Source organism: Muntiacus reevesi, chromosome 2, assembly GCF_963930625.1.
Source record: "Muntiacus reevesi chromosome 2, mMunRee1.1, whole genome shotgun sequence".
Lineage (NCBI taxonomy): Eukaryota > Metazoa > Chordata > Mammalia > Artiodactyla > Cervidae > Muntiacus > Muntiacus reevesi.
Genome location: NC_089250.1, coordinates 81,314,267 through 81,386,355, shown reverse-complemented (window position 1 = coordinate 81,386,355; position 72,089 = coordinate 81,314,267). Strand labels below are relative to the sequence as shown.

General features: G+C 42.8%; 2 protein-coding genes across 6 annotated transcripts; one reads left to right on the top strand and one right to left on the bottom strand.

The window, feature by feature from the left end:
• Nucleotides 1–22,291: 22,291 nt before the first annotated feature.
• LOC136157209 (ral guanine nucleotide dissociation stimulator-like) lies at nucleotides 22,292–44,374 on the bottom strand. The gene is made up of 7 exons (XM_065919200.1): nucleotides 44,224–44,374; nucleotides 26,829–26,866; nucleotides 25,860–25,970; nucleotides 25,033–25,226; nucleotides 24,342–24,401; nucleotides 23,203–23,396; nucleotides 22,292–22,927 (listed from the first exon to the last, which is right to left on the bottom strand). Exons 1-7 carry the CDS (start codon nucleotides 44,372–44,374, stop codon nucleotides 22,737–22,739), a joined length of 939 nt encoding a protein of 312 aa, XP_065775272.1. The 3' UTR covers nucleotides 22,292–22,736.
• On the top strand, nucleotides 44,176–68,033 carry ZNF25 (zinc finger protein 25). 5 transcript variants are annotated; one of them, XM_065922236.1, is made up of 7 exons: nucleotides 44,176–44,489; nucleotides 44,688–46,371; nucleotides 46,479–46,591; nucleotides 61,845–61,971; nucleotides 62,265–62,360; nucleotides 63,903–63,966; nucleotides 64,472–68,033. In XM_065922236.1, exons 3-7 carry the CDS (start codon nucleotides 46,577–46,579, stop codon nucleotides 65,523–65,525), a joined length of 1,356 nt encoding a protein of 451 aa, XP_065778308.1. In that variant the 5' UTR covers nucleotides 44,176–44,489; nucleotides 44,688–46,371; nucleotides 46,479–46,576; the 3' UTR covers nucleotides 65,526–68,033. The 5 variants fall into 5 exon arrangements, with proteins under 5 accessions (XP_065778308.1, XP_065778310.1, XP_065778311.1 ...); XM_065922238.1 differs by lacking the exon at nucleotides 44,688–46,371; XM_065922239.1 differs by having other exon boundaries at nucleotides 44,176–44,872.
• The last annotated feature ends 4,056 nt before the right edge of the window (nucleotides 68,034–72,089 follow it).

Here is a 72,089-nt window from a genome sequence, read left to right as displayed (position 1 = left end):
TCCTGTACAATTTTTATGAACCACTGTTCATAGTTCTCCAGGCACTCTGGCTATCAGATCCCATCTCTTGAATATGTCACTTGCACTGTATAATCGTAAGGGATTGGATTAGGTTTTACCTGTATTGCATAATGATTTTACCTACTTTCTTCAATTTAAGTCTGAATTTTACAATAAACAGTTCATGATCTGAGCCACAGTCAGCCCCCAGTCTTGTTTTTGCTTACAGTACAGAGCTTCTGCACCTCTGGCTGCAAAGAATATAATCAATCTGATTTTGGTATTGACCATCTGGTGATGTCCATGTGTAGAGTCATCTCTTGTGTTGTTGGAAATGGGTGTTTGCTATGACCAGTGCGTTCTCTTGGCAAAACTCATTAGCCTTTGCCCAGCTCCATTTTGTATTCCAACGCCAAACTTGCCTGTTACTCCAGGTATCTCCTGACTTCCTACTTTTGCATTCCAGTCCCCTATGATGAAAAGGATATCTTTTTCTTGGTATTACCTCTAGAAGGTGTTGTATCTCTTCATAGAACCAGTCAACTTCAGCTTCTCCACCATTAGTGGTTGGGGCTTGGATTACTGTGATATTGAATGGTTTGCCTTGGAAAGGAACAGAGATCATTCTGTCATTTTGGAGACTGCATCCAAGTACTGCATTTTGGAGTCTTCTGTTGACTACGAGAGATAGTCCTTTTCTTCTAAGGGATTCTTACTCACAGTAGATGGCAAAAGCCCTGTAGGTGCCCAGGAATGTGGGGAGGTAGGAGGAGGTTGCTTGCCTAGGAAACAGGTACCAGGTTCCCACTAGCATCTCTAGCCTATGTCTTTGGAAACTTCACATCATGCAGGTCTCATGTCCCCTGTGGGACACATTTTCCCTCTGGGGTGTAACACAGCAGACACACAAGTCAGAGCAGCACCACGGACACCAGAAAGGCAGGGGCTGGAGCTCAGACTGAGTCCCCTGGACTCACGGCAGGAGGAAGGGCAGGAGTGCCTTCTGCAGAATAAAGGTCCTGGCATCACAAGTGACCTGGCGCTGGGCCATGGGTACGTATGTTAGCGTCTTGGGGCAGTTTGCATTGGACAGCCCTCTGTGTGTTAACTTCATCATCGCTGTGGTGGTAACCAAAACATCCCATTCTGGGGTCGAGAACTGGGGTGAGAGAGGTTGATCCTGGGGTGAGAGACATCAGGATTCTCAGGCCCACGTGGACACCTGGGGATGCAGTTAGTACAGGATAAACTGTAGAAAAATGTAGACAGGCTCCTTGGGGACATGAAGTGAAATCCTATCACAATCTCCATCTGAGATTCCCACATCGAAGTGAACAGTGATTTTGCATCTGAACAAGTCAGGGCCTGGGCCGCGAGGGCGCTTCACAGAGCTGACAGGGTCAGGTTCCTCTGGGAGCAGGACTCCAGGAGGGACCCAGGGGAGGGCCAGGGTGGCTCTGGGATCCAGAACTTCCTGGAAGTCAGGTCTCCTCGCATCTGGCACTCACCCTGTGCCCTCCCTGGGCTCTGTTGCTGGAGTGGGGCTCCTGCCTCTCGTGCGGGGAGATGGAGCAAGGGGCTCCGAGGACCGGCTCCTGTCTGCAGTCCCGTGAGGAGCCCTGTGAACAAGTGCCCGGCAGCCGGACAGAAAGTCTCAGGCCGCCGGCCAGCCGTGTGTGGTGCGTCTCGGACCCCAGACATCTCCCCTCCAGACACACGCCCACCACTCTCTGCACAGACCACCTCCGGGGATGCAGACACCCGACCACCCGACAGCCCTGGGTCCACACTGGCTCAGAGAGGATCACCTCAGGGATCCTGTTTCCCCACTGCCAGACCGTCCTCAGGTGAGACCGTGGCAGGACCACCAGGCCACCACGTGCCCACCCACCTGCTCCTGCCCAGAGGGAGAACCTCCCCTCAAGTCCCACTTCCCCGCACATGGAGATGGGGGCAGCTGGCACTGACCAGGGAGGGCTCCCAGGGGCGGCCAGGCCTGGTGTGGCCAGCTCTAGGTTGACTGGGATGGCCTTATGTGACCTCCTGGTAAGGGAACAGAGGTACCCAGGCTGAGCACTGAACCGCCTGAAACATCTGAAAACCCGCTCCCTCTAGGGTTTCCTGAAGCAGAAGCCCTGGCCAGTCAAGACACACCTGGAGAACATCCTTCTGGATGAAGACTCTCCAGCCAAGTGAGCCCCAACTGGCTGTGGTGCTGTTGTTAGAAGGTGGGTGCCTGGTTACAGGGTTCCTAGTTCTGTTAGGGTCTGCCATCAAGGAAGTGACTTCACCACCCGGGGGCCCCTTCCTTGCACTGACACTTGACACCCCTGCACATAGCCCTCGGGATCCTGACCGCTCATCCCTCCTCCACGCAGCCCCAGGTCTCACACAGCTGCACCACACAGCCCTCCACACAGCTCACGGGCAGGCTGTGTGTGCAGCTCTGAGTTGACAGACCTGGGCCCAGACTCACCTCCCGTTTCCCACCTGTTCTCTGTCCTGGATGAGTTCTCTGTCCTGTCTCTCAAAACCTGTCAGTGTCCCCACCTGCACACCGGGGATGATGCCCGCGTGGACTTCGAGGGATGTCCTCAGACACAGGTGGGACAAGACCTAGAAAATATGGGAGTCCGGGTCTCAGGCAGGCAGGGCCTCCAGCCCCTGTATGTTCGTCTTATTACCGTCCTCCTATCTGTCCCTCTTCTGGTGCCAACCCACGGTCCTTTTCATATTCACTGTGCTTGGGGGGGTGTGCGTGCGTGTGTCGGGATCTCTGCTCACTCTCTAGAGGCCAGAGGAACACTGCCCCCAAATAGGGAGGGATGGGAAGAGAATTCTAGGCTCTAAGGCTATCTAATGTCTAATGGATTAAAAGCTTGAACAGAACTACTGAAACCATTGAGCTCCTAGAAAGAAAGGGCTACTGTGTTCCTGTCCATCAGTCTTGGCAATGAAGTTTGGGTGTGATCTCAAAAGCAGAAGAAGCGAAAGGAAAAGTGAACAAGTGAGAGTCCATCCAACTCGAAAGCCTCGGCATGGGGAACCATCAATCAAATGAGAAATGAAGTATGAAATGGAGAACATATTGGCAATTTTCATGTCCAATAAGGGTTCGTATCCAAAAGATATCAAAAGGTACACAATTCAAAGGCAAAGAAGCACGCAAGGAATCTCATTGAGGAATGGGGGTAAGTTCTGATTTGTCCGAGAAGGCCTTACAAATACCTCAGAAATGAAGAGAAACAAAACCCCTGTGAGACAAGGAAAGATATACCCACCCTCAACCAGAGTTCCAAAAAATATTCAAGACAGATAAGAAACCTTAAGCGAAAAATGCAAAGAAATAGAGGAAAGCAATCGAATGGGAAAGACCTGAAATCTCTTCATGACGATTAGAGATACTAAGGTGCAAAGATAGGCACAATAAAGGACAGATACGGTATGGAGCTAACAGAAGCAGAAGATATAAGGAAGAGGCAAGAACACACAAAAGCGTTACACAAAGAAAGGTATTAATGACCTGGACAACTACGATGGGGGTGGTCACTCACCTAGAGCCAGACATCCTCGAGTATGAAGTCAAGTGGCTCTAAGGAAGCATTACTACGAAGAAAGCGTGTAGAGGGGATAGTCCCTCCACTGAGTTCTTGAAGATGTTGCTGTGAAAGTGCTGCACTCAATATGCCAGCAAATTTGGAAAACTAGAGCAGTAGCCGCAGGACTGGATTGGATTGGATTTCATTCCAGTCCCGCAAAAGAAGCTTCAAACGACCGCATAACTGTGCTCATTTCACAGGCTAGCAAGTTCATGCTCAAAATTCTTCGAGCTAGGTCTACAGCAAAGGAACCAAGGGATTCCAGATGACGAACTGGATTTCAAAAAGGTAGAGAAACAAGAGATCAAATTGCCAACATCCACTGGATCATAGAAAAGCAGGTAATTCCAGAGAAACATCGACTTCTGCTTCACTGACGACACAGAATAAAGCCTTTGACTCTGTGGATCATAACAAACTGTGGGAAATTCTTCAAGAGCGGGGAGTAGCAGAAAACCGTACCTGCCTCCTGCAAGAACTGTATACAGGTCAAGAGGCAACCCTTAGAAACGGGCATGGAATGACAAACTGGGTCAAATTTGGGAAAGGACAAGATCAAGGCTGCATATTGTCACCCTGCTTATTTTATACCGAGGCACAGTACATCATGCTAAATGCTGGGCTGGATGAAGCACAAGCTGGAATCCAGACTGCCTGGAGAAATAGCGGTAATCTCAGATATGCAGAGAACACCACCCTCATCGCACCCGGTGTGATCACTCACCTAGAGCACATGGTATGATCACTCACCTAGAGCCAGACATCTTGGGATGCCAAGTCAAGAGGGCCTTAGGAAGCATCACGACGAACAAAGCTGGCGAAGGTGACGGATTCCAGTGGAACGACCGCAAGTCCTAAAAGACGAGGCTGTGAAAGTGCCGCACTCAATATGCCTGCAAATTTGGAAATCTCAGCAGCGGCCACAGGACAGGAAAAGGTCAGTTTTGATTCCGCTCCCAAAGAAATGCAATGGTAAATGGGATGTGGTCAAGCAGGAGATGGCAAGAGTGAACATCGACATCTTAAGAATCAGTGAACTAAAATGGACTGGAATGGGTGAATTTAATTCAGATGACCATTATATCTACTACTGTGGGCAAGAATCCCTTAGAAGAAATGGAGTAGGCCTTGTAGTCAACAAAAGAGTCCAAAATGCAGCACTTGGGTGCAGTCTCATAAACGGCACAATGATCTCTGTTCGTTTCCAAGGCAAACCATTCAATATCACAGTAATCCCAGTCTATACCCCAAACACTACTGCCAAAGATGCTGAAGTTGACCGGTTCTGTGAAGACCTACAAGACCTCCTAGAATTAACACCAAGAAAAAGGAAAGGAAAAGATGTCCTTTTCATCATAAAGGATGGGAATGCAAAAGGAGGAAGTCAAGAGATACCCAGAATAATAGGCAAGTTTGGCCTTGTAGTACAAAATGAAGCAGGGCCAAGACTAACAGAGTTTTGTCAAGACAACATGCTGGTCATAGAAAACACCCTTTAACAACAACATAAGAGATGACTCTATCCATGGACATCACCAGGTGGTCAACATGAAAAGGAGACTGATTATATTCTTTGCAGCCGAAGACGGAGAAGCTCTCCATAGTCAGCAAAAACAAGACTGGGAGCTGACTGTGGCTCAGATCATGAGCTCCTATTGCAAAATTCATGCTGAAATGGAAGAAAGTAGAGAAAACCACTAGACCATCCAGATATGACCTACAATCAAATCCCTTACAATTATACGGTGGAAGTGACAAACAGATTGAAGGGATTAGATCTCATAAACAGAGTGCCACCCAAAGATTCACAGCAGAAAGAACAGGCAACGTGATTGAAAAATGTCTCTAACACACTACATAGATTGTGAAAAGACATTTTTCATAGACAGATGCTTCTAGATGAATGAAGAAAGGAGTGGACAGAGGTGGACAGAGATGGGGGGTGTAGACACAGACTTGAAATCTTTGTAATGTGTCACAAGGGAAAACTTCCAGTCACTGGCTCACCTTGCATTTTTACTTGTCCTGGATTTCTACTTTTTCCAAAACATGTTCTGTGTGTGTGTATGTTAGTTGCTCAGTCATGTCCGACTCTTTGTGACCGTACCCCACCAAGCTCCCCTGTCCACGGAATTCTCCAGGCAGGAATACTGGAGTCAGTTGCCATTTCCTGATGAAGACTGACTAGGAAAGGGCCCCCTTTCAACGGGGCAGTGTGTTTGTCATTAGCAGAGAAACACAGAGGCAGAGGATGGGTGGATGCAGGTCTAAGTCAGACAGTGCCCTCTGGGGGCCCCATGGGGCTCTGTGGTTCCTTGTGCAGAAACAGTCTGAAGGTTTCATTCTAAACGACCTGCGTGCAATGCAGGAGACCCAGCTTTAATCCCTGAGTTGCGAAGATCCCCTGGAGAAGGAAATGGCAACTCACTGGAGAATTCCATGGACAGAGGACCCTGCTGAGCTACAGTCCATGAGGTCGCAAAGAGTCGGACATGGTTGAGCTACTAACACACAAACTATCACTCAGGAATAAAAACGAATTAAGAATATTTTCAGATGAAAAAGACTACAAGTGTTTGCCTCTCTTAGGCTCTCACTGAGAATGAGGAAGGGTGTATTTAAGGAAGAAGTGAGTGAATCTCAGAAGGAAGGAGTAGAGGGTGAGAAACAGAGGCAGGAGGTGGGTGGATGCAGGTCTAAGTCAGACAGTCATTGACTGTGTGAAACAACACTCATGGGTCAGTAGTATCAATCATCAGTGATCGATAAGAAGCATAAATCTCTGTGGTTCAGGGCTATGTCCTGGCCATCACCTGCCGCCCTCCCAGGATTCTGGAAGCCTGAGCAGAAGTTGGAAGGGCATATATATCTCTTTATATAATAATCACTTATAGCTATCTATGACAACCCACTCCAGTGTGTTTGCCTGGAGAATCCCAGGGACGGCAGAGCCTGGTGGGCTGCCTCTATGGGGTCACACAGACTCGGACACGACTGAAGCAACTTCGCAGCAGCAGCATATAAGAAGAATTATACACCATGAACAAGTGGGATTTATTTTTGGAATGCAAGAATGCGTCAACCTAGGAAAATGCATCTGGATAGCACACACATTAACAGAATAAAGGGGAAAAAACATGTTCATCTCAGTTAATAGAAAAAAGTTGAAAAAATTAAACACCTTTTCACGCTAAAATCACCTGACAAATTACATTTGAGGGAAATTATCGTGGCATAATAATGCCATGCATGTAAAACCCACAGCCAACATCACAGTCCTTGGTGAAACGTGGAAAATCTTTCCTGTGACATCAGGAAGCATGCGAGAACCCTGGGCTTTCCCACTTCTAAGCAACAGTACTTGTAGTGTTAGACACGGCTGCCAGCAAAGACATATAACAAAATAAGTTGAATTAATCCATAAATCACCAACATTCAAATATGAAAAATGGGAGTAGAATTATCTATGTTCACATGTGACATCATTTCATAAGTAGAAGTCGTAAAGATGCCACAAAAATGTTAATACATGAATTCAGCAAAGTAACACAGTACAAAAATTAACACTGAAATTCACTTGCATTTCTGTACAGTAATAGGATCAGTTTGGAAAGAAAATTAAGAAAATGACCGCATTTACAAATACATCAGAAAGAATAAGTTACTGAGTTTCCCTGGGGTCTCAGATGGTAAAGAATCCGCCTGCAATGCGGGAGATCTGAGTTTGATCCCTGGGCTAGGAAGATCGCCTGGAGGAGGGCATGGCCACCCACTCCAGTATTCTTGCCTGGAGAACCCACATGGACAGAGGAGCCTGGCGGGCTACAGAGGAGCCTGGCGGGCTACAGTCCATGGGGTTGCAGAGAGTCGGACGTGACTGAGCAAGTAAGAACAGTACTGGGCAGTTCACTGAGAAGGTAACGATGTGCACAGTGAAACCTTCCAAACGCTGCAAATAAAGTGTATGACACAAACTCCATTTTCATGGATTAGATTTACCACTGTTAAGGTTTCAATATCAGCCCCTGTAATGTACAATTGTAATTCAATCCCTATCAAAACCCCACAGAAATAAAAAACCCACCCAAAACAAAAAACCTATCCTAAAATTCACTACTTAACTAATTAAAATTCATTAATTAATACCTAATTAATGCCCAAACTGCCAACGAATTTTGAGCAAGAAAAACAATATGGGAGGACACACATTCCTTGATTTCAACATTATCACAAAGTTACAGTAATCACAGCAGTCTGGTACTGTCTTAAAGATAAAATTATAAAGCAATGGAAAAGAATTCAGAGCCCAGCAAAACCTTCACACATATGGTCAAATGATTTTTGACAAAAGTGGTAAGATCACTCAATGGGGGAAAGACAGTATTCCTCAAAACGTTGCTGCGAGAACTTGATATCTATATGCTAAGGAATGAGGCTCAGTTCAGCTCAGTCACTCAGTCGTGTCTGACTCTTTGCGACCCCATGGACTGCAGCACGCCAGGCCTTCCTGTTCATCACCAATTCCCGGAGTTTGCTCAAACTCATGTCCATTGAGTTGGTGATGCCATCCAACCATCTCATCCTCTGTTGATCCCTTCTTCTCCCATCTTCCATCTTTCCCAGCATCAGGGTCTTTTCAAATGAGTCAGCTCTTCACATCAGGTGGCCAAAGTATTGGAGTTTCAGCTTCGGCATCAGTCCTTCCAACAAATATTCAGAACTGATTGCCTTTAGGATGGACGGGTTGGATCTCCTTGCAGTCCAAGTGACTCGGAAAGTCTTCTCCAACACCACAGTTCAAAAGCATCAATTCTCCGGTGCTCAGCTTTCTTTATAGTCCAACTCTCACATCCACACATGACTACTGGAAAAATCACAGCTTTGACTAGATGGACTAGATGGACCATTGTTGGCAAAGGAATGTCTCTGCTTTGTAATATGCTGCCTAGATTGGTCATAACTTTTCTTCAAAGGAGCAAGTGTCTTTTAATTCATGGCTGCAGTCACCACCTGCAGTGATTTTGGAGCCCAAAATATAGTGTGTCACTGGTTCCCCATCTATTTGCCATGAAGGGATGGGACCAGATGCCGTGATCTTAGTCTTCTGAATGTTGAGCTTTAAGCCACTTTTTCACTCTCCTCCTTTACTTTCATCAAGAGGCTCTTTAGTTCTTCTCTTTCTGCCGTAGGTGTGGTGTCATCTGCATGTCTGAGGCTACTGATATTTCTCCCAGCAATCTTGATTCCAGCTTGTGTTTCATCCAGCCCAGCATTTCTCAGGATGTGGCTGGAGCTGTGTAAACAAGATTTAGAAAGAGTAACTGGAAAATGAATCAAGAGACATAGCCAGAGATAAACCTACACACCTATTTTCACCTTATCGATGACAAAAGAGACAAGAATAGACAATGGAGAAAAGATAGTCTCTTCAATAAGTGGTGCTGGGAAAACTGGACAGTTTCATGGAAAAGAATAAAATCAGAACAATCTCCCAACACCACACATAAAAATAAACTCAAAATGGATTAAAGATCGAAATGTAAGACTAGGCGCTATAAAAACATAGGGAGAACACTCTCTGACATAAATCACAGAAACATCTTCTATAAGCCACTTCCTAGAGTGATGAAAATAAAAACAACAACAAAAAAAATGCAGCCTAATGAAACTTAAAAACTGACCCCTGGGAGACAGTGTTCTCCCAAAATGAAAAGAGCCCACTGAAAGAAAGAAAATATCTGCAAATGAAGTGACCAACAGGGGATTAATCTTCAAAATATGCAACAGCTCATGCAGCTCAACAATTAAAAAAAAACAAACTAATATCCCCAATCAAAAAATAGGTGGAAGATCTAAATACACATTTCTCCAAAGAAGGCATACAGGTGGCCAAGAGGAACATGAGAAGACACTGAACATCACTAATTATGAGAGAAATACAAGTCAAAACTCCAATGAGGTATCAGCTCATACCAGTCAGAATGGCCATCATCAAAAAATCTACAAACAATAAATGCTGGAGAGGGTGTGGAGAAAAGGGAAGCCTCACACATTGTTAGTGAGAATGTAGATTGGTACAGCCACTATGGAAAACAGTATCAGTTCAGTTCAGTTGCTCAGTTCTGTCTGACAGTATGAAGGTTCTTAAAAGACTAAAACTAAGACTTACCATATGATATAGCAATCTTACTCTTGGGCATATATCCAGAGAAAACCATAATTTGAAAAGATACATGCTCCCCAATGTTCGTTGCAGCACTATTTACAATAGCCAGAAGACGGTAGCAACGGAATGTTCCTCAATGCAGGAATAGATAAAGAAAATGTGGCTCATATTTACAATGGAATATTGCCGACTCTTAAAAAAGAACAAAATAAAGCTATGTGTGCAATATGGATGAACCTAGAGATTGTCATACTGAGGGAAGTCTGATATAGAAAGACAAATATCATATGATGTCACTTACATATGGAATCTGAAAGAATGGTACATATAAACCTATTTACAGAAATAGAGTCTCAGATGTAGAGAACAGACGTAAGGTACCAAAGAAGGGTGAAGGATAAATTAGGACCGACAAATACACTCTCCTACACATAAAATAGATAAAGACCTCCTGGAGAGCACAGGGAACTCTACTTAGTTCTTTGTAATGACCTACCTGGGAACAGAATCTAACAAAAGAGGGTGTGTATACATATAACTGCTTCACTTTGCTGCACAGCAGAAACTAACAGCACTGCAAAGAATGATATTACAATTAAAATTTAAAAAAATAAAACAATGAATCAAGACACATAAACATAAGAACTGAAAACACAGAACCTCATCTCTCTCTCACAACTATTAGAACCACTCTTCATTGTTCTGACCCCGATGCTTCCTAAGGATATACAGGAGTTTAGCCAAGTGCCCTGGGGGTGGGGCGGATGGGTGGCGGGGAGGGAAGCAGACTCAGTGGTTTGGGGATAGAAGACCATGTGGGCTGCCCTGGGCTGTGCTGAGCAGACCTCCCCCTGGACTGACTCCCGCTGAGACCTCCTGCCCACCTGAACACTGTCTCCCAGGGGTCAGGGACACACCCAGTGTCATAGGAGCAGATGATCTGCTACACAAACACTGACATCACAAGGAAGGATCAACATGATTGAAAAACAGCTCTGATAATGCTACATAGATTTTCCAAAGGAGTTTCAGAGAGATAGTTATCTATAGATGGATGAGGGGGAGAGAAGAAACAAAGGGGCTGGCACAGAATTTTACCCATCGATATCCAGCTGGTGCAGTGGTAAAGAACCCACCTGCCAATGCAGGAAACACATGAGATATGGGTTCCGTCCCTGGGTCGAGAAGATTCCTCTGGAGTAGGAAGTGGCAACCTACTCCAGTATTCTTGGCAGGAAAATCCCACGGACAGAGGAGCCTGGTCTACAGTCCATGGGATCACAAAGAGTTGGACTTGACTGAGCGGCTGAGCACACACATGTGTCACAAGGGACCAACTTCAAACAGGGGCTCACCTTACCTGTGTTGCTTGTCATGGCTTTTCACTCGTTTCCAAATGAAACTGGAGATGAAAAGCATGTACATAGATTTTAAAGAAATTCTCTTAAGTTTATAAAACATGTTCTGAGGAAGTTGAACTTGAAAAGGACTCTTTTGAATGGGGCAGTCAGTCAGTTCATTGGTTCAGTCATGTCTGACTCTTTGCAACCCCATGGACTGCAGCACACCAGGCTTCCCTGTCCATCACCAACTCCCGGATGCTACGCAAACTCACGTCCATCGAGTCGGTGATGACATCCAGCCATCTCGTCCTCGTCCTCTGTCGTCCCCTTCTCCTCCCGCCTTCAATCTTCCCCAGCATCAGGGTCTTTTCCAGTAAGTTGGTTCTTCGCATCAGGTGGCCAAAGTATTGGAGTTTCCGCTTCAGCATCAGTCCTTCCAATGGATATTCAGGATTGATTTCCTTTAGGATCTCCCTGCAGTGGTGGCCATAAGCAGCTACACACTCCCCTCTGGTGGCCCTGTGAGAAATAGCAGGAGCACGGCAGGGCTCCGTGGGTCTGTCTGCCAAAGAGGCCAACAATCAGTTGCCACCTTCACAGTCTTGCTATGAGTAAACCAAACTCTGCAAGTCTCAATGTTTGCGGGGGAGCCGTCTAGTGGAGATCATTGTCTTGACTATGACACAATACATCACTTTCCAAGTGCAGAATTTCAGAGAGTGATTGTTGAGCCCCTGAGTTAGGCCCTGGGACCACAACAGGGAAGAGAGAGGAGGTAGCCACCTCTTGGGACCTGCAGGGAAAGGGTGGGAACCTGCTGGGTGGGATCACTTGCCTATACCCCAGCTCTGTGTGTCTAGTGTAGAGGTTAGTCTATCTGACCAAAGGATTTTCATAGCTTTCTTCTGAGTATGTTAACAAAATGTTTTAGAAATTTGGGAAACTATCATTCAAAATAGTCTGCATAATTTCACCTACAATTACATAGCCTTTTAAAAAATGGGATGACCTGATATTCCCGGTGACCTTTTCACTTCATATGAGTAATTATTCTATCCATTTATAAATTTAAAAGATGTGAATTTAATAGCTGCAAATATTCCTTAGGATACCTCGTATCACAGGACCTGTTTCTACAGCTCCTGACGCCAGCTTCCTCTGAACATATCTTGTTCATCTCTGAAAGTGGAGTCCAGAACCTATCAGCTCCAGGCAACGTCCAAATCTACTATCATTCCTTGAATTTTCAAAGCAGGCTCTCTTTTATCCTTTCTGCTGGGACAGCAGGCCCTTCATGCCATGTCTCCTCTCCTTTAAGAGCTCCTCCCAGACCAAGACACTGCTCAATACATTCTCAGTCTGCTCTGTGCACAGTGCACATTGTATGGTAAATATCCAATAGAGATTTGAAACACAATAGGTCTAAATGAGTTACTTGTTATTGCTGATGTCATCCTAAAATTGTAAATCAATTCCAGAAAACAATCAGTGTTACCTGAAGCAAAAGGACGGGGTACTGTCCGCAAGGTTGGCAAACTGGGGACACACAATTCTTGCCCGTAACTGAAAGCACATTCCCAGGGCTGAAGGGAGGGAAGAACTTTTAAAAAGCAAAAGCCCCAGAATGCTCAGCTGGGAGACTTGTAAGGGGCTAAATGGCCCTGTGCAGCCTAAGCACAAATCCTTGCAGCTGGACCGCAGTCTGTCATGACTGGCGGTCAACGGAACTTCTCCTTCAGAGTGCTCACAGGTAGGACCCTTAGCAGAATCAGAACTCTTTAGAGCTTTGCTTTGTGGTTTTCTAAGAACTCAGAGAACATTACTTCATCTCAGGTCTGTTGTGACCACATGACTCTGTTTTATTTGGGGTCTCTGGTAGCTAGAATGGGCCCATTTTCTATGCTCTCTTAAGGAATTTCTCCCATTTTTACTTTTCCTTGGGGGTTACTATTTTATTTTTACATGGACAAAGTTGATTTTCCATGAAAATTCACTGCCCTTCCTGGGGCACACCACTGGAAGACTTCCCAGCTTCTTCTGTGGCCACAGGACCACATCATGGCCAATGAAGTAGGAGAGAAACTGATGTTGCATCCTGGCCTGTTACAACCTCCCACAGGCATTTCTCCAAGTTCCTGCCCCTTCTGCTGAGGGATACAGACGGAGATGAGATCCTTGGGATGGAAGAGGCCAAGGAGAGGAGAAGTCTGGGTTCCTGAATGGCAACATGAGGAAGTGCTGTCTCCCCAGGGTGAACACCCACTCAGCACTGTCATGGGGGAAACAGAGTGATGTGCTTCTGAAATTTTACGTTATTTGGTAATTCAGCATAAACTATTATACCCACAAAAATGTTAATCATAGGATGAACTTAAGCAGCCATCAAACTAGTACATTTCAATAACAAAAGTAAATTTTGTGCCATTCATACTTTTAACATCCAGTTTAACCTTCTTAATTCTGACTCAGTCATTTGAACTCAGAGAACTTCAATTCCTCAACATTTTAAATTCTGAACTTCATAAGAGCTGCAATAAGAATTGTAATAATATTTGAAACACAGTGTAGAGAAGGTATGTTCAAGAGAAAACTTCAATAGGAGATTTTAATTCCTCGATCTTGATTTGAAAACACAGCAAACTCATTGTGGTTTATCCACATTTATTTCTAATTGAAAATATTTTAGTTGGGATTCATTTAAAAAAAAATAAATGACAGGTCTCTTAACCACATCACAGCTGAATGACTATAAATATCCTTTTTGGGAGATTCTTTAGTGATCAGTACTTGTATGCGGTTGACTGACTTGGGTCAAATATCAGCTATCAGAACATTTCAAAATGTTCTTTTCCTTTCACCAATTTTCAGTCAATAATACATTTGATCTCATGGAGTTTTATATGGTGTGGAATACTTCCACTACTGATGATTTCCCTAATGTTGCAAGAGGCCTTAAGATCAGAATTCTGGCATCCAGTCTGTTTCTTTGAAGACAGTGATTAAGTTTTAGTCCAGCTTTTGGAACATTTGCCCCCCAAGGCGCCACCACCCTCCCTTTCTGCCTAACTCAATAGAGAAGAAGATGTTCTCAGAGCTACTTACAAGGTTCAGGGAGATGAAAGCTACACAGTGGATCTCGTCACCTGCCTAGGAATTGAAAGGATCTTCCCCATTCAAATATCCTGGTACGGAACCACACTTCTCATTTCTTTGGGAGTCAAGAAACATCAAGGAAAGGAAGTCTGTGGTTGGTAAATGAACATACGGCCAGTCCATCTGAGAATCACTCCGCCTCCTCCCCTTCCTCTGGGTGTTTGGTGTATGGAAAGAGCCTGTGGTCATCACCAGGTGGTTTTCCTTCTTTCTCCCTTAGAAGAGAAACTTAGTTTTATTGCGGACACCAACGCACCGAACTCAGTACTCGAATTTCTCTTGTGTACCTGTTGTCCATCTTTGAAATGTCTGCCGTTATCTTCAACAGTGAAACAGCGTACTTCCTAATTATCAGACTCAGAACTGCACGGCTTTAAAAAGTCATTCCTGACTGCTTCAAGGGAAAAATTTGCTAACTCAAGAAACAATTTTGATAGAGAAAGACAACCTATCTCTGTGTTACAAAGCATAGTACTTTGCACCAATCACTAGTTTTAATTAGATTATTGTGAAGCCTCCTAAGTAGGTACCTCTTTCACTTTCATCAAGAGGCTTTTTAGTTCCTCTTCACTTTCTGTCATAATGGTGATGTCAACCGTCATATCTGAGGTTATTGATATTTCTCCTTGTAAGGCATAGTTCCAGCGAGGCAGAAAAGGAAAGACGACCTCAACAGAAGTAGGTTACCTTTATTCAGGCAAGGAGGGGCAACAGTCGGCCTAACGACCAGGCTGAGCGCCGAAAGGGATCAGGGAAGCTTCATACTTATGGGGAGGTTTGTGGAAGTGCTAAGGGAAACCTCCATCAAGTGGGATATTTTGAGTATTCTTTTGTTGAGATGACACTTGTAGTTGGGCAGGGGGTGATAAGTCTTCTGAGCGGGTGTAGGGGGTGGAAGGTTTCTGGACAGGGGGTGATAAGTCCCAGATAGATGCAACTGGCCTGGAGCATCAGGATGGAACTAAAGTTATGGTTTGTTTTCTCCGAAGTTAGATGATTCAGCAAGAGGCCTTTGAGACTGTAGTTCTCTTTTCTAGGCCCAAAAGACTCCTTCACTCCTGGCAATCTTGATTCCAGCTTGTGCTTCTTCCAGCCCAGCATTTCTCATGATATGCTCTGCATATAAGTTAAATAAGCACAGTGACAACATACAGCCTTGACGAATTCCTTTTCCTATTTGGAATCAGTCTGTTGCTCCATGTCCAGTTCGAACTGTTGCTTCCTGACCTGTATACAGGTTTCTCAAGAGGCAGGTCAGGTGGTCTGGTATTTGATGAAAGTGAAAGAGGAGAGTGAAAAAGTGGCCTTCAAGTTCAACATTCAGAAAACTAAATCATGGCATCTGGTCCCATCATTTCCTGGGAAATACATGGGGAAACAGTGGAAACAGTGTCAGCCTTGATTTTGGGGGGCTTCAAAATCACTGCAGATGGTGATTGCAGCCATGAAATTTAAAGATGCTTACTGCTTGGAAAGAAAGTTATGACGAATCTAGGTAGCATATTAAAAAGCAGAGACATTACTATGCCAACAAAGGTACAGCTAATCAAGGCTATGGTTTTTCCTGTGGTCATGTATGGATGTGAGAGCTGGACTGTGAAGAAAGCTGAGGGCTGAAAAGTTGATGCTTTTAAACTGTAGTGTTGGAGAAGACTTTGGAGAGTCCCTTGCACTGCAAGGAGATCCAACCAGTGCATCCTAAAGGAGATGAGTCCTGGGTGTTTGTTGGAAGGACTGGTGCTGAAGCTGAAACTCCAATACTTTGGCCACCTCATGCAAAGAGTTGACTCATTGGAAAAGACCCTGATGCTGGGAGGGATTGGGGGCAGGAGGAAAAGGGGAAGACAGAGGACGAGACGGCTGGATGGCATCACCACTCGATGGACCTGAGTTGGAGTACACTCCGGGAGTTGGTGATGGACAGGGAGGCCTGGCCTGCTGCGATTCATGAGGTCGCAAAGAGTCGGACACGACTGTGCCACTGAACTGAACTGAACTGATGTAGGTACAAACAAACAGCACGTAAAGCACCACAGAACAAAACCCAAACTATTCTCAAACAAAATATGCATTTTCTGGAAAACATCTGAGAATTCCCCTGGGTTAGATATTCACAATTGCAAAAGGGTGCACCACAATTTCATGAAAAGAACATTTCTCTGGATTCCAAAGTCTTCCCTTCAAGCAAAATTTACCAAACAACAACCGAGCTCTTTGTAGATGCCAGAATTTGAAAATACTTTAGCATCTATGATTTCTGTGCAGAAATAAACACTTTAAATGCTCCTTTAACTTAGAGTCATGCCGTTTCTCAATGGTCTGTTGCTGGAAAAGTTGAACAGAAACAAAAACAAACTGTTCAAAAAGCCCTCGATACGCAAAAACGTTAAAAGGCGGGGACTACTTTACTTGAAACTTTGCTTAGGTGTTAGCATGTCACGAATTACCCTCCTGGAAGCGCTCGGTGAGTTATCACAGTCAGTCAATACAGCCCGAGAACACTGAACGTGACAGTGTTAACCTTTTGTACCTGATCCTCCAGAAGGCTTCAGGAAAGAGCACGGAGTCCCATCTGAACACCCGCTGCCGGCGGCCAGCGAACAGGATCCCCGAGCTGTGCGCCCCCATCACCCTCGCGCATCCCGGGAGCAGAGACCCCTTCACACCTGCGGACCCACCGCGCCCGACGCACACCCGGCGGCCCCAGTTTCGCGCTCCTCGGCGGCACCTCCCCGTCTCGGATCCGCGCGCCCCCAGGGACGGGGCCCAGGCAGCGTCCGCAGACCCAGACGCCGCCCCCCGCGGTCCTGGGGCAGCCTCGCCGAGAGGAGACTCGAGAGGCGCCGGGCAGGGAGGGCTGCGAGCGCGCGGGGCGCCCACCGCTCCACGGCCGCCTTGGGGCCCCGGCCGTCGTCCTCACCTTGCCGCGGCCGGCGGCGGCGACCCTGGAGCCGAGGACCCAGCGAGGCTCGCGCTCCTCGAGGCTGGAGGAGTCGGGGGCCGCTGGCCGTTGGGCAGGCGGGGGCGCGCGGCGAGGGGCTGCGGGTAGAGCTGCCCTTACTCATGTCTGCGCTGCTCCGCGGTCCGGGGCGTCTCGCAGTGGGGACCGACCCAGTCTCCCCCTTCCCTTCCCTCAGGACCGGTCCTGGGAGCGCAGGCGGCCCCGTGCCTCCGCCCTCGCCCCCGACAGCCGCTCCCGCCTGCGCACTCGCTCCAGGGCCGGTGGGGGCGGGAGGGGCGTTTGTCAGCCTCAGGCCTCCTGGCTGCAATAACCTCATTTTATATTTCCTTCACGTGTTTGACTTGATATCAGTTTTTTTAAAAAATAAATGTCGAGTTTTCTTATCCTAATCATAATTTCGTGACTATACATTCTGTCTTTGTAAGATTTTTTTAAGAATAATAATTTGTACTTGGTCAACTGAGTCCGATAATAGGTACCAAAATTATATATTGCTTCTATAAATTTTCAGTCAATGCGTTTTGGCCTGTGAAATTTTATTTAGTGTGTTTGTGTGTGTGTGTGTGTGTGTGTGTGTGTGTGTGTGTGTTTTACTACTAACCAGCCTTGCCAGGGGCAGGGTCTTGAGATGAAGGGAGAGTTAAGATCTCCCAGGCTAGGGCTGTCTCCCTGCCACGTAGTTTGCCGTGGGAATTAGAGGCCCTGAGACCCCAGGATGTTCTGGCAGTGTGGAGTAGATTCTCTGGGTGTGCACACAAGTACACACTGACACACGTCAGAGGAAGGGAGCACAGGGAGTGGGGTCAGGGGAGGGGTGGGCCTTGGGGTGGCAACGGTGACAGCAACAAGCATCATTTCTCCTTGGACTGAGGCAAGGACAACCTTGTTGGACCGCATATGGAATCAAAGTTCTTTGGAAAACTGAGTCCCTCCCTCTTGAATCAAAGTCCCACTCACGTTTTCAGCTGGTGTAGGGGTCCACTGTCCTCATCAGAGTAAGGGAGGATGCATCCATACCTAGAGGAGGCCAGGAAGCCATCACAAGGACAGTACTGGAGACACGCCCAGATGTGATGGCCAGTGTCACAGTGTGAGCCCCGGGAGAACTGAAGCCCTGGAGGGCAGGACTGCTGTCTGCTCAATGGATTACATGATGGTTGTTCCTAGAAACGTGCCTGCACCTTGTGGGCCTTCCTGTATATTTCAAGAATGAATGAGCCCAACCAGCCCCATCTGAGTGCCTGGGGCACTACTGATCACTCCCAGGGACCCCTGCTCTCACTAACCCAGGACAGGGCACCTCTCTCAACTCACCTTGCAAATGGCAATCAGTTTGGCCCAAGGTCAAAGGGCAGAGACAACTGAGACAGAGACTTGCTTGAGTGGAGGAGGAACATGATGACTAAGCACAATCACAGGCCCTCCAGCAGACTTTTCCATGGGGCCAGGTCCCCTGAAAGCACTTTCCAACTTCCCAGGAAGGACCCTCTTAGTCCCCACATTCACCCTGAGGGCTGCTTATCCCTCTGCCCTTGTGTGCAAAGGGACCAACTGGGGCTTAGAGAGGTGGAGAGAGATTCCTGTGACTCCAGCTAGAATGGGGCCAACTCCCCAGTGCGCCACAGGTGGAGGGAAGTGCTCACCTTGTGAAGAGGGTCCAGCACCTGCTTTGCTGTTGTTGTTCAGTCACTTAGTCTGACTTTTTGCAGCCCTGTGGATGGCAGTACACTGGCTTTCCTGTGCTTCACTATCTCCTGGAGTTTGCTCAAACTCATGTTCATTGAGTCAGTGAAGCCATCCAACCATCTCGTCCTCTGTTGTCCCCTTCTCCTCTTGCCTTCAATCTTTGCAGCATCAGAGTCTTTCCCAATGAGTTGGCTCTTTGCTTCCATCAGAGTATTTTCCAATGAGTCAGCTCTTCTCACCAGGGGGCCAAAGTATTGGAGATTCAGCTTCAGCATCACTCCTTCCAATGAATATTCAGGACTGATTTCCTTGAGTACCTACTGGTTTGATCTTGCAGTCCAAGGGACTCTCAAGAGTCTTCTCCAACAACACAGTTCAAAAGCATCAATTCTTCGGCACTCAGCCTTCTTTATGGTCCAACTCTCACATCCATCCATAACTACTGGAAAAACCATAGCTTTGACTATATGGATCTTTGTTGGGAAAGTAATGTCTCAGCTTTTTATATGCTGTATAGGTTTGTCATAGCTTTTTCGCTTTTTATATGCTGTGTAGGTTTGTTATAGTTTTTTTCCCAAGGAGCAAGTGTCTTTTAACTTCATGACTGCAGTCACCATCTGCAGTGATTTTGGAGCCCGAGAAAATAAAGCCTGTCACTCTTTCCATTGTTTCCTCATTTATTTGCCATGAAGTGATGGGACCAGATGCCATGATCTTAGTTTCTGAATGTTGAGTTTTAAGCCAGCTCTTTCACTCTCCTCTTTCCCCTTCATCAAGAGGCTCTTTAGTTCCTATTGGCTTTCTGCCATGAGAGTGGTGTCATCTGCCTATCTGAGGGTATTGATGTTTCTCCCAGCAGCCTTGATTCCAGCTTGTGCTTCATCCAGCCCCACATTTTGCATGATGCACCTGCATACAGGTTAAATAAGCAGGGTGACAACATACAGTCCTGATATGCTCCTTTCCTGACCTGGAACCAGTCCATTGTTCCATGTCCAGTTCTAACTGTTGCTTCCCGACCTGCATACAGGTCTCTCAAGAAATGAGGTGGTAATAAATGATGGACAGAATCCTGTCTTTTTCAATGGATGAGACAAGGAGTTAAAAGGAATCACATACAAAGAATATAAAAATTTAAAAAAATAGAAGAGAAAAACAGACAAAAAGTGTTACAAACATTCAGACCTGAGGAACTGCCATGCTCAGTAAATCTCAAAACACACCCCTGACCTTACCGACTCAGAAGACAAAGAGCATTTGGAATGACTTTCAGCCACTGATATTATGGAAAGGTTTATAAAGGGTCACACGCCTTCCCAGGAAGGAAACGCTCCTCTTTCCCAATAGAAACCTGCAACCACCTTTAAGTGGAAGCGCTAAGCACAGCTCTTTTTTCTTTCTTCTTCTTTTTTTTGGTTTCAACTACATGCTAGGGCATTGAGTGGATAACTGCAGGAACATGGATTGTATGGAGGAGCCATCTTACCCATGCCATCAGCTTTCCCCCAATTAATCCAATGATCCAAGATGCTGGGGGCTGAGAAGGCTTTTTCACAGAGAGACTCGTGACAAAGTCATGTTATGTAGTAGTTACCCATCATGGACCCGTAGGAAGCACTTGAAAATCAAAGACTTCACCTGATGAGGCTTTGGTCAAGAGGAGGGACGGCTCCTTCTCAGCTATCACCCATTTCGTACCAAGCTTTCCCACTTCCAGAGACTGAGAATTCCTGGCGCTGGCTCCACGCCCAGTCTGCAAACATCCACACTGCAGAAGGCTGCCCTCCGAGGCGTAGGCCCCAGGGAGCGGACTCTCAAGGCAATCAGGAGCGAAGGTGCCTGGGGCTCCCCACACAGCCTCCTGTGGTAATTCCACCTGAGGAATCCTGGGTCATGACAACTGCGGGGGCCAATCAGTCGATTTCATCTTAGACCACAGGGCAACTTTCTCTCTGTGTTTCCTGAAGCCCCTGGCCCACCCTCTCCCCAATCCGCTTCCATAATGGGACTGTCTGGATGAGCCAAACATGATTCTTTCAGCTGTGCTCTAAACTACAATATCTACTATCAAGGAAAATAGTACTTCTGCGTTCAAACACAGTGTGAACTTGAACGTGACAATCCCCGTTTCAGAGAGATCTCCTCGCATAGGTACCGTGAGTAAAGATGGCCTGTCTATTCTGCTAATCACAGTCTTGCATGTGGTCCACGTTCAAGTCATCTTCTTCGCTCACAGTGCCTCAGCCGTTCTCGGGGAAATGTTCCTTATCCTTCAGGGCACAAAGTTAAGTGAGTCTGAACCCTCATCCTCACCGCAGCCAAGAGAGGCCCACAGAGCCACTGAGGGGCACCTTCCAGCTCTGACGAAGCCTGGGGTTGCTTGTCACCCAGCCGTAAACCACCCAGGGATGTGGAAGGCTGGGCAGACTCTGTGCAGGCTTTGAAAGCTCCTTGTGTAATCCGTCACTATCCGTTTGGAAAACTGAGGCCCAAATAGGAGTGGGAAAAACCAGGGCTCGTGGCGGGGGCAGAGTCTCAGGCCATCCTCGGCTAGGGCTGCACCACACACACCAGCTTGGCTTTGGGAATCAGAGAGCCAGAACCCCAGAACATCCCCACTCACCTGGACTAGATGTCTCTGGGTGTCCACACAAATAGACACAACACTCACACTAACATCACAAGAGGTGACAGGAGGGCATTGGGGTCAAAGGAGGAGTGGACCTGGGGTGGTGACAAATGAAAAGGAAGCAATGCGATGATCACAGACTGGATCTCACGCTGTCTCTGGTGCAGGAATGGACCAGGACTCAACCGGAGGCCTCTGCCAGAGTCTCCCGGGGGTGTGAGGCTGTGGACTCACCTGAGACACAAGCTGCTTCATTCAGTGGCAGGCCACAAGGGCCTCCTCAGAGGCTTCTTCCCCAGAATGAGGGACCAGGCGGGGGGGAAGTGTGGCAGAGAGGACACTGCAACACTAATGAAGAATTGGAAATGGAAACACTAATGGAACACTTCCACCACAGGTCCTCAAAAAGGCAACTAGACAGTATTCAGTAGACGCCCACATTCTGCTCCTACATCACCCCAAAAGAAGTAAACACAGAAAGTCACAAGCCTGTACACAACTGTTTAGAGCAGCGCTATGCACAAGAGCCCACAGGTGAAAATAGTCCGACTGTCCATCAACAGATGAGGGGAGAGTCTTCCCAGACTGCAGGATTATTCGGCGTCAAATAGGACACAGATGCTCTGCAACAGACAACAGACATGGTCATCCTAGTGAATGTTCTCCATGCCACTCACACATACAATTGAAAACCTCATAGAATTCAGTTTCTAAGGTCACTTTATCTCACAGAAAAAAATAAGTTTGTACATGGAATCAAAAAATCAAAACACATATTAAGAGAGGGGAGTATCGGGGTGGAGACACAGACAGGCTCAGGGCTGGTGCTGGCACAGGGGCAGCACAGCGTCTGCCTGGGAAGGCGAGGCTGGCTGACGAAGCGGGAGCAGCTCCAGGGATGTTAGGGGAGGACCTGGTTCCAGTGCCTGAGCTGCGAGAAGAGCTGTGTCTGCTGGGGTCTCTAGAAGCACAGCTGGATAACACCAGAGCCACAGCTGACTGCAAAGCACCAAGGAGCTCCAGAGCCGAGGCAGTGCCCTGGCCGAGGTTGGCTTAAGTCTGGGGACTGAGGCTGCAGAAGCAGCGCTGGCACAGGATTTCTGGGCGATTCAGACTCTGAAGGAGGAGGAGAGCTGTTTCGTGCACGTTCTCTGCATCTAGAGGTGGAGCCTGGTGGTACTTTTCCTCGCTTCCAAGCCTAAGGGAGAGCCACGGCACGAGCACGCTGCGGCTCTGGGTTCGGAGCCGGCATGTTTATTTGATGCAGTCCTTGAACTTGAATGGGAGCTGGGCTTTGAGCTTGCTCTGACTGTGGAGCTGTGGCAGGTAGTAGGGGTGCTGTTGGCTCTAGGTCTGGGGATGTTTCCAGAGCTTCTTCTCCAGCGGGTGCTGTTTCTCCCAGAAGAGAAAACACTGTCAGGAAGACTGCTTGTCCATGGATCCCAAAGACAGGACGCTACTCGCTACTTAGCCCTGAAATCTCAATCCAAGATGCCACCTCCCCCAGGAAGTCCTCCCAGGCTGCAGTCCAGGGGAATAGTGACCTGAGCCTCCTCAATGCCCCTGGTCTAGCTCCAGCCTCAGGAGGTGCTGTTCTGTGTGGCCCAGCCGCCTCCCTTCCCTCTTCGCCCCCCTCCTCCTCACCCACCCCTCCCCCTCCTCACCATGCCCCTCTGCCTCAGTGGGCTCCAGGGTCTCCAGCTGCGCCAGGAGATGGCGGGCTCGCTGCTCCAGGTCCGAGTCGGGCATGCTGAGCTCTGCGTAAGCGAGGAGCATCTTCAGGCAGAGAGAGTCTGGGGACTGCAGGAAGTCCTCAGGGTAAAGCTGCAGCCAGGTGCCCAGGATGGAGGCCATGGCCCTGGGGGCGTCACGGGGGCAGCAGAGTCAGAGACCTGGCCTTCCCGCCACACTGCACTCCGGGGCCGCCCAGTGGGGACCCGGGTCTCTGAGCCTTCTGCCCCTTCCATCCAGAGGCCAGTTCTCCTCCACGCGCCATCTCACCCGGCTGACCAGGCCGAGGAGGCCTGGACACAGGGGAGGGGCCGCCAACGAGCCTGCTCAGGTGCCAGCCCTTGATGCACGGCGTGACCATCTGTCCGCTTCCCGAGGGCAGCCTGACAGAGCGCACTGACCCTCCCCCTGCTCCGGCCCCTGGCGTCACCACTGCGAGGGCAGGCCGGGCGGCTACTCTGCTCACTCACTGCATCTCGGGAACACGAAGCAGGCCCACGAGTATCTGGCCCAGGAGGGCACACACAGACTCTGTCATCTGCCCAGGCTTCCTGCGGGCCTCCTAACACCTCAGACTTACCCCCTACCTCTAAAGGCCGCCTCCTCCCCTAGGGACGCGCCTTCATCTCCTCCTGCCACTAACACTCATCCTTTACCAGCGAGGGCTCAGCTGTCCCCTGAGTGTCAGTAGGTCCCCTGAGCACCAGCTGAGCAACCCCACCTGAGGTTCCACCAGACAGCGAGCAGGATGCTCTCCACGCTTTGTGTTCTGGCTCCCAGGATCGGGGGTAGAGGCAGGACTGGGATGGACAGGGGACGGGTGTGGACTCTCATGGGGTGGACTGTGACCTCTGACCTACCAAATGCTCCTCAGAACACCCCAGACCCCTCCACAGCTCTCTTGGCCTCCTTTCCCCTTTTCCGGGAGAAGCCCCCCAGACCTTGGCCCCCAGTAGGATCCAGACTATGTGAGATCCAGGATTCTGCTAGCCCTGCCCATCCAGCAAGCCCATTACTCCTGGCAGCTCTCTGGGGAGGGGAGTCGCTCCCTCTTGAACCACAATCCACTCACATTTTCAGCTGGTGCAGGGGTCCACCATCCTCATCGCAGTAAGGGAGGATGCATCCGTACCTACAGGAGGCCAGGAAGGTGTAACAGGGACAGTACTGGAGGCTCGCCCGAATGTGACAGCCAGTGCGACAGGTCTCCCCCTCTCCCCCAGCCCCTTGCCCCGAGAGAACTGAAGCCCTGGGGGGCAGGACTGCTCTCTGCCCGATGCATTACATGATGCTTGTTCCTAGAAAAGGGCCTGCGCCTTGTGCACTTTCCTGTATATTTCAGGAGCAAAAGAGCCCAATCAGCCCCATCCTAGTGCCTGGGGCACCACTCATCACTCCCAGGGGCCCCTGCTCTCACTCACCCAGGACAGGGCACCTCTCACACCTCACCCTGCAATTGGGAAAATGCTTTGGGCCAAAGTCAAAGGCACAGAGACCACCGAGACACAGGCTTCCTCGAGGTGAGGAGGAACGTGATGACTCAGCACACCCCCAGCCTTTCCAGGGGGCCAGGTTCCCGAAAGCATTTTGCGGAACACACACGCTTAGTCCCCACAGTCCCCCTGGGGGCTGCTCCTCCCTTTCCCCTCGTATGCAGAAGGGGCCAGCTGGGGCTCAGAGCGCTGGACAGACATTCCCACGACTCACAGCTGGGAGGTGGCCGGGGCCCCCTGAGTCCCCAGTTCGGGAGGGGAAGTGCTCACCTCGTGAAGAGAAGGTCCAGCACCTGCTGGGGGGTCCCAAAAGCCCTGTAGGTGCCCAGGAATGTGGGGAGGTAGGAGGGGTCACGGCCCAGGAAGGCAGGCACCAGGTTGCCCACCGACGTCTCCAGTCTGCGTCTCTGGACGCTCCACACCCTGCAGGTCTCATTCCTGTCCCCTGAGGACACACTTTCCCCCTGGGGTGGAACACAGCACAGACACGAGTCACAGGCGGCACCACAGACTCCAGGAAGGCCGGGGCTGGAGCTCAGACTGAGTCCCCAAGCGTCCAGGACTCAGGGCCGGAGGAGGGGCAGGAGAGCCCTCCGCAGGAGAAACGTCCTGGCATCACGAGTGAACTGGCGCTGGGCCCTGGGTACGTGTGTTAGCGTCTCAGGGCAGTTTGTATTGGACAACTCCCCGTGTGTTAACTGCATCATCCCTGTGGTGGTGTCCAAAACTTCCCATTCTGTGGATGAGAACTGGGGTGAGAGGGGCTGGTCCTGGGGTGAAAGACATCAGGATTCTCAGGCCCATGTGGACACCTGGGGATGCAGTTAGTACAGGATAAACTGTAGAAAAATGCAGACAGGCTCCTTGGGGACGTGAAGTGAAATCCTATCACAATCTCCATCTGAGATTCCCACATCGAAGTGAACAGTGATTTTGCACCTGGACAAGTCAGGGCCTGGGCCGCAAGGGCGCTTCACAGAGCTGACAGGGTCAGGTTCCTCTGGGAGCAGGACTCCAGGAGGAACCCAGGGCGGGCCAGGACAGCTCTGGGATCCAGAACTTCCTGGGGATCAGGCCTCCTCCCACCTGGCACTCACCCTGTGCCCTCCCTGGGCTCTGTTGCTGGCGTGGGGCTCCTGCCCCTCGTGCGGGGAGATGGAGCAGGGGGCTCCGAGGACCGGCTCCTGTCTGCAGTCCCGTGAGGAGCCCTGTGAACAAGTGCCCGGCAGCCGGGCAGAAAGTCTCAGGCCACCGGCCAGCCGTGTGTGGTGCGTCTCGGACCCCAGACATCTCCCCTCCAGACACACGCCCACCACTCTCTGCACAGACCTCCTCCGGGGATGCAGACACACGACCACCCGACAGCCCTGGGTCCACACTGGCTCAGAGAGGATCACCTCAGGGATCCTGTTTCCCCACTGCCAGCCCGTCCTCAGGTGTGACCGTGGCAGGACCACCAGGCCACCACGTGCCCACCTGCCTGCTGCTGCCCAGAGGGAGAACCTCCCCTCAAGTCCCAGTTCCCCGCACATGGAGATGGGGGCAGCTGGCGCTGCCCAGGGAGGGCTCCCAGGGGCGGCCAGACCTTGTTGTGGCCAGCTCTAGGTCGACTAGGGTTACCTTAGGTGACCTCCTGGTAAAAGACCAGAGGCATCCAGGTTGAGGGCTAAACCACCTGAAACATCTCAAAAGCCTCTCCCTCCAGGGTTTCCTAAAGCAAAAGCCCTGGCCAGTCGAGACACAGCTGGAGAACATCCTTCTGGATGAAGACTCTCCAGCCAAGTGAGCCCCAACTGGCTGTGGCGCTGTTGCTAGGAGGTGGGTGCCTGGTCACAGGGTTCCGAGTTCTGTTAGGGTCTGCCATCAAGGAAGTGACTTCACCACCCGGGGGCCCCTTCCTTGCACTGACACTTGACACCCCTGCACATAGCCCTCGGGATCCTGACCGCTCATCCCTCATCCACGCAGCCCCGGGTCTCACACACTTGCACCACACAGCCCTCCACACTGCTCCCGGGCAGGCTGTGTGTGCAGCGCTGAGTTGACAGACCTGGGTCCAGACTCACCTCCCTTTTCCCACCTGTTCTCCGTCCTGGATGAGTCCCTGTCTCTCAAAACCTGTCGGTGTCCCCACCTGCACACCGGGAATGATGCCCGCATGGACTTTTAGGGATGTCCTCAGACACAGGTGGGACAAGACCTAGAAAATATGGGAGTCCGTGTCTCAGGCAGGTAGTGCCTCCAGCCCCTGTATTTTCATCTTATTACCATCCTCCTATCTGTCCCTCTTCTGGTGCCAACCCACAGTCCTTTTCATATTCACTGTGCTTGGGGGGGTGTGCGTGCGTGTGTCGGGATCTCTGCTCACTCTCTAGAGGCCAGAGGAACACTGCCCCCAAATAGGGAGGGATGGGAAGAGAATTCTAGGCTCTAAGGCTATCTAATGTCTAATGGATTAAAAGCTTGAACAGAACTACTGAAACCATTGAGCTCCTAGAAAGAAAGGGCTACTGTGTTCCTGTCCATCAGTCTTGGCAATGAAGTTTGGGTGTGATCTCAAAAGCAGAAGAAGCGAAAGGAAAAGTGAACAAGTGAGAGTCCATCCAACTCGAAAGCCTCGGCATGGGGAACCATCAATCAAATGAGAAATGAAGTATGAAATGGAGAACATATTGGCAATTTTCATGTCCAATAAGGGTTCGTATCCAAAAGATATCAAAAGGTACACAATTCAAAGGCAAAGAAGCACGCAAGGAATCTCATTGAGAAATGGGGGTAAGTTCTGATTTGTTTCAGAAGGCCTTACAAATACCTCAGAAATGAAGAGAAACAAAACCCCTGTGAGACAAGGAAAGATATACGCATCTTAAATCAGAGTTCCAAAAATATTCAAGACAGATAAGAAACCTTAAGCGAAAAATGCAAAGAAATAGAGGAAAGCAATCAAATGGGAAAGACCTGAGATCTCTTCATGACAACTAGAGATACTAAGATGCAAAGATAGGCACAATAAAGGACAGATACGGTATGGAGCTAACAGAAGCAGAAGATATAAGGAAGAGGCAAGAACACACAAAAGCATTACACAAAGAAAGGTATTAATGACCTGGACAACTACGATGGGGGTGGTCACTCACCTAGAGCCAGACATCCTCGAGTATGAAGTCAAGTGGGTCTAAGGAAACATTACTACAATGAAAGCGTGTAGAGGGGATAGTCCCTCCACTGAGTTCTTGAAGATGTTGCTGTGAAAGTGCTGCACTCAATATGCCAGCAAATTTGGAAAACTCGGCAGTAGCCGCAGGGCTGGATTGGATCGGATTTCATTCCAGTCCCGCAAAAGAATCATAACGACCTCATAACTGTGCTCATTTCACAGGCTAGCAAGTTCATGCTCAAAATTCTTCGAGCTAGGTCAACAGCAAAGGAACCAAGAGATTCCAGATGACGAATTGGATTTCAAAAAGGCAGAGAAACAAGAGATCAAATTGCCAACATCCACTGGATCATAGAAAAGCAGGTAATTCCAGAGAAACATCGACTTCTGCTTCATTGACGACACAGAACAAAGCCTTTGACTCTGTGGATCATAACAAACTGTGGGAAATTCTTCAAGAGCGGGGAGTAGCAGAAAACCGTACCTGCCTCCTGCAAGAACTGTATACAGGTCAAGAGGCAACCCTTAGAAACGGGCATGGAACGACAGACTGGGTCAAATTTGGGAAAGGAGAACATCAAGGCTGTATATTGTCACCCTGCTTATTTAACTCTGAGGCACAGGACATCATGCTAAATGCTGGGCTGGATGAAGCACAAGCTGGAATCCAGACTGCCTGGAGAAATAGCGGTAATCTCAGATATGCAGAGAACACCGCCCTCATCGCACCCGGTGTGATCACTCACCTAGAGCACATGGTATGATCACTCACCTAGAGCCAGACATCTTGGGATGCCAAGTCAAGAGGGCCTTAGGAAGCATCACGACGAACAAAGCTGGCGAAGGTGACGGATTCCAGTGGAACGACCGCAAGTCCTAAAAGACGAGGCTGTGAAAGTGCCGCACTCAATATGCATGCAAATTTGGAAATCTCAGCAGTGACCACAGGACAGGAAAAGGTCAGTTTGGATTCTTGTCCTAAAGAAAGGCAATGGCAAAGAATGCTAAAACTACTGCACAATTGCACTCATCTCACACGCTAGCAAAGTAATGCTCCAAATTCTCCAAGCCAGGCTTCACCTGTACCTGAACCGTGAGCTTCCAGATGTTCAAGTTGGATTCAGAAAAACCAGAGGAATCAAAAGATCAGATTGCCAACATGGAAAAAGCAAGAGAATGCCAGAAAAACATCTACTACTGCTTTATGGACTACACCAAAGGCTTTGACTGTGTGGGATCACAACAAACTGTGGAAAATTCTTCAAGAGACGGGGATACTGGCCCACCTGACCTGCCTCCAGAGAACTCTGTATGCAGGTCGAGAATCAACAGTTCCAACTTGACATGGGCCAACAGACTCGTTCCAAATTGGGAAAGGAGTACGTCAAGGCTGTATAGTGTCACCCTGCTTCTTGAACGGATATGCAGAGGACATCAGGAGAAACGCTGGACTGGATGAAGCCCAAGATGGAATCAAGATTGTGGAGAGAAATATCAGTCACCTCAGATATACAGACGACACCACCCTTATGGCAGAAAGCAAAGAGGAACTAAAAAGCCTCTTGATGAAAGTGAAAGAGCAGAGTGAACATGTTGGCTTAAAACTCAACATTCAAAAAAGTAAGGTCATGGCATCTGGTCCCATCACTTCGTGGCAAATAAATGGGGAAACAGTGGAAAGAGTGACAGACTTTATCCTTTGGAGCTCCAAAATTTCTGCAGGTGGTGCCTGCAGCTATGAAATTAGAAGATGCTTGCTCTTTGGAAGAAAACTTATGCCCTAACCTAGATAGCATATGAAACGGCAGGGACATACTTTGCCAATGAACGTCCGTCTACTCAAAGCTATGGTTTCTCTAGTAGTCGCGTGTGGATGCGACAGCTGGACTGTAAAGACAGCTGAGCGCCAAAGAATTGATACGTTTGAACTGTGGGGCTGGAGAAGACTCTTGACAGTCCCTTGGGCTGCAAGGAGATCACACCAGTCCATCCGAAAGGAAGTCAGTCCTGAATATTCACTGGAGGGACTTGTGTTAAAGCTGAAACTCCAATATGTTGGCCACCTGATGCGAAGAACTGACTCTGATCCTGGGGAAGATTGAAGGGGGGTGGAGAAGGGGATGTCAGAATACGAGATGGTTGGATGGGGTCACTGTCTCAATGGACACGAATTTGAGTAAACTCCGGGATTTGTTGATGGACAGGGAGGCCAGTTGTGCTGCCATCCATGGGGTCGCAAAGAGCTGGGCACGACTGAGCGACTGAACAGAACTGAATGGTCGAAAGAGAAGAGTAACGAAAGAGCCTCTTGATGAAGGTGAAAGAGGGCAGTGAAAAAGCTGGCTTGAAACTCAACATTGAAAACACTAAGTTCATGGCATCCAGAGTTCATCACTTCAGTCAAATAGATAGGGAAAGAATGGAAACAGTGACAGACTTAATTTTCTTGGGCTCCAAAATCACTGTGGATGGTGACTGCAGCCATGAAATTAAAAGACACTTGCTCCTTGGAAGAAAAGCTATGAGAAACCTACACAGCATCTTAAAAGAAGGCATGGACATCACTTGGCTGACAAAGGTCCACGTCGTCAAAGCTATGGTTATTCCACTAGTCATGTGTGGATGTGAGAGCTGGACCACAAGGAAGGCTAAGCACCAAAGAACTGTTGCTTTTGAACTGTGGTGGTGGCGAAGACTATTATGCGTCCACTGTGCTGCAAGGAGATCAAACCAGTCAATCCTAAAGGAAATGAACCCTGAATATTCATCGGAAGGACCGATGCTGAACCAGAAGCTCCAATACTTTGGCCACCTGATGCCAAGAATCAACTTACTGGAAAAGACCCTGATTGGGAAATATTGAGGGCAGAAGGAGAAGAGGAGTCACAGAGGATGAGATGGTTGCATGGCATCATAGACTCATCCGGCAGAGGTTTGAGCAAACTCTGGGAGACAGTGAAGGACAGGGAAGCCGGGGATGCTGCAGTCCATGGGCTCATAAAGAGTCAGACACTACTGAGAGAATGAACCACAAGACATTTCTCCAAAGAAGACACATGCATGTTCAACAAGTACATGAAGAAATGTTCAACATTGTTAATCATCACACACATGCAAATAAAAGCCACAATGGGATAGAGATTGGCCATCATCAGAAAGAACACAGTTATGAAATCTTGACCAGGATGGAGAGTACAGGGAACCTTCGTCAACTGCGGTTGGAACGAAAATTGGTGTAGCTGGTATGGAAGGCACTATGGAGTTTCCTCAAAACACTAAAAATAAAACTACTGTGTTATGCAGCAATTCCATTACCGAATATATATATTAGAAGAAAATGAATAAACCAGTTAAAAAAGATACGTGCATCCAAATACTCATAGCAGCATTTCTTTCAATAGCCAAGTCATAAAAACAATCTACGTGTGCAGCAGTAGATGAATGGAAATATGGGCATACAGCACATACATATATAATCATCAATTGAATTTGGATGACGTTTGTTTTCCAGGAATTTACTCATATAGCCTAACATGTTAAACATAGAGGTATGAAATTTTTCATTCTTTTGTATAATTCTTTTCTGAACAGTATTGATCTTATTCATAATAAGCTCATTTTTATTGGCTTGGAAGTGTCCATCTAATTTCCAGAGAGACTATAATTTCATGTTCCAAAACCAAAATTTACTTGATTCCATCAAACATAGTGTTTGTACTCTGTTTTATTAATACTTAGTATTTCTACATAGAATCCCTCCTCCATTTCCATTGCTTAAAATTTTGTCTTCAAACCCCAGCTACAATAAATGTGCTTTGTAATTACAATTTTGAAACATAAGGGAAAAGATCATGTTTTTATTAAAGAAAAATAAAATCACAGCTGCCATAAATGGAAGGAAAGTACACCAGAAATATTCAGTTCAGTTCAGTTCAGTTCCGTCGCTCAGTCGTGTCCAAGTCTGCAACCCCAGGAATTGCAGCATCCCAGGCCTCCCTGTTCATCACCGACTCCCGGAGATTACTCAAACTCATGTCCATCGAGTCGGTGATGCCATCCAGCCATCTCATCCTCTGTTGTCCCCTTCTCCTCCTGCCCCCAATCCCTCCCAGCATCAGGGGTCTTCTCCAACGAGTCAACTCTTCGCATGAGGTGGCCAAAATATTGGAGTTTCAGCTTCAGCATCAGTCCTTCCAATGACCACCCAGGACTGATCTCCTTTAGGATGGACTGGTTGGATCTCCTTGCAGTCCAAGGGACTCTCAAGAGTCTTCTCCAACACCACAGTTCCAAAGCATCAATTCTTCGGCACTCAACTTTCTTCACCGTCCAACTCTCACATCCATACATGACTACTGGAAAAACCACAGCCTTGACTAGACAGACCTTTGTTGGCAAAGGAATGTCTCTGCTTTTTAATATGCTATCTAGGTTGGTCATAACTTTCCTTCCAAGTAATAAGCGTCTTAATTTCATGGCTGCAATCAACATCTGCAGTGATTTTGGAGCCCAAGAAAAGGAAGACTGACACTGTTTCCCCATCTATTTCCCATGAAGTGATGGGACCAGATGCCATGATCTTAGTCTTCTGAATGTTGAGCTTTAAACCAACTTTTTCACTCTCCTCTTTCACTTTCAAGAGGCTTTTTAGCTCCTCTTCAATTTCCGCCATAAGGGTGGTATCGTGTGCATATCTGAGGTTATTGACATTTCTTCCAGCAATCTTGATTCCAGCTTGTGCTTCTTCCAGCCCAGCTGGAAGTTCTCATGATGAACTCTGCATATATGTTAAATAAGCAGGGTGACCATATACAGCCTTGATGTACTCCTTTTCCAATTTGGAACCAGTCTGTAATTTCATGTCCAGTTCTAACTGTTGCTTCCTGACCTGCATACAGGTTTCTCAAGAAATGAGGTGGTAATAAATGATGGACAGAATCCTGTCTTTTTCAATGGATGAGACGAGGAGTTAAAAAGAACCACATACAAAGAATATAAAAGTTAAAAAAAAAAAATAGAACAGAAAAACAAAAAGTGTTACAAACATTCAAATGTGAGGAACTGCCATGCTCAGTAAATCTCAAAACACACCCCTGACCTTACCGACTCAGAAGACAAAGAGCATTTGGAATGACTTTCAGCCACTGATATTATGGAAAGGTTTATAAAGGGTCACACGCCTTCCCAGGAAGGAAACGCTCCTCTTTCCCAATAGAAACCTGCAACCACCTTTAAGTGGAAGCGCTAAGCACAGCTCTTTTTTCTTTCTTCTTCTTCTTTTTTTTGGTTTCAACTACATGCTAGGGCATTGAGTGGATAACTGCAGGAACATGGATTGTATGGAGGAGTCATCTTACCCATGCCATCAGCTTTCTCCCAATTAATCCAATGATCCAAGATGCTGGGGGCTGAAAAGGCTTTTTCACAGAGAGACTCGTGACAAAGTCATGTTATGTAGTAGTTACCCATCATGGACCCGTAGGAAGCACTTGAAAATCAAAGACTTCACCTGATGAGGTTTTGGTCAAGAGAAGGGACGGCTCCTTCTCAGCTATCACCCGTTTCCTACCAAGCTTTCCCACTTCCAGAGCCTGAGAATTCCTGGCACTGGCTCCACGCCCAGTCTGCAAACATCCACACTGCAGAAGGCTGCCCTCCGAGGCATAGGCCCCAGGGATCGGACTTTCAAGGCAATCAGGACCGAAGGTGCCTGGGGCTCCCCACACAGCCTCCTGTGGTAATTCCACCTGAGGAATCCTGGGTCATGACAACTGCGGGGGCCAATCAGTCGATTTCATCTTAGACCACAGGGCAACTTTCTCTCTGTGTTTCCTGAAGCCCCTGGCCCACTCCCTCCCCGATCCGCTTCCATAATGGGACCGTCTGGATGAGCCAAACATGATTCTTTCAGCTGTGCTCTAAACTACAATATCTACTATCAAGGAAAATAGTACTTCTGCGTTCAAACACAGTGTGAACTTGAACGTGACAATCCCCGTTTCAGAGAGATCTCCTCGCATAGGTACCGTGAGTAAAGATGGCCTGTCTATTCTGCAAATCACAGTCTTGCATATGGTCCACGTGCAAGTCATCTTCTTCGCTCACAGTGCCTCAGCCGTTCTCGGGGAAATGTTCCTTATCCTTCAGGGCACGAAGTTAAGTGAGTCTGAACCCTCATCCTCACCGCAGCAAAGAGAGGCCCACAGAGCCACTGAGGGGCACCTTCCAGCTCTGACGAGGCCTGGGGTTGCTTGTCACCCAGCCGTAAACCACCCAGGGATGAGGAAGGCTGGGCAGACTCTGTGCAGGCTTTGAAAGCTCCTTGTGTAATCCGTCACTATCCATTTGGAAAACTGAGGCCCAAATAGGAGTGGGAAAAACCAGGGCTCGTGGCGGGGGCAGAGTCTCAGGCCATCCTCGGCTAGGGCTGCACCACACACACCAGCTTGGCTTTGGAAATCAGAGAGCCAGAACCCCAGAACATCCCCACTCACCTGGACTAGATGTCTCTGGGTGTCCACACAAATAGACACAACACTCACACTAACATCACAAGAGGTGACAGGAGGGCATTGGGGTCAAAGGAGGAGTGGACCTGGGGTGGTGACAAATGAAAAGGAAGCAAGGCGATGATCACAGACTGGATCTCACGCTGTCTCTGGTGCAGGAACGGCCCAGGACTCAGCCGGAGGCCTCTGCCAGGGTCTCCCAGGGGTGTGAGGCTGTGGACTCACCTGAGACACAAGCTGCTTCATTCAGTGGCAGGCCACAAGGGCCTCCTCAGAGGCTTCTTCCCCAGAATGAGGGACCAGGCGGGGGGGAAGTGTGGCAGAGAGGACACTGCAACACTAATGAAGAATTGGAAATGGAAACACTAATGGAACACTTCCACCACAGGCCCTCAAAAAGGCAACTAGACAGTATTCAATTGTTGACAGAAAAATCAATCACCTCAGATAGGCAGATGACATCACCCTTATGGCGGAATGTGAAGAAGAACTAAAGAGCCTCTTGAGGAAAGTGAAAGAGGAGAGTGAAATTGTTGGCTTAAAGCTGACCATTCAGAAAACTATGATCATGGCATCCGGTTTGATTACTTCATGGCAAATAGATGGGGAAACAGTGGAAACAATGGCTGACTTTATTTTTCTGCGCTCCGAAATCACTGCAAATATTGACTGCAGCCATGAAATTAAAAGGCGATTACTCCTTGGAAGGAATGTTATGACCAACCGAGATAGCATATTAAAAAGCCTAGTCCAAGGTATGGTTTTTCCAGTAGTCAGGTATGGATGTGAGATTTGGAGTGTAAGGAAACCTGATTGCTGAACATTGATGGTTTTGAACTGTGATGTTGGAGAAGGCTCTTGAGAGTCCCTTGGACTGCGAGGAGATCCAACCAGTCCATCCTAAAGGAGATCAGTCCTGAGTATTCATTGGAAAGATTGATGTTGCAGCTGTATGTCCAATATTTTGGCCACCTGATGCGAAGAGTTGATTCATTTGAAAAGACCCTGGTGCTGGGAAAGATTGAAGATGGGAGAAGAAGGGGACGACAGAGAATGAGATGGTTAGATGGCATCACTGACTCAATGGACATGAGTTTGGGTAAACTCCAGGAGTTGTTGCTGAACAGGGAGGCCTGGTGTGCTGCATTTCATGGGGTTGCAAAAAGTCAGACACAACGGAGTGATTGAACTGAACTGATCTGAAATTGCCCCATCTTTCACCACCTGAAATCTCTTCAAGTACTTTTGATGTGACCCTTGTAGTCTTAATGCTTCTTGTTACCTGGTTTGGCAAGATTCTTCAAGTTACTCTTGTGAATCTCTTGCTCAGGATTAAAATCAGTCATTTCTCCAATAAGCTTTGGTTTCTTTTATTGGAAAATCCCACTGAATATTAAATATGGAACATTAGGATGTTGGGAATCCTTAATTCTGGTTTGATCATTGTTCCTAGGTCTTCTCAGTGGGAAATTAGCATATTACATGTATGCTAAAATATTCTGGTAGTCGTCTACAGATACATCCAATCAAACAGAGAACTTTGACATTTCTATTTAACTTCTGTGACATCTTTTCTCCTTTCTTCCACAGTTAGAAACATAAATTTCAAGGACACAGATCCTTGTCACACCCAAAGATCCAAATCGCAAAAAGGCAATGTGATTGAAAAATATACCTAATAAGCTATATAGATTATGAAATATGATATACATATAAATAGCTGTGCATAGACATAGAGAGGAAGGGACAAAGGTGGACAGAGATAAGGGGTGGACACATAAAATTAAATGCTTGTATGTATCACAAGAAACAAGTTTCAGTCAGTTGTTCAACTTATCACTAGATGCAATTTTAATTAGCTTCCAAATGAGATTGAAGACAAAATCAAACAGAAATACCTTAAAGAAATCCCCTGTTTATAAAACATGTTTTGATGAAAACTAACTTGGAAAAGTTTTCACCTAGAATACAAGACTGGCAGGAGAAATGTCAATAACCTCAGATATGCAGATGACACCACCCTTATGGCAGAAAGCGAAGAGGAACTGAAGAGCCTCTTGATGAAAGTAAAAGAGGAGAGTGAAAAAGTTGGCTTAAAGCTCAACATTCAGAAAACTAAGATCATGGCATCTAGTCCCATCATGTCATGGCAAATAGATGAGGAAACAATGGAAACAGTGACAGACTTTATTTTCTTGAGCTCCAAAATCCCTGAAGATGGTGACTGCAGTCATGAAATTAAAAGACACTTGCTCCTTGGAAGAAAAGCTATGACCAACCTAGACAGCATATTAAAAAGCAGAGACATTACTTTGCTGACAAAGGCCCATCTAGTCAGAGCTATGGCTTTCCCAGTAGTCATGTATGGATGTGAGACTTAGACTATAGAGAAAGCTGAGTGCAGAGGAATTGATGCTTTTGAACTGTGGTTTTGGAGGAGACTCTTGAGAGTCCCGTGGACTTAAAGGAGATCCAACCAGTCCATCCTAGAGGAAATCAGCCCTGGATATTCATTGGAAGTACTGATGCTGAAGCTGAAACTCCAATACTTTGGCCACCTGATGCAAAGAACTGACTCATTGGAAAAGACCCTGATGCTGGGAAAGATTGAAGGCAGAAGGGGATGACAGAGGATGAGATGGTTGGATGGTATCACCCACTCTATGGACATGAGTTTGAGGAGGCTCTGGGAGCCGGTGATGGACAGGGAGGCCTGGGGTGCTGCAGTCCACGGTGTCGCAAAGGGTCAGACATGACTGAGCAACTGAACTGACTCAACTTGGGACAGTGTGCTTGTCAGAAGCAGCTACACACCACCCTCTGGTGGTCTTCTGAGAAATGGCAGGAACCGCTGCAGGACTCTATGGCATCGTGGGCAAAAGCAGTCAACCTTCACACTTGCCACCGTCACAGTCTTACAGTTACAACAACCAAATTCTGTATGATTCACTGTTAGGTTTTACAAAGTTATGATAATTGAGAGAAGTCATTCAAGAGCACCGCATATTGTATAATTTCATTTATAGAGTAGACAAGTTCTCTACTATGGAACAGGCAAACCTACAGTGACAGAAAGTAGATTCATTGTGTCCACGATTAGGAGGGAGAGTTTGCACAGTAGTGGGAATTGACTGCTATGAATAAAAGGTGTGTTTTGTGGATGATGACAAGGCTCTAAAATGGATTATGATGATGGCTCTACAATTCTGAATATCCTGAAAGCTGCTGAAGTTTACAATAAAAATTGGTGAATTGCACAGCCATGAACTATGCCTCAATAAAGTAGTTAAAAATTAGGCCTCCAGCCTTTCGAATTAAAAAAAATATAATGTTTGGTATACTGTATATATGTTAAGTAGTCAAATTCTTCAGGTAGAATAATTAGGCCTGATTTTGCATTAGTGTTCACTCAATGATTTGTATTAAGCCTCCAAATATTATTTCTTTGTCTCTCTGGTTTCTGCCCACCAAGGCTTGGTTTTTCTTAAGTGAAGAGTTTCAAAATGTACCTGCTGCAATGTTCAAACCCAGGGGGATGGTTGATGTCAAAAATGAATCCAGGGTGAATTATTCAGAACTAGAACTCCCTTTCTAGGGTTTCTTAACTGCTCACTAAGAGGATTTTTCTGTAGTCATGTATGGATGTAAGAGCTGGACCATAAAGAAAGCTGAGCGCTGAAGAAATGATGCTTCTGAACTGTGGTGTTGGAGAAGACTCTTGAGAGTCCCATGGACTGCAAGGAGATCAAACCAGTCCATCCTAAAGGAAATCAGTCCTGAATATTCATTGGAAGGACTGATGCTGAATCTGAAGCTCCAATACTTTGACCACCTGATGCGAAGAACTGACTCATTGGAAAAGACCCTGATGCTGGGAAAGATTGAAGACAGGAGGAGAAGGGGATGACGGAGGATGAGATGGTTGGATGGCATCACCAACTCAATGAACGTGAGTCTGAACAAGCTCCAGGAGTAGGTGATGGACAGGGAGGCCTGTCCATGGGGTTGATGGGGTCGCAGAGAGTCGGACATAACTGAGCGACTGAACTGACTGACTCAAGAGGAGTATAAACATCTTGTTAACCAGAAAGAAGACATAAAGGCAAATGGAACATGACTTTAGCTACCCACTACTTCCCTTCCCTATCAAAGGTCCTACAGAGAAGAATCCTAAAATTGTTACCAGGAAATCTTAGAAGCTTCCTCCTCACTCATGAAATATAGTCATAACATTTTTATTTAAACTAAGTTAGTTTTATCCCAGACTTTATGACACAAAGTACCATCAACTATCAGTGTTTCTCCATGGGCTCAAGGAGAGAACTACGTCCTGTTGATTGAATGCCTCTGTGGTCTAGATGGTTCTACTTAAGTGCTACTCTTGAAGAACAAAGACTTCAATAATTTTTCTGTGTTTTGAGTTCAGATGAAGATCTTTGTTGAGAAAAATAACTATTTACTAGCTTTTTGAGGTATGACCATACAACTTTTGATTTTCCTAAAAGAGGATTGCTTTGTAACAGGTAATACAATATAACAATTCTTGTTCAAGGGACTTTTTAAGATTAGAACACCATCTGCTGAATTTCATCTAAGCATAAGAAATTTGAAAAGCCAACATTCACACTAAGTTTCTTCAAATTACTCTCCAATAGTATAATAGCATTTTTCAAAATTATCATACAATTCTATACAGAATTATATTATGACTTAATCTACTTCTGTTTCTTTTGCTGCGTCTTTCAGAGTATCATCAGAGAAAGGGTAACATTCAGCAAGCATGCTCACTTCAAAGAAAAATATATTTGCTTTTTGCCTTGAGTGTAACATTAACTGTTCAAGGAAAACAATCCATTAAGATACACTCATGTTGTGCTTTATTTGCCCATGTAATTATTGCCTTGTCAACTAAGTCCCTGATAGATAGAATGCCTAAAGAACTAAGGGTGGAGGTTCATAACATTGTACCGGAGGCAGTGACCAAAATCATCCCAAAGAAAAAGAAATGCAAGAAGGCAAAATGTTTATCTGAGGAGGCCTTACAAATAGCTGAGGAAAGAAGAGAAGTGAAAGGCAAGGGAAAGATATACTCAACTGAATGCAGAGTTTGAGAGAATAGCTAGAAGAGATAAGAAGCCCTTCTTAAATGAACAATGTAAAGGAATAGAGGAAAACAATAGAATTGGGAAAGGCTAGAGATCTCTTCAAGAAAATTGGAGATCAGGGCTGGTGCACTGGGATGACCCTGACAGATGGGATGGGGAGGGAGGTGGAAGGGGAGTTCAGTACGGGGAACACATGTACACCCATGGCTGATTCATGTCAATGTATGTCAAAAAACACTACAAAATTGTAAAGTAATTAGCCTCAAATTAAAATAAATTAATTAATTTAAAAAAGAAAACTGGAGATATCCAGGGAACATTTCATGCAAAGATGGGCACAATAAAGAACAGAGGCAGTAAGGACCTAATAGAAGTAGAAAATATTAAGAAGAGGTGGCAAGAATAAACAGAACTATACAAGAAAGGTCTTGATGACCCAGATAACCATGACAGTGTGGTCATGCACTTAGGGTCAGATATCCTGGAGTGTAAAGTCAAGTGGGCCTTAGGAAGCATTACTATGAACAAAAGTAGTGGAAGTGATGGAATTCTAGCTGAGTTATTTAAAATCCTAAAAGATTTTATTTTAAAATTTACTTTAAAATTTTATTTTAAAATTTATTTTAAAATCCTTAATATGTCAGCAAGTTTGGAAAACTCAGCTGTGGCCACAGGACTGAAAAAGTTCAGTTCCATTCCAACCCCAAAGAAAGGCAATGCCAAAGAATGTTGTTCATACTACCATACAATTGTGCTCATTTCACATGCTAGTAAGGTTATCCTCAAAATCCCTCAAGCTAGGCTTCAGCAGTACATGAACCGAGAACTTCCAGATATACAAACTGGGTTTAGAAAAGGCAGAGGAACCAGAGATCAAATTGCCAACATTTGTTGGATCATAGAGAAAGCAACAGGATTCCAGAAAAACATTTGCTTCAATAACTACGCTAAAACCTTTGACTGTATGGATCACAAAAAAACTGGAGAAAATTCTTAAAGAGATGGGAATACCAGACCACCTTACCTGTCCCCTGAGAAACCTGTATGCGGGTCAAGAAGTCACAGTTAGAACCAGACATGGAACAAGCTGTTCCAGATTGGGAAAAGAGTACATCAAGGCTGTATATTGTCACCCTGTTTATTTAACGTCTATGCAGAGTACATATTGTGAAATGCCAGGCTGGATGAATCACAGCTGAACTCAAGATTGCCTCATATTGTTGATATAAGGTTGTATACCAGCAACCTCAAATATGCAGATAAGACCACCCTCGTGCCAGAAAGCCAGAGGAACTAAAGAGCCTCTTGATGAAGATGAAAAAAGAGAGTGAAAAAACTGGCTTAAAACTCAACATTCAAAACCAAAGATCATGGCATCTAATCCCATCAATTCATGGCAAACAGGTGGGGGAAAAGTGCAAACAGTGGCAGATTTTATTTTCTTGGGCTCCAGTGACTGCAGTCACGAAGTTAAAAGATGCTTGCTCCTTAGAAGAAAAGCTATCACATACTTAGCATATTAAAAAACAGAGCCATCACTTTGCCAACAAAGGTCCATATAGTCAAAGCTATGGTTCCAGTAGTCATATATGAATGTGAGAGTTGAACCATAAAGAGGGCTGAGTGCCAAAGAATTGAGGCCTTCAAATTGTGGTGATGCAGAAGACTCTTAAGAGTCTCTTGGATTGCAAAGAGATCAAACCAGTCAATCCTAAAGGAAATCAGTCCTGAATATTCATTGGAAGGATGGATGTTGAAGCTGTAGCTCCAATACTTTGGCCATCTCATGCAAAGAGCTGACTCATTGGAAAAGACCCTTATGCTTGGAGACTGAAGGCAAAAGGAGAAGGGGGAAACAGAGGATGAGACGGTAGGATGGCATCACTGACTCAATGGACACGAGTGTGAGCAAACTCCGGGAGATAGTGAAGAACAGGGAAGCCTGGTGCACTGGGGCCCATGGGGTCACATAGCATCCTACTATTGCGACTGAACAACTGCCGGGCCAGCCGGCTAAGGAACAGGTCGAGGACGCAATCACCAGAGCACCTGAAAAAAGAAAGACTAGGAAAGATGGGGTTGAGAGGGACGGAGTCAGCTCGTGACTGATTCCGACAACTTTATTGAGGGGTAACATACATACATATGCTCACAGGACTCACCAAATTTTAGATCAAAGACATGCATACATGCAGAACTGCAGACACTAGTTTTAGCTCATGAATTTTATCTCAACTCTTTAAGACTAGCAGAGGATGGCACTGGCGTCTTACAATCAGTTAAAGATTCACAGGAGCTTGATAATCTTGTCAGAGTCAGGAGAATGGGCAAATGGTGGCTGCGGCAATTTCCTTGAGGCAGGTGAGAAAGGCCAATTTGCACTTTAATAAATCAGGGGTGGCGGGACAGAGAGAGACCCTTTTGATCTCTCTCAGGGCCTAGAAGGGGCCTGAGCAGTCAGGCCGGCTCCCCGCAAACAACAAAAAAATATGATCCAGCAATTCCACTTCTGTGCATATATCTGGATAAAAACTATCAAAACTGTAGTTCCAAGGGAACTATGTTGGTTTTTATGACAAATCAAAGAAAGAAGTCAGGATGAGGCTACTTTTGAGGACGGGAGTGGTAATAGAGAGAGGTCCCTTAGGAGGGACTTTAGATGTTGATAATATTTTGTTTGAATTCTTGGTGTTTATATGGTTATCTTCACCTTTTTTTTTTCCTGGTAATTCATCTGTTACTACAATTATACGATGCACACTTTCATATAGTTTGGTGAAAGGTGTCAGATCAGGGTGATGTCTCCTAGGTGGTCCTCCTCCTTGTTTCAAAAGAGTAGTTTCAGTCCTGTGGTGTGCAGTTGGTACCTGAGCCCAAAGCAAAAGTTCACTTTATCTAAAGTCTTCACCAATGACTTCAAACTGCCACTTATCTTGGAATTTATTGACTTCTAAAATATGAAGCTGGGGTTTTCAGTAAACTTGGGCCAAACTCACTGACTAGGCACAAAACATAGTTTAAGAAGATCTAGATACTGGAGAAATGCAGAGAAACTCAAGTGCTCTGAAGAGACACCAAAATTGCTGACCATAAAATGGCCACATAAATAGCATCATTCTACAAATTTACTCTACCATCATTTCCTGGGACCTGTCAAGGAGAAATCACTGGGGTAAATAGTATGAAGAAAATAAAATTGGGGAAATTTCTATGTGGGTTTTTACTTAAGGTGGTAATTTCTAAAAGGAATGAAACTTGAAACCTGTAGACAAAATAGTGTTTCATGTTCATTTTAAGATTTCCTTGATGTCCGGTAATATAACAAAGTTTTCATATACATAGTAACTAATTGTACTTTCTTACGATTACATTTCAGTGTTTCTAAGACATGCTTTTTGTCATATTTTAACAACTTTGAAATTGGATTTGTAATGTATCTTAAAGTAAAGGGCTTGTCATAATTTAACTGTCTCTCTCTATATATATTTGCAATAGTAAATAGAATACTGAAGCATCTGGCAGTTCCCTGCATTGTAGATTGTATGAAAATCTGCAACAGGATATTCTTTTTCTATTTTTATTGCATATTGGATGCTCATCTTTCAATTAATTTGTGAGTAGTTTATCCACGAGGGTTAAATCTGTGTCTCATAATCATTCAATATACTTTCTCAGTCTGTGATTTCACCTTGTTATATTCTTTGCTGTTTCTGCTTTTTGTTTCATACTATATCAAATTATGTCCTTTAAAACTTCTTATTTATATTCTAAGTAATTGATGGTTTGCCTTTTAACTTTACATGCTGAATTCATGTACCATATTAACCTTATTTTCTCAAATCATTAACTGAATATTCCAAACTATTTCCAGTTTTAAATAACAATTTTAACATATACTCAATTCTTATGTATTTGGATCTGTTTCTATTTTCCTTTGAAGCCAGCACCAAATTTTAAATTATGTTTACAATAATATGCATTTCCAATACAATTTCGTACCTATTCTTTTGAGATTATGCATTTTCTGGTGAAGTTTAAAATTACTTGTCAAAGAAAACAAAACCAAACTCTTAGAAAAAGAATTGTCATTTGACTGAAATTAAGTTTTATAGAGTTTCCTGTAAGAGTAAATACAAATATTAAAAAATTGAATTTTCCCTGGTTCAAAAGGGGGGAAAGATTTTCTTCCCCTCTTTTCTTGGAGCATTTCCTTGTTAAAACTTGTAATTGCAATCCTTTTTCTGTCCCTTTGAGATGCATGCAAATCTTTTTAAAAAGCAAACAAACCTCTTGTTAGTTTTGCCACCCAGGAATACCTTTTTTAAAAGGCCTCGGAACAATGTCTTTGAAATGTAAACAAACATCAAGGAAGATAGCACCCTATCTCCCCCGTCTCTGGTTAACTCCCAGGCCCTTCGCTTACAAGTTGTAGCTACTTATTTGTCACAGACATACAAGAAGCTTAACTTTTCATCTGGATAAAAGCAATTTACTAATAGAGATGGCCACCCCAATTACCATGTGAATTTAGGATGAAAGATAAAAGTGAGAAAACTTGACACCATTTACTACGCATTGTTCATCCCCCTAGCTTCGAGTACTATCTTTAAATATTACTATCGCTATTCATCGCACTACCTCACGGTAGTTTCCTGTTTTCCAATCGCACACTGGGGATGGCCCCTCTAACCCGCGGCCACCGCGAGTAAAGAAAGGACCAGCTCAGATCGCGGGAAGAAGCCGATTCTCGTGACGTCACCCAAAGTGGAAGCGCAATTCCCGAGTGGGGCGCAGAAGCCTTCCGCGCATGAGCAATTCCACCTCCTTTCAGTAGTCGCCATTGTCCACCTCACGCCCCCGGGGGGAGAGGACTCAAGAGCCTCCGGGTCCGCTGGGCGCCGCAGAGGGCGGGCCTGAAACCTGCGCGGGCCAGGAGCGGAGGCCGAGCCCCTGCAGGTGTGTCGGAGGCCTGGCTGCAGGCGCTAGGCCGGGTTGGGGGGAAGCCGGTTTCCGCGGCTGCGCCAAGTCGGGTACTCTGGCAGCCGACGGCCGCCCCCCTCTGCGCGCCGGACTGCCCTTGGAGGAGGCCTGGGGAGGAGGCCAGGCAAGGGGCCTGGCGGAGGGACGGTTGTCTGCAGCCCCGTTCCTCCTCAGGAGCCGCGTTTCTCGACCTGCGTGGAAGGGGTGGCTGGAGGAGGCCTGGGGCGCGCGCGAGAACGGCTGATTGTGACGTGGATCCCAAGCCAGTCACGTCCGCGCCGGCGCGTGGGCGGCGCTGGCTGCTGGGGACGTGGCGCTGTGAAACCAGACGGATCTGGGCTCAGCTCCAGAGCCCGCCGGTAAATGCGCAGGTTAATCTGGGTAGAACCCGGGTACTCATCTGTAAGAGTACAATAGCCTTTAGGGTCGTTTCTTGTATTCAATAGGGTAGTGTATATGAAGTATGATAAGGCTTCAATAAAGGTGAGCTGCTTTTCTCATTATGCTGTTCTTTTCATTATTGGCTCATTTAATAATAAGCATCCTTTGAATCGGTATTAACCACCTCCATTTAATAAATACAGGTACTAAGGGTTCAGAAAGAGAAGCTGGCTTAGCCGTCATTAGCAGGTGGGATTTAAATTCTGATTTGTTTTACTTTGTATTCATGCAGTTTCCCACCCTAAAGTTTTATTTAATACAGTGATTGTCCCTGAGCACCACCAGCGTGTCGTGGATCTAATCTTACTTTCCAGTATTCTGTTTTCCTTAAAACTCCTGGGTAAAAGGCCCTTCTGCATTCTCTGACCTGTGTATTCTCAGATGACTGTTAGATATGTAAATTTAAACCATAGTTGAAACCCTGAATTTTAAGTTTTACTGGAGAAGATAAGAATCGTATCCAAGCCAGGTCGGAAATGGGACAGACTTTTTAAAAAGATGTAAATTGCGATTTCATCCATGCTCCACATAATGAAGGTGATATCATAAGGCCTCTGATTGGATGGTGCACTAGACTTAGTAAGTAGGCGTTTTGTAAGTACCAGGGCAGCTGGAAGTGGTGTCCTCTGCATATGGGAGGGACCTCACATTATGGCATCTAGTTAGCTTTTGCTCCCTACATGACGTGCCTGCTTGGGGGTTATGGTGCCAAATTGTTATTTTAGAAGCTAAATTTGTGTCACTGTGAACAGATTAGATGGCCGTGTCAGAATTCATCAAGGCCTATCTGCACTTTGTTTGCTCTAGGCCCCAGTCCAAGGTTGGAGGGGACAGTGCATTCCCCGGTTCTATTGTATCTGTGGTGTTGAATTGAAGATTTACAGACTTAGAATAGTACATGATTGTTTAAAATTACCTAATTCCTTCTCATGTTAAAGATAAAAGCATAGAACTAAGATCGTGACTAGGTTTATTCATAGAGCTTAGCATAGAGCTGGAGCTGACAGCGCGCCTCCCTGTCACTATACCATTTGTAGTCAAAACAAAGTTTTTGAAAAAGTGATTTTGGAGAAAATGAAATTTAGGAAGAAGAAACATCCTATTTTTGAGAGCTTTGAAGACTTTCTAACGTTGTGGGGTTTATAATATTAATAGGCAAAATTGTTATGATATGTAACTTAAAGCTTTTCCATATTAATAGATATTTCTCTTTACAAACATTGTAATGCCAGTATAGGATTCCATACCCTGGATATATATTATATACCTTGATTAACTAATCTGCTATTATTGGACATATAAGTTTTCAATTGTTTGTATTATTTAGTAATGGACACATAAACAGCCAACAGGAAAAACATGTTTAGATTAAAAAATGTCCAGATTCATCAAGATTATATGAGTCACCAGTGGACAGGTGGGTACTCCTTTATCGTGGTCCTTCTTATTGCTTCTCATGGCTCAAAGGGACATTTTCCCAGAGGTTTATCTTCTACTAAAATGTTGTATGTAAATTTCTCACAGGTGATCCTGACTTCAAGATAAGGTCTCTTAGGACTTCTGTCTTTCAACTTTCCCAATCCTGACTTCATAGTTTCTATAGTTTCCATTAGCAGCAGAAAATGAACAAGTACAGGGTGAGTCATTTATTTACCTCTTTCTTTATTTCACTCTGTATATGTTTTCAGTGAGTTTTATGAAAGAGAGCCCATATATTAAATTAGAAAAGTGGAAATCATTAAAAATCACCTTTGGGGAAAATATTCTTTGAATACAACAACAGTTACAAGGTGTGTTCTGGGAATCCCAAGACCCTTTCAGTGAGTCTGTGAAGTCAAAACGTAACGTGTGTGCTCAGTTGTCCCTGACTCTGTGACCCCGTGGTCTGTAGCCCGCCATACTCCTCTGTCCATGGAATTTTCGAGGCAAGAATAGTGGAGCAATTTGCCATATCCTTTTCCAGGGGATTTTCTCCAACCCAGGGATTTGAACCCATATCTCCCACAGTGCAGGCAGATTCTTTACCATCTGAGCCACAAGGGAAGCCCCTCAAAACATACCAGGATACAAATTGCCTTTTACATTGATGAAATTAGCATTGATAGTGTAAAAGCACAGCTGCCTGTCTGGCATAAATCAGGATGATAACAACCGTGACATTGTATTCCTCCACAATATGTGCATAGTTAAAAAAAATATTGCCACCTTTACTTAAGGGTGTCTGATGAAATAGTAAAAATTATTAATTTATTAAATCTTGACCTTTGAGTACACATCTTTTTCTTACTCAGTGGGGTGAAATGGAAAGTTCATAAATTTGCTGCATACTGGTATATGATGGTTGGTTGTCTTGAGGAAAAGCACTTAAAGTGATTGATTTGTGAGCTCACCTAGCCACTTTTCTTCATGAAATACCGTTTTTATGTGAAAGAACAACTGACAAACTATGGTATTCACACATTTTCTCAAAAATGAGTGAAGTGAGCCTGTCAGTTGATGGAAAATACCTGTTTGTATTTGTTGCTAACATTAAAAGTGCTTTCAAGTGAAAATCAGAATGTTGGAAAACTTGCAAAGTTAACAAATGCTAATACTTAAAGACTTTTCTGATGAGATTAATAAGAGTATTAATTAATGTGATTTTTAATATTAATATTAATAAAATGTGTCAGTATTTGAGCAGTATTTCTGATGTATGTGCTCAAAGGTAAACTCAAGCAGTGTAAGAGAACGGCTTGTTAAAAGTGAGGAAGAAGAAATAAGTTGATTAGGGAGTGCCACTCTAAAAAGTAAGATTTGAGGAATATCTTGAATTAAATGAAATATCCAGGTAGAAATCTGGAGGAAAAGCATTCTTCATAGATGGAAAAATCATATGCACACACCCTGAGGCATGTTCCAGAAACAGTATTTAGGACATTGAAACTAGAGAGAGGTAAACTTGGGAGACAGCAATAAAACTTAAGGTCTAAGAAGTAGAAGGGAGTAGAATATGTAGGATTTTATTGGCTATAGAAATTAATTTTTTATTAAATAAATTATTTAAAAAATCATATGTTATGCAGTCAAAGTAATATACATAACATATAGGTATAATTTAGGGAATACTGATTAAGTAATACCACTCTATGCCCTGTCTGACTTAAGCAATGAAAATTACCCTGTGTGCCCTGCCTTAAGATCTCATCCTACCATTAACCAGAGAAAATTCTGAATTCTGTGGTAACCATTTCTTTGCTTTTTGAACTTAATTTTTTAAAACAAAACAGCATGCTTAGCAATTAATGAAATTCCTGGCCCTTTGGTAAGTGCTTGATGTAGTTTGTCTTACATAATCCTCTCAGACAACTTGGGAAGTGTTATTACCACCATGCCATAAATTTTCAGTGTGGAAATTTTCTTTTATTGACTAGAAATCATAGCCTTTGGGCTTGAAAGTGGGAAAAATAGAGACTCTAGAAAGAGGGGAAGTTTTAACCTATTCTACAGTTCTGCTTTGGTCAGTATTGAACACTTTTAAAAAATGTCCTTATAGCATTAATTCAGGGGTGGCACATGATGTTTTTCTTACCTTAGTCTCTGTAACTTACTGCTGAATGGTCAGTTTGGGACAACAGAAATAATTAGTAACCTTTTTGTTTTCTGAAATAATTTTAAGTGCAGTCATTGCTACAAACTCTTGGAAAAGTTTATTTTATGCAGATAGTTGAATTTTTTAAGGCATTTTGGCCAGATTAGAAGATCTTTCTTTTAATTATTTCTTGCATTTCTCAAGTTCTACTGGCATCAGCTTTTATCTGTTTGAAAATAGCATTTTTAGTTATTGTTTTTATTCTGATTGCCTGTTGTTTTAGTGAGGATCTGCTGGTAGAAATTCTCAGTTTTCTTTATATGAAATATCCATGAAGACCTTTTTCATTGTATGTGGAAATCTTGATTGACAGTTTTTACCTTTTAAAACATTTAAAAGTATTCACCGTCTTCTACTACTAGTACTATTGAAAATTCACCTGTTAACTTTGAAATAAATTTGTCTGGGGCTAGCAGCTTTTTACGATAACTTTTATTCTAGAATGCTTTATGTATATTTCTTTTTATCCTAGTGAGATTTATTGTACTTCCTTTGAATTGAGTATTTTGAGTATTACATTGTATCTTCTTTATTGACTTTGAAGCTTTATGTGTTATTTTGTTTACTCCTTAGTCTGGAGATTACAACGTGCACCATTAAAATAATGGTGTCTTCAAATACTATACTCATGACCAGTGTAATGAACTTTTATCAGTATAATTCTCTTTATACCCTCACACCTTATGGTCCTTATATCTCACTTTTATATTTTAACCCCCAATACTTGTTATTTTGCTTTAAACAATATTAATATTCTAAAGAAACATGTGTGCACATGTGTAAGTAACTCTTAATGTTTATATGTATATCTGCTTTGGGAGCTCATTATTCCTTCCTATGGGTCTAGGGTTCTCTTTGGTATATTTTCCCTTCAGTCTAAGCAACTTATTTTATTATTTCATGTATTATTTCTGCACTGATGGTGACAAATCTACTTAGCTAGTCTTTATGAAAATGTCTTTATTTCACTGTGGTTTTTGAATGACATTTTGCTAGGTATAGAACTATGTTGAGAGTTTTCTGTTTCTGCATTTTTAGGATGTCTTTGTCTTCTGGCTTCTGTTGTTTCTGATGAGAAACTTGTCTTCATCTTACTGTTATCCACCTGAATATAATGTGTTTTCTCCTCTGTGCTTCAGATTTTCATTCTATCTTTAGTTTTCAATAGTTAGACCATAATGTACATAGGCATGATTTGTTCTGTATTTATCTCTTTTGAAGAATGACAAAGATTTTTGGGTTGTTGCCTTTAATTTTTTTTTAAAATTCTCAGAACTCACTCTTCAGATATTTTCTTTGCCTTATCCTCTTTTTCTTTCTAAAATTCCAGTTACACAAATGTTGAACTATGTACCTAATGTCCCAAATGTTCAGATGATCTATTTAGTTGAGGTTTGTTTTGTGTGTGTGGTCCCTTGGGTTGGCTATTTCTATTCAGCTGACTTTTTTCAAGTTTATGGCTTCTTTCTTTTGCTTTATCAGTGTTCTTCATTCATAAACCTGTAAAATCCACATCTGATATTGTGTTATTCATTTCTAGAAATTCCTGTTTTTTTTCTTTTTGTTTTTCTTTATCTGCTAAGATTCCCCATTATTTCATTTATATTTTCTATTTTTTTCACTAGGTTAATTTTATTTATTTAGTTTTATTGTAATTACTTTAAAGTGCTTATCTGCTAATCGCAACATTCAGGTTAATCTGTAGGTCTGTTTCAGTAGGCTCCCTTGTTCAGTATGAATCAAAATTTTCCACTTCTTTGCATGTCTCCTATTTCTTTATTTTGTGCTAGACATTATGTGTAAAAGTACAGTAGAGATTGAAGTAAATAATACCTCCAGAAAAAGGCACATCCCTTCCTCTGCTTGCTAAGTCACATATGTAGTTAAGCTGGCCCTGGGCTTTAATTAGACACAGTTCTTCACCAATATCAGATGATTTGAGGGCAGTATCAAGGCTTTCCCTTCAGCAGAACTTGGGTGGTGAACACCACCAAAGCTCCATTGATGTGCTTTATAGCCTAGCCATCAGCTTTTCTTTCAGGTGACTGAGGAGCTCCTGCCCTGTAGAGCTTTTAGCACCTGAGACATCTCTTTCTGCCCCAGTGCCCTGCTCCCAGCCTTTGGAGGGTTGTTGCCATGTACTTAGAGAAAAACACCTACTTCTGCTTTATTGACTACACCAAAGCCTTTGACTGTGTGGATCACAACAAACTAGAATATTCTTAAAGAGATGAAAATACCAGACCATCTTACCTGCCTCCTGAGAAATCTGTATGCAGGCCAAGAAGCAACAGTTAGAACTGGACATGGAACAATGGACTGGTTCCAGATTGGGAAAGGAGTACGTCAAGGCTGTGTATTCAGTTTGGTTCAGTTCAGTCACTCATTTGTGTCCGACTCTTTGTGACCCCGTGAACTGCAGCATGCCAGGCCTCCCTGTCCATCACTAACTCCCGGAGTTTACTCAAACTCATGTCCATTTTGTCAGTGATGCCATTCAACCATCTCATCCTGTCATCCCCTGTGTATTGTCACCCTGCTTATTTAACTTATATGCAGAGTACGTCATGCGAAATGCTGGGCTGGATGAAGCATAAGCTGCAATCAAGATTGCAGAGAGAAATATCAATAACCTCAGATATGCAGATGACACCACCCTTAAGGAAGAAAGTGACGAAGAACTAAAGAGCTTCTTGATGAAAGAGAAAGAGGAGAGTGAAAAATCTGGCTTGAAACTCAACATTCAAAAAACTAAGATCATGGCATCCAGTCCCATTACTTCCTGGCAAATAGATGGGGAAACAGTGGAAACAGTGGCTGACTTTATTTTTTTGGGCCCCAAAATCTCAGCAGGTGGTGACTGCAACCATGAAATTATAAGACGCTTGCTCCTTGGAAGAAATACTGTGACCAACCTAGACAGCATGTTAAAAAGCAGAGGCATTACTTTGCCAACAAAAGTCCATCTAGTCAAAGCTATGGTTTTTCCAATAGTCATGTATGGATATCAGAGTTGGACCATAAAGGAAGCTGAGCGCCAAAGAATTAATGCTTTTGAACCGCCGAAGAATTGATGCTTTTGAACTGTGGTGTTAGAGAAGACTCTTGAGACTCTTGAGTCCCTTGGACTGCAAGGAGATCAAACCAGTTAATCCTAAAAGAAATCAGTTCTGAATATTCATTGGAAGGACTAATGCTGAAGTTGAAACTCCTGTACTTTGACCACCTGATGCAAAAAGCTGACTTATTGGAAAAGACCCTGATGCTGGGAAAGATTGAAGGCAGGAGAAGGGAGTGAAGGAGGATGAGATGCTTGGGTGGTATCACCAACTCAAGGACATAAGTTTGCGCAAGCTATGGGAGTTGGTGATAGGCAGGGAAGCCTGGCGTTCTGCAATCCATGAGGTCACAAGGAGTCGGATACAACTGAGCACCTGAACTGACTGATGGGGGGAGATAGTATTTGTATTTCAGAGCATCCATATAAATTATGCTTTCCTTTGGTTCCAGAAACTGCTTCCCCAGCTTAAAATAAACATCACTTTGTGACATTTGATAGGAAGTAAAGAAGTTCTGCAGATACAAAGCTTCTGTTTGGGGACCTCTAGAATATGAAATCCCTATTCAGTTACCAGGTAGTGTCAACAGGCAAGTTGGTGTTGGCTTGCTTTGTGACCACAGTTCTCAGGGATTCTGATACATCACACAAGATCATAACCAAACATTAAATGCTTATTAAAAGTTTAACAGTTTCCTCTCTTACCTGCTTGCCCTGAAGAATGAAATAAATTGTGGTTTTCTGTTTGCTTTTGAAATACTTTTCTCTGCTGAATTTTTTCCTTTGTTTACCTTTAGATTCTTAGATCTCTGACTTTAGAAAACAGATTTCTAGGTTAGGGGCTTATTCTCATTGTTAAGGTAAGATCAGTTTCTCTTTTGCTCCTCTACATTCTATTCAGGAATTGTTTCTTTATCCTTATTTTAGAGATGCTAGCGCTGAGGTACTTTTTGCTTTACATTTTTGTCCTGGCTGTGAAATTTGAAAATGCCCTGAAAATTCTAAGCAGGGGTAGGACTTATCTCAATTAATTTCACTTTTTTCTTGAATCTTTTAAAAAATATTTATTTCTGGCTGTGTTAGGCCTTCATTACTGTGCAGATTTTCTCTAGTTGCAATAAATGGGGGCCACTCTCTAGTTACAGTGTGTGGGTTTCTCTTGCTGCAGAGCGTGGATGCTAGGGCATGTGGGGATTCAGTAGTTTGGGTTCCCAAGCTCTAGAGAACAGGCTAAATAGTTGTGGCATGTGGGCTTAGTTGCTCTGATGATGTGGGATATTCCCGGATCAGGGATCAAACCTGTGTCTCCTGCATTGGCAGATGGATTCTTTACCATTGGACAACCAAGGAAGCCCTTGGATCTTTACCCTTCAAATTCTAGTGCTTAAGTTAATATTTGATGCTTTCATATAGCTGTTTTTAGTGTGTTTGTGGTGGGTTGCTTTTTGCTTTTTTTTTTAAATTGAAGTGTAGTTGATTTATTTATAATTGTAGTAACATACACAAAACAAAATTTACCATTGTAACAAATTTTAAATGTATAGCTTTGTGGCATTAAATATATTCACATTGTTGTGCAGCTGTCACCACTATCCACCTCCAGAACTCTTTTCATCATCCCAGACTGAAACTCCACACACATTAAACACTAACTCCCATTCCCCCCATACTTTGGGAAACACCATTTTACTTTCTGTCTGTATGAATTTGACTACTCTAGGTGCCTCATATAAGCAGAATCCTATAGTATTTGTCCTGGCTTACTTGATTCAGAACAGTGTCTTTAAGGCTCATCCATGTTGTAGCATGTCACAGGATTCCCTTCCTTTTAGGGCCAAATAATATTCCATTACTTGATACATATTACATTTTGCTTATGTAATATACATAATTTTGTTTACATTTGTTGGTGGATACCTTGGTTGCTTGTACATTGTAACTATTGTGAATAATGCTTTTATTATGAACATTGGTGTACAAATATCTGTTTGTTCCCTGTTTTGAAATCTTTTGTATGCATAACTATAAGTGGGATTGCTAGATCATATGGTAATTTCCTGGTGGCTCAGCAGTTTTAAAGAATCTGCCTGCCAATGCAGGAGACACAAGTTTGATCCCTGGTCAGAAAGATCCCCTGGAAGAGGAGACGGCAACCCACTCCAGTATTCTTGCCTGGGAAATCCCAGAGACGGAGAAGCCTAGTGGACTTCAGTCCATGGGGTTGCAAAAGAGTTGGACATGGCTTGTTGACTAAACAATAAGAATTCAGTTGTATGTGTGTACCCCATATACCAGTTGAAAAACATTTAGGTTGTTTTGGTTTTGGGGGGCAATTATGAAAAGAGCTGTTATAAACATTTGCATTCAGATGTTTGTGTGTACACAGATTTTAATTTCTCTTTGGGTAAATACTTCAGCATGTGCTTACTTGGTCATATGGTATTGTTATAATTAACTTTATAAGAAACTGCCAAATTGTTTCTTGAATAACTTGTGCTCCTACTGCAGTGTATCAGAGTTCCACTTATTTCCCATTCTTGTCAGCACTTGGTATTTCAGTTTGCTTTTTTTCTAAAGTTATTTAGATAGGTGTGCTTTCCTATCCCATTGTGGCTCTAATATGCATTCTTCTAATGACTAATGATACTGAAAATCTTTTGATGTGTTTGTGTTATCCATATATCTTCTATTGTTAAGTGTCTCTTCGAATCTTCATGTTTAAATTGATCTGTTTTCTTAATGAATGTTCACAATTCTTTATGTATTCTGTATACAAGAACAATACTTTGTTAGATTTGTGATTTTCAAATATTTTCCTCACTATTTGTGGCTAATCTTTTATTCACCTAACAGTGTATTTCATGAAAATGTGATGAACTCCAGATTTTCTTTTTTTTTCAGATTTTCTTTTTAATTTCTTTTGATATCATGTCTAAAAAGTCTTTAAAGTCACAAAGACTTTTCTTCTAAAAAAATTTTGTAGTTTAACATTTTATATATAGATCTATAGTTGATTTTTGTATGAAGAATAAGTTACTGACTTAAGGTTCATTTTTGTGTATGGATGCTCATTTTTTTCATTGCCACTTGTTGAAAAGCAAATGAATATATGTTATCTTAACACATATTAACTTAGCATGTATATGATACAGAAAAAATTAAAGATATGTGTATGTACATGAGCTAATATGCAAACATACACGTACTTACTGTCTGCTAGAGGGCCTTTAAGCAGTGACATCTCAGTAGCCTTGAGCAAACCTTGCACACAAATCTTGGTTTCTAAATATCATTCTACAATAAAAGGAGCCAGAATTTCACAGAGAAACTGATTGATTCTAGGGCAAAGGCAAGGCTAACGTAAAATAAGCCCAGAGCATTTTGTAGTATTAGAAATTAAGGAACTTCTCAAAAGCACAGTGATGGGGACATGTCAAATGGACATAGGCACCAACCCCAAAGAGCTTCTCATGGCAAGTCCAGTTCAGTCACTCAGTAGTGTCCGACTCTTTGTGACCCCATGAACCACAGCATGCCAGGTCTCCCTGTCCATCACCAACTCCCGGAGTTTACCCAAACTCATGTCCATTGAGTCAGTGATGCCATCCAACCATCTCATCCTCTGTTGTCCCCTTCTCCTCCTGCCCTCAATCTTTCCCAGCATCAGGGTCTTTTCAAATGAGTCAGCTCTTCGCATGAGGTGGCCAAAGTACTGGAGTTTCAGCTTCAGCATCAGTCCTTCCAATGAATATTCAGGACTGATCTCCTTTAGGATGGACTGGTTGGATCTCCTTGCAGTCCAGGGGACTCTCAAGAGTCTTCTCCAACACCACAGTTCAAAAGCATCAATTCTTCAGTGCTCAGCTTTCTCTATAGTCCAACTTTCACATCCATACATGACCACTGGAAAAACTATAGCCTTGACTAGATGAACCTTTGTTGACAAAGTAATGTCTCTGCTTTTTAATATGCTGTCTAGGTTGGTCATAACTTTCCTTCCAAGGAGTAAGCGTCTTTTAATTTCATGGCTGCAGTCACCATCTGCAGTGATTTTGGAGCCCCCTAAAATAAAGTCAGCCACTATTTCCACTGTTTTCCCATCTATTTGCCATGCAGTGATAGGACCAGGTACCATGATCTTAGTTTTCTGAATGTTGAGCTTTAAGCCAAATTTTTCACTCTCCTTCTTCACTTTCATCAAGAGGCTCTTTAGTTCTTCGTCACTTTCTTCCATAAGGGTGGTGTCATCTGCATATCTGAGGTTATTGATATTTCTTCCAGCAATCTTGATTCCAGCTTGTGCTTCTTCCAGCCCAGCATTTCTCAAGATGTACTCTGCATGTAAGTTAAATAAGTAGGGTGACAGTACACAGCCTTGACACGCTCCTTTTCCTGTTTGGAACCAGTCTGTTGTTCCATGTCCAGTTCTAACTGTTGCTTCCTGACCTGTATACAGGTTTATCAAGAGGCAGGTCAGGTGGTCTGGTATTCCCACCTTCTGAAGAATTTTCCACAGTTATTGTGATCCACACAGTCAAAGGCTTTGGCATAGTCAATAAAGCAGAAATAGATGTTTTTCTGGAACTCTCTTGCTTTTTCGATGATCCAGCAGATGTTGGCAATTTGATCTCTGGTTCCTCTGCCCTTTCTAAAACCAGCTTGAACATCTGCAAGTTCATGGTTCACATATTGCTGAAGCCTGGCTTGGAGAATTTTGAGCATTATTTTACTAGCATGTGAGATGAGTGCAATTGTGCAGTAGTTTGAGCATTCTTTGGCATTGCCTTTCTTTGGGATTGAAATGAAAACTGACCTTTTCCAATCCTGTGGCCACTGGACTGATAACAAAGCTGGAACAATTTATTTATAACAAAATAAATAACATGGTATTGGATTCTAATCCTAAGCAATAAATATCTAAGACCATAATTATATAAGTAAATGATTGAATAAATGGGAAAAAGAGAGCTCTTTGAAGGATTCCAAATACTATATCTAGATTCTACCCCCTCTTGGAGATGGGGCCTATTCCTTCCTTTCTTGAATAGGGGCTAGACTTAGTGATTGCTTTCAAATAATAGAGTATGATAAGGAGGTATAGTTACTTTACAGTGGAGAAAACTGGCAAACACTACCTTAGAAAGTGATCCAGGTTAACATCACCTGTGATATGATGTTCCCCCTGATATACTGTGATAAGAAGGGCTCTGGGTTATTCTCCCACAGAACCTATAATCTCAGTCTAATCAAACAGAAGAACACCAGACAAAATCCAAATTAAAAGGCATTCTAAAAAGTATCTGTTTAGTATTTCTCAAAGTTGTCAAGGTCATAAAACACAGGAAAGGCTGTCACAAACCATAAGAGATATGACAACTAAATGCAATATAGTATTCTGAATTAGATCGTGGGATGGAAAAAGGGACATTAAAGAAAAGACTGGTGAAAGTCTAGAATTTGATTGTGTCCATTGTTCCAGCACTGTTTTTTGAAATGACTATTTATCCACTGAATTTCTTTTGAACCTTTATCAGAATTATATGTGTGATTCTATTACTGGACACACTATTTTTGTTCCACTGATCCTGAGTGTTTATCCTTTTGCTAATAACACAAGTAATACAGCTTTGTGATAAGTCTTGAAATCGGGTAGTAGATTTGCTGATATTTTGTTGAAGATTTTTGTATTATAATCATGAGAGATATTGGTTGGTAGTCAATATGCTGGTAAGTGTTTAACAATCAGAGTTTTGAGTACTGAAAGAGAAACCTGCTTTTGTATTGTTTACCAACTTTTGTGGTATAAATACCCCTGCTGTGGCTAATTTCAAGCTACAAAATAATTTTAATCAATTGCCAAAAATTTAACAACCAGCACTCTTGATCTGGTACAAACAGGTGCCAACCTCCACTGTAATTTTCTTTTATGGTAATGTTTCTGTTAGGTTTAGGTATCAGGGTAATATAAGCTTCATAAAATGAATTGAGAACAGTTCTTTCCTCTTTGTTTTATGGTAAAGAGAAAAGAGACATCGCTCAGTTGTGTCCGCCTCTTTGCGACCCCATGGACTGTAGCCTACCAGGCTCCTCTGTCTGTGGGATTTTCCAGGCAAGAGTACTGGAGTGGGTTGCCATTTCCTTCCCCAGAGGATCTTCCCAACCCAGGGATCGAACCCAGGTCTCCTGCATTGCAGGCAGACACTTTATTGTCTGAACCACCAGGGAAGATTAAATATAATTGGTATTGTTTCCCCATCAATGTTTGGTGGAATTCACCACTGACACCATTTGGGCCTTAAGATTTATTAGAAGGTTTTATTGGTTTTCATTGAAGTGAAATTCACACAATATTGGCCATTTTAAAGTATACAATTTGGTACAATTTAGTACATCCACAATGTTGTGGGACCACTACAACATATAGTTCCAAAACATTTTCATCATCCCAAAAGAAAACCCCATTCCCATTAAATAGTTGTTAACCTATTCCCTCTCCTAGCCCTTGTCTCTGTGCATTTACCCATTCTGAATATTTCGTATAAGTGGAGTCATATAATGTGTACCTTTTCTGTTTGGCTTCTTTCATTTAGCATGTTTTCCAAGTTCATTCACCCTATACTTTATATCAATACTTCATTTTTATGAAAAATAATATTCCATTGTATGTTTATACCACAGTTGTTTATCAGTTCATCCATTGATTGAGATTTAGGTGGCTTTCACTTTTTGGCTTTTGTGAATAGTGCCACTATAGCTTTTGTATAGCTTTTGAGTATCTGTTTTCAAATCTTTTGGGTATGTATCTAGAAGTGGAATTGATGGTATTGATGGTATTGTATGGTAATTGTATATTTAACTTTTCGAGTTAGTGACGAACTTTTCCATAGCAGCTGTACCATTTTATATTCCCGCAATGTATAAGGATTACAATTTCTCCACATCCTCCCCATTACCTGTTGTTTTCTGTTTTGTTTTTTTTTTAAACACCCATCGTAATGAATGGGAAGTGGTATCATCATGGTTTTGATCTGGCTTTCCCCTGAAGACTAATGATGATGTTGAGCATCTTTCATGTGCTCATTTGTATAACTTAAATGTCTGCTCAATTTCTTTGCCTATTTTTTGTCGGGGTTATCTTTTTGTTATTGAATTTTTAAGTATACTTTATATATTCTGGATAATATACCTTTATCAGATATATGATTTGCAAATATTCTATTCTATATTCTATTCTATTCTGTGAGCTATATTTTTTTCCTATTTTGGTACTATTCTATGATGCATGCAAATTTTAATTTATTTATTATATTTTCTTGGTTGCCACACTGTGTGGCATATGGGATCTTAGTTCCCAAACCAGGGATCAAACCCATGCCCCTTCTATTGGAACCACAGAGTCTTAACACTAGATTACCAGGGAAGTCCCTGTAAAAGTTTTAAAGTTGATAAGGTCAGTTTATTTTTCTTTTAATGCTTGTACTTTCTGGTGTCATATCTTGAATCTGTTGTCAAGTTCAAGATAAGGAAGTTTATTCCTGTATTTTCTTCTGAGTTTTATATTTTTAGCTCTTAATATTTAGGTCAATGATCTATGTTGAATTAATTTTTTTATATGCAGTGAGGTAGAGGTCAAGTTTTCTTCTTATGCATGTGGTCATCTAGTTGCCAGTGTCATTTATTGAAGAAATTATTCTTTCTCCATTGAATGGTCTTGTCTTTCTTGTTGAAACTGAGGTGGCCATAGATGTATGGTTTTATTTTCAGACTCTCATTTCTATCTATTGGACAATATGTCTGTCTTTATGCCAGTCACACTGTTTTTTTTTTTTTTTTCAGTCACACTGTTTTGATACTAAAGCTTAACAGTAAGATTTTAAATAAGTGGGAGTTCTTTGACTGTTTCTTTCCCAATTTTGTTTGACTGTTAGAGACTCCTTGCAATTCTGTATAAATTTGAAGATTGGTTTTTCTATTTCTATGCAGGAGTCATTGAGATTTTAATAGAGATTGCATTGATTCTATAGATTCCTTTGAGTAGTCCTGTCACCTGAACTATATTAAGTCTTAACAGTCTATGAACACATACTATCATTTCTTTTATTTACGTTTTCCTTAATACTTCCAGCGATGTTTTGCAGTTTTCAGTGTATATGTCTTATATACTCCTTGAGTAGATTTATCCCTAGGTACTTTATTCTTTTTGATGCTACATTAAATGGAATTGTCTTAATTTCTCTTTTGGATTTTCATTACTGGTAAATAGAAACACAACTGATGTTTGTGTGTTGATCTTATAATTCTGAAATGTGCTGACTTTGTTTATTAGCTCTATTTTTGTGGATTCTTAGGGATATTCTATATGTAGCTTTAAGTCTTTCACTACTGAGTATAAAGTTAGCTGGGATAGAAGTGGATTAAAAATATTATCATTTTGAGGGCGTTTCCTTCTATTTCTAGTTTACTAAATGTTTTTATCATGAAAGGGTTGAATTTTGTCAAATGCTTTTTTGCATCGTCTGAAATGGTCTACTTTTCCCCCTTTGCTCTGTTAATGTAATTGATTGGTTTTAGTATGTTGAGCCATTCTTGCATTCCTGGGATAAATCACACAAAGTCACGGTGTAAATTATAATCTAATTTTTAATTTGCTGGATTTTATTTACTAGTAACTTGTTAAAGGTTTTCATCTTTATATTCATAAAAGATATTGTTATTAGGTAGAATGCTTTCTCAACTTCATTTAATCCTTTTTCTGAGGTTTTGTCTTGTTCTTTTGTGTGGAACATGTTTCTCTGTCTCATTTTGTTTAATCCTGTTTTTATATCTGTGCATTTGGTAAGTTGGCTACATTTCCCAATCTTAGAGAAGTAATCTTACGTGGAGATGTTCTGAGAAACCCAACAGTATACGCTTCTCTGATCATCAGAGTTATAAGCTCTAATGGCTCTTTATGTATGGGCTACATGAATCCTTCCTTATTGTGGGCTTGACGGTTGTGGACAAACTAGAAGCCAAGGTTGACCCTCAGCCTTGCTGGAAGCTAGACCCTGCCTCATGCAGTGGCTACTGACCCACTGTTGGGAGAGGCTGGGTCCCTGCCTGGCTGGCTGCATACCCTATGGGGTTCCTGGACTGGGACCCAGTGCAGCTGGCAGAATAGCCTGAAGTGTACTGGGACTGGTGATGACTCACTGGTTGGCTGGTAAGCCTCTAGCACTAATAGACTAGAGGGAGGACTCCAAAATGGTGCTTATTAGAACCTATGTCCTTATGGTAGAACAAGCTTCCAAAGTGGCTGCTACCAGCGTGTGTCTCCAAGAGAAGTTCCAGTTGCCTCCTGACTCTCCAGGAGGCTCTCCAAGATCTGTAAATGGGTCTGAGCCAGCCTCCCTTCAGATTACTGCCTCTGCACTATATTTGGACTGTGTGAGGTTTTGCATGTGTCCTTTAGAATAGAGTGTCTGTTTTCTGTAGCCCTCTGGCTCTCAAGTTTTATTGACCTACAAAGCCAGATGTTCTGGGGGGTTTGTCTTCCTGGTGCAGGACCCCTTGGCAGGGGAGCCCAATGTGGGGCTTGAACCTCTGACTCCTTGGGGAGAACCTCTACAGTTTTGACTATCCTCCTATTTGTGGGTCACCTATTCAGGGCTGTGGGTCTTGACTATACTGTGTCTCCACCCCTCCTATCTATGTCATTGTGGTTCCTTCCTTATACCTTTAGTTGTGGGGAATCTTTTTGCTACTCTTCAGGTCATTTTCAAAGATAGTTGCTCTGTAAATAGTTGTCATTTCAGTGTGCCTGTGGAAGGAGATGAATTCAGAGTCTTCATTTTCCACCATCTTGATCATTCTTTTTAACCATCTTTTATCTTGTACATACTTCTGTCATAGCACCTGCTGTGCATATTGCATTTATTAATTTAATCTTTGCCTCCCTGTTGGAATGTAAGCTCCTTGATAACAAGAATAGTTGCTTTCATTCATCTTTGTATCTCTAGCAGAGTTCTAGGCATGGAGTGATATCTTATTAAATATGTACTGAACAAATATTTTATATATGTGTAAAACAGGGTACAGAGTAGCAGTATATCTCAGCTCTCCCGAGTAAATCCTGTAGTTAACATATTAACAGCTAGTTTGTGTCTTTTTCATGGTAATCTATTTTGATCACTTCAGTTTGAATTGAAATATGTTGTTTCAGGGACCAGTAACATTTAAGGATGTTACTGTGGAATTCACCCAGGAGGAATGGAAATTGCTGGACACTGCTCAGAGGACCCTATATAGAGAAGTGATGCAGGAGAACTACAGTCACCTCATCTCAGTGGGTGAGGAAATCTTCTGCATCTGTAACTCCCAGTAGTTTTCATTTCCTTTCTCACTTACTGGAATTTGTAAATCCTGTGTAGGGTTGAATATTAGCATTGTTTTCAGGGTCAAAGTTGATGAATCCATTTTGGGTACCAGAAAAATATTTGTGTCCCCATGCACTCCCCTAATAGAATAAATTTGCCAAATCTGTGTGAGACCTTCATTGTTCTGATCCTAACCTGCAGTTCCTTATCCTTCAGAGTTGCTGTATTCCAAGTAATTTGTGTTATTTTATCTTTTCTATTAATAGGCTATTGTGCAAATAGGCCAAATGCAATCTTCAAGTTGAAGCAAGGAAAAGAACCATGGATATTAGAAGTACAATTTCCACGTCAGAACAACCCTAGTAAGTTAGAAATTATAACTTGTATAAGGGGGTTGGAATTGATGCCTTTGACTTTTTGAAATTTTTTTTCAAGAATCTCTTTTTTAAATGCCCTAAACTTTTGGAAATGATTGCGAATACTTGATCTGCATATGTAAGCAACATAAATCCTACCTCCAGTTTTTGTTCTCCCCATCTAAATTCCCTCTTTTGTGTGGGGCAGATGGAGATGGTTGATTTTTTGTTTAAAAAAACATTCCCTCTTTTGCTTGACATTTTTAAAGTAGATTTATTTCTCTTTCCTATATACTAACTTTCACTTAAAACTCTCATTTTGTCTTTTTGCTAGAATTTCCAGTTACTCTTTGCCATTAAAGTATGCAGCTATAATCTTAAAGTGTTTATAAAATCTATCTTATAAAATTTTCAAATGGCATTTTCCTCCTTTCATTAACAATAAAATGCCTTAGATTTTCAGCACCCATTTTAATTTACTATTCTCTCTTTAATCTCTGAAATTGGATTATAAATCATTATGCCTTTCATCAGCTATATTATTGCAGAGTTGATACAAAATACACCTAATTTTCTGTCAAGAACTAGTCTGGCCCTTTATTGCCTGCTGCATCTTATTTTTCCTTGTGGCCCCAAAACATGTGCTAATCTTCATTTTATATGCTCTCTTAAATGCTTTATATACATAAGATCTTATTTCATGAGTTTCCCAAGTTAACCTTGCACATATCCCTATCAAATAACTTTATATTTTCCTAGTGTTGAGTCACAGATGCAGTATTTGGCGGTCAGCATTGAAAATCTCTGGTGCTACAACTGGGAATTCATTCTGTGGGATGGCTTGTACTCTGCTTTTTAAAAAATCTTTCCTTTTGGATGTATGTGTTTCTGGGTCTTCTGAACCAGCCAATTAGAAAGAGAAGAATTTTCTTCTAAACATGAGGAAATGGATGTTCTGAGAAGGTCACTTTGGTGTTGACATCTAGATTGTTGGGTATGGGCAAAGAGGAATAAGGTGGAAGTTTATAGTCTAATTACTAGAAATTCTAACACTGTAAACTAGGTTTGAGTGGGTAAAGACCTATACTTAGCTCTTTCATCTAATGTAATCTTTCCTTTGATATTTCCAGTGAACACAGTTGTCTACTAATTTTCCTTATCACCGTACTTACTAGTCATTGTCCTTAATGGGCTCACATCATGCTCTATGAGTCTCACGTTCTTGTTCAGCAGCACTTTGAATACCTTTTGTTTTCTGCTCCCTATTCTTTGTGTGTGTGTGTGTTTTGTCTTCACTTTCTCCTCCAAGTTTTTAAGGTCATATTTGTAGTGTCAAAGTTACTTGAATTTATAACTAGGTCTCTCCCTCTTTGCTATAGCATGTTTTAGTGTTATTTATATGTTTTTTTCTAAGCCACTGAGATAGAGGAAGTTTGCACTTAAGAACTCCTTCATTTGAGAATAGTGGCCTGAAACCTAAGAATCCACCCTATGACCATAATAATGTGTTAAGATGTATAAAGTATTAAATTTTGGATTCCTTTGTAGAAGACGTATGCAATACTCATGACCAAGGAGCAAGATGCCCGGAAAACCAAGCTGAAAATTCAAGGCAAGTTCAAGAATTCAATTTTGAGATTAGAAGCTTTTTAAGAAAGGGTCTTAATAGGGGTACTGAAAGTGAGACAGCACTAGTTCATGATAAATGAGAAAACTGAAGCAAATTCCAAAGAACATAACCCAAATGGGAAAGCCCTCTTTCATAACAGATAGAGACCTTTTATAATTCAAGATCAGGAGATTAAAACTCTGAAACAGTCTTTTGATTCTTATTTACATAATAAGAGAGGCTTTATTATACAAAGTCAAGTTCAGACAGTTGAGAAACCTGGAGAATATAATGCAAGTGAAATACCTTCTACCAAATGTTAAACCACAGTATATATATGTCAACATAGAATATTCACAATGGAGAAACCCTATGACTCTAGTGAATATTGGAAAAACCTCTAGAAATTGGTTGTCAGAGTTACTTGAAAAATATACACAGCAGACCCAACCCCCACCGCCTCACCCCAAAGTCTTATATATTAACAAATTTGGAACTTTCTCTCTAGGAATGGAGAACTCAAGAAACATCAGGAAACTCATACCAATGAGAAAACCTATAAATGTAATGAATGTGGAAAGTCCTTCTACCAGAAGTCTATCCTTATAATACATGAGCATACTCATTCAAAGGACAAACCCAGCGAATGTGAGAAATCCGTCTCTCAGAATGGACACCTCACAAGACAACCAAAAACTCCTACCAGAGAGAAGACCTATGAATGTAAAGAATGTAAGAAAACTTTCTACCATCTGTCATCTCTCAGTAGACATTTGAGAACTCATGCAGGAGAGAAACCGTACGAATGTAATCAGTGTGAGAAATCCTTCTACCAGAAACCACACCTCATGGAACATCAGAAAACACACACAGGAGAAAAACCCTTTGAATGTACTGAATGTGGGAAGTTCTTCTATGTTAAGGCATACCTCATGGTACATCAGAAAACACACACAGGGGAGAAACCATATGAATGTAAGGAATGTAGGAAGTCCTTTTCCCAGAAATCACACCTCACAGTACATCAGAGAACACATACAGGGGAGAAACCCTATAAATGTAAGGAATGTGGGAAATTCTTCTCTAGAAATTCACACCTCAAAACTCATCAGCGAACTCACACAGGAGAGAAACCCTATGAATGTAAGGAATGTGGTAAATGCTTCTACCAGAAGTCAGCCTTAACAGTACATCAGCGAACTCATACAGGGGAGAAACCCTTTGAATGTAATAAATGTGGAAAAACCTTTTACTATAAATCGGACCTCACTAAACATCAGAGAAAACACACAGGGGAGAAGCCCTATGAATGTAATGAATGTGGTAAATCTTTCTCTGTGAATTCAGTCCTCAGATTACATCAAAGGACTCACACAGGAGAGAAACCCTATGAATGCAAGGAGTGTGGGAAATCCTTCTCTCAGAAGTCACACTTTGTCATACATCAGAGAAAACACACAGGAGAGAAACCCTATGAATGTAAGGAGTGTAAGGAAACATTTTTTCAGAAATCAAAACTCACTGCACATCAGAAGACACACACAGAAGGGAAAATCTTATAAACAATATCAGTTGGAGAATTCTGTCTGAATTTGTCCTTCAGAATAATCAGATAACTCACACAAGACAAAAAACCTTATGAAATATCATCAATATGGGAAAATTTCAGCCACATTCTTTCATCATGGAGAGAAATTCTATAAATCTCTTAGGGAGAAATTTTTACCATATGTCAGACTTTTACTAAATTTCAGACAACATACATGGTAGAAACACTACAAATGGTAAAACATGAGGGAAACCTCTCTTTAAGAAGTCATACTTTATTGTACAACAATTAAACCATACAAGAGAAATCCTGTAAGAAAAATGAATATCAGGAAATTTCTGTCAGGGTAGCCATCATAAATGAGAGATTTCTATCAGTATCCTGAGCATTCAGAAATCTTTTTATACCTGTTGGACTAATTAGCTCATTCTAAAAGGAGATAATCACAAAGATTACAACATATATGGAAGGCTTTATCAAGAAGTGATATTTCAGTGAATGTCAGATCAGTGATATAAAGTATAGAACCGTTTTAAAAAATATTTTAAATATGTGAAACCTTTTAAACAAATTCTAAGAGAATATGTATGAGGAAAATACTTATACTAGAGGTCATGTTGCAGAAATCTGATTACAAGGTTGTTTTTCTTTTAAAGAAACCTGCAAATGTCAGGTATATGAAGTTTTGTAAAAAGCACAAATAAATTGAAAAATGTGACATCATTAACACATGTGAAAAGTCCTTTAGTATGTAGGACTTATGTGTGAATGTCAGTGTGCTACAGAACACAGACTGTGGATGTTTGATGTGCATGTGAACCCATCCATAATTGTACATAGTGAAATATGTAGCCTTATTTAGTTCAGTAACTTTTATGTATATGAAGATACCTCTCATTTAGTCTCAGCAGGGGCTCCTGTTGTTAACAGAATGTGTATTTAAGTGTTGTATTCTTTTAAAATTATAATGTATCCGCCCCCCTCCCCCCATTTCTGAATGGATATGGATTTTACTGAACTAACCCTTCAGAAAGAATATAAAAATGTTTCTGTAAAATTTGCAACTCTCTTATGGTTGGCCAAATTTTACATTAGGGATACATTTATAGGAAAAAGGCTTCCCCAGTGGCTCAGTGTAAAGAATCTTCCTGCCAGTGGTGGAGATATATGGGTTCAGTCTCTGGGTTGGGATGGCAACCCACTCACTCCTGTATTCTTGCCTGGGAAATGTCAAGGACAGAGGGGCCTGGAGGGCTCTGGTCAACAGGTTCACAAGAGTTGGATGTGACTTAGCAACTAAACAACAACAAGTTCATTTTTAAAAACAGCTGAAAATCCCTACATAATAAAAAATAATACTATGTGAAGAAATATCTGTTAGTGTTGTTTTAGTAAGTTGCAGAGCTGTCTGAATTTATATTTTGTATGAGAGTCCTAAATGTTCTTCACTACCTTTTTCTTTCTATTAGAAGAAACATGACGTAGAGGTTAAGAGTATGGACTTTTGACTCCTACTGCCCAGGCTGTTTCAAGCATGAGGCATGCACCTAACCTCTTTGTGCCTCAGTTTCCTTTTTCATAAAAAAAGTGATAATAGGATTGCTTTGAGTTGTAAATGAGTTAATGTTTTTAAAGCACTTAGAATAGTGTCTGAGACAAAGGAAGAGCTATATGTTAGATACTATCATAATAATTTGTATTTCTTGAATTATTCTGCAAAATAAATAAAAGGTTGGCTACCAGCATTCGCCCCTCACTTTACTGCTGCAGTGCCTTGCTTTGATTTGGTTGTATATTTTTCTGCAAGTGATTCAGATCTGGCTCACTGCCTGCAATGTTTTACCTTTCTGAATGGTTGAAAAAGATTATTTTGTGACGTGAAAACTATACGATATTCAAACTTACATATCTGTAAATTCAACTTTTGTTAGAACACTAATAAAAAAAAATTTGTTTGTTTTGCCTGTGGCTGCCTTCACATTACAGTAGCAGAGCTGAGTACACTGAAGAAGACCATATGCCCCACAGGGCCTAAGATAGTTACTTTCTGGTACCTTACAAACTCAAGTTTTCTTAGAACTGAAAGTGTAACAGCCAACATAGAAGTATATTTTTACATATGGTATGTGTTTCCGAAATTGTGCATATATCAGTTTGTGGGTAGGTGGAGGTTTTTTGCAATATCTTTGTTATGTGCATTATATATATGTTACAAGACTATATAAGCATTAGAATTTTTTTCAAAGATATGTTTTAGCTGCTGGACTGTCATAACATCAAAACAAATACCCTGATGGAATGTAGCAGTAAATTATGAAATAAACATTGTCTAAATTAAATTAATTGATCCCTACTCACAGTATTCCTGTATTTTCTTCTATGTCCATGGCCAGTTTTTCCTGTATCATTTTTTAATTTTCTATCACATAATAAAATACATCTTTATGTCATACTTAACTAAGTGCAACTGAACAACAACAAAAAGAATACCCAACTCCACCAGCTACATTACTAGTAAAATTACTTTATTGCCCATACTTCATAGAATTGTCAAATACCGCTCCAATCTAAATCCTGCCATCTTATTTCCCCTTCCTAATAAAAAGGACTTTAATGATGTTTAGCTTCCTAGTCATGCCTCATTTGTGTTTAATATTAATGAGTACCTAGTATAATATTTAGTGTAATATATTTAGTGTATTTAGTGTAAATAGTGTAACATTTAGTATAATATTATTTATAATAATATTTAGTATAATATTTGCTTACATCTTATCTTTACTTTGTACTTATATAACTTCTGAATACTCCATGGTAGTCTAGGCTCTTACATGAGCATGCCGTCTTGATACATGTTTAAGAGGAAACAATCTCTTTAGTGTTCTTTATTTCAGTGTGAAAACAAATACATTATATAACTTCCTTGGGCTTCTCAATCAAAAATTAAATAAAAATTAGTACTTTCTGGGGACAGTCCAATAACTGAGGCAAATCTACTTTCAGAATAAAGCCTATACTAATAAAAATACTTTTAAAAATTAATACTCTGGTAAGAGTAAAATGTTGCTAGTCTCCAAGCTGAAGAAAACCTGAGACACTGTTTCTTGGCCATAAGCCCCAAGACATGAACTAGTAACCACCAAAATTGATAGATCAGAGACAAGTGATCAGACACTGATGGCAATTAACTGGAGAATTTTCTCACTAGTGCACATGCTTATGAAAATCAGTTAGTTGTGACAACTCATTTCTGAAAGCCAAGCAACAGCTTTCACTCTGACACACTCTGGAAATTCAGCAAGTCAGCTATGGCCTACTCCAGTGACTACCACTACACTTTTTGAAAGAGCCAGTCAGTCCCTCAACACTCCTGCTTTGGAAAGTCTACAAATCCCTGAATCCCCCATTCCCCAAACCTTTTATCATTTCTTTCTCTGACTGATTTACAAATATAGTCCTCTTTTTGTTAGTTTGATGGTCAAAGATGGGCAGTATCAATTCCTTCCCTCATGCTATTCTATGCATAAGAGACAGAGTCATTTCCCGATTTTCTTGAATCTGGATTGGTCTTGTGACTTGTTTTGACTTATTAGCATATTACAAAAGTGTCAGACCTCCCCTTTAGGAGTATGGCAGCTTCCACTTTCCTTCTCAAAGCTAGTAACATGGAAAAAGTACAGCTAGTCTGAGATCACCAATTTGTGAAGAAACTCAAGCTACTGGGGATGAAACCCCACAGTGCTGGACATATGAGTGAAGTTTTTCAGACCTTCCAGCCTAGCTCCATCACTGCTTAAATGCTAGCTGAATGAGAGGCTACAGCTAATAACTAGTGGAGAAGAAAAATCATCCACTCTTATCTATAGAGAAATAATAAGTTATTATTTTAAGCCTTTTAAGTTTTAGGTGTTTTTGTTGCACAGTAATAGATGGCTGAAACAGAAAAGCAATAAGTCAAGCTTTTGGTTTCAAATATTGGTTAGACTCTTCTTTCACAGTAATAGTTATGCAGTGTAATTATCCCTTAGAAGTTTACCACAATTAATACTATGACAGTTATTTAATCTAGTTTCTAAAAAGGACTTACCTCCCAAACACCACCCTGTTTCCATGAAAGAGAAGCAATCTTGGCTAAATTAGGCTATTTCATAGCATGGTGTCATCCCAACTATATCCAGACCTTGAAACTTATATAGCAAAGAATAAACCCCAATGGAAGGGGGAAATTATCCATACTTTTTTTTTTTTTTACAATAAAGACTCTACTTAAGAAATTCAACAGGTGATAAGATCTTGCCATATCTGTAAAGTTCAGATGTTGTTGGACACTCCTTCATAGAGTATTATAGCCATAGGCTATAAAGATGTGTGTAGTTGACTGGTACATGATCTCATAATTTAGGGCAGAGAAAATACTGGGTTGGTGTGAGAGATTGGTTGTTTTTTATAGGAAAGATATGCTCCAGGCCTGGCTCTATCCCTTTGCTATCTCTAAGAATTGGCTAGCCCTAAGAGACAAAGTCTCTCCCTGGTCAGCAAGCTTTGTAAGATGTCAAAACATCATAGAATACATAAAATTTAAAAATATGATTAATACACTATGCTTTGAAAAAGCTTAATATTTCTCAGCCTAAAGTTCTACAGCTGTTCATAATGATAAAGACAATGTGATTATATCTTAAAATCTCTATAAATTCTCATGAAATTATTGAATGATCTGAAACTTGGCTTGAATTTTCTCCTCACAGTATTCAAATTGAGAGTATCGAATATCTAACAGGCACACAGTCATAAGTCCAACAGGTGGAAACTGCATTTCCCAAAAGTGGTCACCAGAAACATCTCCGCTTATATAATGAAGAGATTAAATATGTGAAAAGAGACACCAACCAATATAAGCCTTAAAATCACACTGAAAAGGACCATTTTCTGTATTTACATTCCTAATCACAAATAAATGCTACAAGAATAAAACCATGGTTGAACATTATCAGAATGTGTGATCCATTATTTATGTCTGACTTTGGGACAAACAATAAAACAGCTTAAGCTGTATAGGTCTTACAGACTAAAAATTCACTTGCTAGAGAATGAATGCTAAGAATACTAAGAAGTAAAATTGATGTTGAATATTACACAGAAAGAGCATATGTGTCTGATTCCCAGGTGCTTAAATGCTGTTACATAGACAGTATGGCCAGCTGATATTAAAGCATGATTCTGACATCTCTCCAAAGAAGACACACAGATGGCCAACTGCCGGGGTCCAGCCTCGGCAGGATCCAGGGGGTACCCTCAGGATGAACAGCGTCAGCGAGAGAAGACACATGAGACCAGCCTTGATAGGGCCAAGTCTGCGAAGGGGAGAGAGAGAGTAACCAGACGGGGGGTGCAGCAGAGTCTGGCAAATCTTTATTTTTTACCGTAGCTTTTATATTCTAAGTTAGTACATTTTTAAGGGGAAGATAGTTTAATATTACATCGGCTCATCCTTCACGAAACCAGGGTGTTTTCTGCATACTTCTTTGTGAGAGTCTTATACATTATCTTCTGGCCTTGGGGCCTATTGACATTTTATGACCTAGGTGAATGCAAAGCTGTTTTCCATAATCTATTCTTTTTTTTTCCCCCAGTGGGTTTTGTCATACATTGATATGAATCAGCCATAGAGTTACACGTATTCGCCATCCCGATCCCCCCTCCCACCTCCCTCTCCACCCGATTCCTCTGGATCTTCCCAGTGCACCAGGCCCGAGCACTTGTCTCATGCAATCCCACCTGGGCTGGTGATCTGTTTCACCATAGATAATATACATGCTGTTCTTTCTAAACATCCCACCTTCACCTTCTCCCACAGAGTTCGAAAGTCTGTTCTGTACTTCTGTGTCTCTTTTTCTGTTTTGCATATAGGGTTATCATTACCATCTTTCTAAATTCCATATATATGTGTTAGTATGCTGTAATGTTCTTTATCTTTCTGGCTTACTTCACTCTGTATAATGGGCTCCAGTTTCATCCATCTCATTAGAACTGATTCAAATGAATTCTTTTTAACGGCTGAGTAATATTCCATGGTGTATATGTCCCACAGCTTCCTTATCCATTCATCTGCTGATGGGCATCTAGGCTGCTTCCATGTCTTGTTATAAACAGTGCTGCGATGAACATTGGGGTGCACATGTCTCTTTCAGATCTGGTTTCCTCAGTGTGTATGCCTAGTAGTGGTATTGCTGGGTCATATGGCAGTTCTATTTCCACATAATCTATTCTTTAATGAACACAAAGGTCAGTCCTTTTGCAGAAGTTATCAGTTAAATTTATCTAAAAGGTTTACAACACAAAGACTCTGCAGCTCCGGTGAGGCAGCCCCCGTTTAGCATTTCTGGTTAAAATGAATAATTCTAAACTCTTATTTTTCTAAATCTTTAACTATAACCACTTTTAGAATAATATTTTTATGTTCTCTAATAGGGCTTCCTCAACCCCGAAGGGCTTTGTGCCTATTAGGGCCTTTATGTGACCAGGTTCTTTATGCTGTTTATGATTAAGGTGTTGTGAGCAGTTATGTGCATTAGTA

Excerpts from the sequence above, each read along its gene's own strand:
- LOC136157209 (XM_065919200.1), bottom strand. The coding sequence starts at position 44,374 with ATGGCGACTACTGAAAGGAGGTGGAATTGCTCATGCGCGGAAGGCTTC. Across the intron at positions 25,971-26,828 it reads GAACAGGTGGGAAAAGGGAG|GGCTCCTCACGGGACTGCAG; the intron begins GTGAGTCTGGAC and ends ACTTGTTCACAG. Across the intron at positions 25,227-25,859 it reads GAGCCCAGGGAGGGCACAGG|GGGGAAAGTGTGTCCTCAGG; the intron begins GTGAGTGCCAGG and ends GTTCCACCCCAG.
- ZNF25 (XM_065922238.1), top strand. Across the intron at positions 61,972-62,264 it reads CAGTCACCTCATCTCAGTGG|GCTATTGTGCAAATAGGCCA; the intron begins GTGAGGAAATCT and ends TTCTATTAATAG. Across the intron at positions 63,967-64,471 it reads AACCAAGCTGAAAATTCAAG|GAATGGAGAACTCAAGAAAC; the intron begins GCAAGTTCAAGA and ends CTTTCTCTCTAG.